Consider the following 72089-nt stretch of genomic DNA (forward strand, 5'->3'; position numbering starts at 1 on the left):
TATTTACTGAACGAACTGTCTTGGGATCTATCACTGAAGGAACTGTTTTGGGATCTATTTACTAAACTAAATAACCTACAATCAGGGATTTAGTTCGCTCGTTCACTTTAAGGACTAGTTCAATAGATCTTAGTCCGAACGATTCTATACAACTCTACTTAATATATATAACCTATGAATCGTATAATTTCTTCTTGTGGGGCAGAGTATCACTTTTTGTGAGAAAAAAGAAGATAATCAGGCCTGTTCCGGTTTTCACTTCCTATTTTACCGGATTTCAAATAATATTTTATCACTTAATTGGACATAAATTTACCAACTTAAAATGAATTCAATACGCAAAATATTTCCAGATTAATATAAGAACAGACTAAAGATTTTCACTTCCGACAAATTTTTCCGAAAGTAAAAACCGAAACGGGCCTGATTAAAAATATCAAATATATCAAATATATCGATATATTAAATATCATTTTTATATAAAAATATCAAATATATCGTTATATTAAATATCATTTTGATATTTTTTCAAAACAAAAATTATTATAGATACGATATTTAAAAAGTATTCGACAGCCCTAATGTGCATGTATAAAATTTTATTTCAAGAACCAAACCCACTGTTTTTGATAGATATGGGGCCACAAACGACGAAAAACATTTTGATAATTTCTTAGCTCTTTTTTTTTTTAGCATTTTTCACTTCAAAATTTACTGTTTGATTTGAATAGATGCATTAATTACGCGTCGTTTAAGATATCTATTATTAAAATCTATGGAGAGACGGCGATATAATATTATTTTGTGTCCAGGCATGTTTTTGTCGATTTTTTTGACTTCCTTGTGGAGCGGCATGGCCTTTAGTATGAAATTTTTTTGTGTTTCTTTAGATATGCTAACCAAGCTCACACAATATCAATTTGTTGTTATTTTACACATTATAACCAAAGTTGGTTAAAATCGGTTAACTATATCATATAGTTGCCATAGGAACGATCGGTCGAAAATCAAGTTTTAGTATGAAAAACTTTTTTGTTTTTTGAGATATCTCAACCAATCTCACATAATATGAATATAAGTTGGTATTATATATCCTTACCAAATTTGGATGTAATCAGTCTGCTATATCATATAGCTGCCATAGAAACGATCGGTCGAAATCAACTTTCTTTGGGAAGTGGTCTAAGTCTATAGAGTGCCTCGAATTAACTTGCTTAATTTTTTTAATGTTTTTAGATTGATGAATGTTTATTCAAAATAACGTTTACCATTTTTTCAACTTTCAAATCGCAGCAAATCTTCCATTTATGCTCTGTATATTTGAGTAAATTCAGCAGCTTCTCCATTGTCACATCACACTTTAACGTTTACGGCATGGGCGATAAGGAGGGAGGGTTTCTCATTTCAATTGTGCAGTAATACAGCCTTCAGACTTTCCTTGCTGCTGTGAACAAATAGCCTCCAATCCCTAGGGTCATACTTCTCACCGATTTCAGAAAACAGACCGTAAATGTCATGGCATATGCAAATTCCATCCATCATCGAGTAGTATTAGGAAAAAGGCGGGTGTCGCTTTCGGTAAGTTGTTATGGAGACGTCCTCCTTCAGAAGATTTCCTTCGTTTACGAGATCCCTAGATTTCAGCTTTTTTCCTTGGTTAGTCCCAGGTCCTTACCAGGTCATTCAATTCGTGCTGTGAAAATATGTTTATTTTCTTCCGAAGAAAGAGAATCGGTAGTCGTAGTATCCTTTGTTGAATCCGTCTTATCCAGTGTTTTTTGTTCTCTCCCAGATGTAACTGCCAGCTCAAAACCGCGCCCGGGCAATTGTGGGTAAATACATTTCATATTTATTCCAAATACCAATTTTTATAAATGCACAAAAATAGCAGTCGAAACCATGAACATCCGTTTTTTTTATATCGGGCGTGAAAATGGAAAAGTATACCTAGAAATAATGGACGCTGTTGGTATTTCAGTAAAATAAGAATTTAAAAATAGATTTCTGTATGTTTTGTTAATAAATACTTACTTTTCTGTTAAATTTGAAATATGCGTTTTGCAGCTAGAGCAAATAAACGTTGGGGCCCAATCTTCATTGAAATCTTTTGGATCAAGATTAAAGCAATTAATATACATCCTTTGGCAGAGTTCGGTAAATGTCATCCGTAACTTGATATGTGCAATATCAACTCCACATATGTAGCAGAACGAATCGGGATTGTAGATGCAAGAAAATTCACGTATTAGGTTATTCATTTTCTGCGCTTCTCTTTGGCTCTTACTCACCATTACTCTTATTCACCAAAATGTCTGAACTAAAATGTGCAGCGGTAGTTATGAAAGTCGGTTATATACCGATTTACAAAGTTGGACCGAGGCGTCTTAAAACTATTACCTGGGATCTTTATTCAATTCCATCGTATTGAAAGCTATAACAGGTAATGCTTTCAGTTGAACACTTGAACTATCACAGGTGCTAGCCCTATTTTGGGATATACAAGCCACCTGTTTTAAAGGTGCGGAAGTTAGTACCAAAAACAGGTAGCACTCGACAATACCGGGAAATACTTACATTTGAATGGTAATATCCAAATAAGATACCGGTACCTAACCTTCCATTCATAATAACGGGAAGAAATGGGCTAATACAACCTGTCCGACTGCAATCAACCCCATAAGTTTAAGAGCGAATTTGATAATGCAAAATGAGGTAGGTTCTCTTTTATGCTAATAACTCAGCTGTTTCTCCATAGATATAAATTGGTGGTAATAGATTGGTTAGGATATCTCAAAAAACAAAAAAGTTTTTCATACTAAAACTTGATTTTCGACCGATCGTTCCTATGGCAACTATATGATATAGTTAACCGATTTGAACCAACTTTAGTGATAATGTTTAAAATAACAACAAATTGATATTGTGTGAGTTTGGTTAGCATATCTAAAAAAACACAAAACATTTTCATACTTAAGGTCATGCCGCTCCACAAGGAAGTCAAAAAAGTCGACAAAAACATGCCTGGACAAAAAATAATATTATATCGTCTCTTCACAGATTTTAATAAATGATATCTTAAACGACGCGTAATTAATGCAGCTATGCAAATAAAATAGTAAATAAAATGTAGTAGACTTCGACTTTTCCTTTAATTTTTAAGTGAAAAAAGCTAAAAAAAAAAGTAATAATTACTTTCTTAATTCAAATATTGATATCTCTTAAGCTACTGGTTTTAATCTAATAATATGATGACAAATGTGAGTGCACCACTGAAAAAAAGTAATAAAAAAGGCCAGATTTTTGAAAAATTCTAAAAAAAAATCTCACCATAAAAAAAATGTTATTCGTCGTTTGGGGCCCCAAATCTATTCAAAAAAGTAGATTTGGTTCTTATATTTTTTTGGCTGTTGCCTAGTGAAATAGGTATTACCTCACGCTACCTGATTAAATTATCTAAATCATAAGCTTGGGTATGTAAAGCTTTCAGTTAGTGTAAAAACAAGTGAAGATTAATTACAGAAATTATTCTGTTATGGTTTTAAGGTTTAAGTGTCCGTCGAACTACTCCTCGTTGCAGGAAAGAAAGAACCAGTTAAGAATTCTAAGCAAGCGAACGCAAAAATAATGCAAGAACTAATTAACTTAATTCAAGACTTGACGAAGTTAATCTGCATGTCAAGCCTGGGTCCCGATCTTATATTAAGAATTGTTGTACTCATATCTAGTAATAAAGGAGTCTTACTTGATTCAAAAATCTTTGATTTTATATCAAGAATGTAGGTACTTGGTTAAAGAATTTTTAAACTTGCTTTCAGTAGTTCGTACTTATATCATGTATTAAATTAAAGTATTGAAAAACGTAATTCGAGTTCATTCGAACTTAATTTTAGTACTACTTTTTTTTCTCTGTATATGGATATTGTCATTAAATTATTTAGCATGTCCTCGCTCATTGTGAACCTTAATTTTTTTTTTATTATTGATAGTTTGCTAAAAGCTTTTTCTCCAGAAGCCACAGATGGAGGCAAAACGAGCAAAAGCCTTAAGGACATACATTTTTGGGGAACATATTTTCGTAGCCACAATTATAAATAAGATTCAGAAGCTCTAAGGCGTCAGAAGTGTTCCATTTTGGTAAAGCACGGGCCGCGTCTTCAATAGTCTTTCCGTCCGAAGATTCAGCTATCTCATTGGGTGGCATGAGAATCGGCATAAACCGCTTTGATAGCTGAGATTATCTTAAATGGAATGTACTTATCTCGATGAAAAGAAAATCTATTGTCGGTAGAGATGGGAATGGACAGCAATTTTTCGGTCCAGCCCAACACGGTTCAAAATTTTTGAAACACGACCCAACACGGCCCAACACAAACTTTTTTTATTTAATTTTTTTTACATTTTTTTGTGCTTTTTTAAATTTTTACGTTTTTGTATTAAATTTTCTTAATGTTTAAAACAATTGTTATTTTTATTAACATATTTTTATATAAAAATAATAATTTATCCAGGTTCTAGCTGGAAAGTCGAGTACGACGCCTATTTAAAATTTGTCCAGAGGTGGAAAAAACTCTTTCGCTCGTAGCTGAGCTAGCTGGTATACTTAATATGTTTCGGGCTAGTACCTGAAGCCCTTTATTACTTGAATTTTTCCAATAGCTTAAAACATCCACAGTGGACACTGATTCGGTGGCATTGTAATTATCTAATTCTTTTTCCACCACGGGTTTTTCTAACTCATTATTTTGTTGGCTGTCTAGAAATTCGGCAAATAAATGAGTAGGTGGTGTACGCCTTTTAGGGGGTGATTCTACAGAATTAGTAACAGATGCAATACATTCAATAAGCATAGCTTTAACAATGGCCAGCACTTGCTCTTTTTTTCTGAACGGCGGATATAGAAACAGTCCTACGTAATGGACAATTGATGGCTCAAAACGTTTTTCTAACGAATTTAATGTTTTACATTTTATTTCTGTCATGACATCAGAATCAGTGATTGAAAATGCTATGCTACATCAGAGTATTTTTTTTTTTGCTGCTGCTATTGCTCTGATTTCGATCGGCTCTGAAGCACAGCAGAGAGCACAAAAACAAAACGGTTGCTCTTCTGCTCTGCTTTGTAGCACAGATCGTCGGAGTACAGAGTAATAGCATAAGCAAAAAATGTGCGGCTGACTATTTGTAGTTGTAGTAAGAGCGCAAGCATCGACAGCGAGATACGAGCTGAGCGAACGAAAATAATGTTTGTGCTTATGCGACAGAGCATATGTATTCTTTATCTCTTTCCCTTCTGTTGTTGCTCTCGTTGCTGCTTGGTAGTCGCTCTTTGTAGTTGCTCTCTAAGCAGCTCTGTATTTTACCGCTATATTTTGTTTTGGTAGACATGCACTTATTGAATTATTTTAATTGCGTAGTAATGTTAATTGACCTCATGCGTAAACATGGCTCCAAAGAAAAACACATTTAACATTTTTACATATTTTGAAGACAATGGGTCGACATACGTGCAGTGCAAATCGTGTAATCGCTCTTAAAAAAAAGATCGTACATTTAATTTAAAAAAACACCTTGTTGGAGTGCACAAAATAAAAATAGAATTACAAGACGAGGAGTCCACTGAAAACATAACACAACCCAGAAAAGAAATAATTAAAGTTAAAATAAATAAAAACAGTTAATTCGTTCGAACATAGGACTGGTGACAGAAGAAAGCGTACCTTTCAATGTTTTAAATTCGGTAAACATGAGAAATATAATAGATCCGATTTATCACGGTCTTACGGAAAAGAGCGGAAAAAGCTTTAAGCTAAATGGCAGTAAATGCAAAAACATGCTAAAACATGCGGCGGAAAACATACGCAGCGAAATGCAACAAGAAATGCAGGGCCGATTACTGTCCTTAAAAATAGATAGCGCAACTCAGCTTAGCCGTAATATTTTTGGAATAAGTGCTCAATTTATTAATGAAAATGTAATTATATCCTGGATTTTAGGCATGTCTGAAATTAAAGGCGCTAGTGGAAGTACATCTAAAAATCCGGCCAAGGTAATTATAGCTACTTTGGATAAGTACAACATCCGATTGAATCAAATTATTTCAATTACATCAGACAGTGGAGCTAACATGAATAAAACAACAAAAATATTATCACATAGTTATATAGCTGATGATGAAGGCACAGAGGGGAGTTTGTGGGAGTTTATAGATAGCTACACTTGCATTATGAATCCACTGCAAAAAAGTATTGTGGAGTTCCAAGAAGAGCAATTGCACTACGGCAATTTCTACGCTTTATGGCTCACATGTAAATTGACTACAAATGAAATTTTACAATCACGGTCAGATAGCGAAAATTCGATTAGTTTTAAAATTGGTAAAACCCTCATTAAAAGCATAGAAACGCGAATCGAAAAAATTATATCGAATGTGGGATTTGATGCATGCCTATACTTGGACCCGAGATTTCAACAAATTCTCTCCTCGAGTCAGAAAAAAAATGCTGTACACTTCTTAAAAGCTTTGTGGGAAAAAATTAAAGCAAATAACCCAAAACTTAATTCCTCAACAACTTCAGTTAATTCTATAAGTCTTGAAGAAGGGCTGGAAAATAATGAGTTTGACTTGTTAGACAGCTATTTGGAAGCTTCGATATCGCCAGTAGATGAATGCACGGATGTTTTTACAAAAATCGAAACACTAAAACTCCCTTACATGAAAGCAAATGTTAATGTATTGAACTTCTGGAGAGAAAGAAAGTCGTCTGATACTGAACTGTATGCACTAAGCAAAGTATGCTTTGCCATTCCGCCAACACAAGTAAGAAGAATTGCTAATGCTGCAAGAAATATGTTAACAACTTTAAATTTTATTTAGGTCACAATCGAACGCGCATTTTCATCATTAAAACTTATATTGGCCGACAATCGGAATAGGTTAAAATTTAATGTTTTATTTTTGTAATATGTTTCATTCATATATATACTTAGTAAAGACACTATTGGAAAATAAATAAATTCTTATAATTTGAAATTAACGTCTTTAACGGCAATATCAGGTATGCGGCAAAATACAGAGCTGCTTAGAGAGCAACTACAAAGAGCGACTACGAAGCAACAACAGAAGAGAAAGAGATAAAGAATGCATATGCTCTGTCGCATAAGCACAAAAATTATTTTCGTTCGCTCAGCTCGCATCTCGCTGTCGATGCTTGCGCTCTTACTACAACTACAAATAGTCAGCCGCACATTTTTTGCTTATGCTATTACTCTGTACTCCGACGTTCTGTGCTACAAAGCAGAGCAGAAGAGCAACCGTTTTGTTTTTGTGCTCTCTGCTGTGCTTCAGAGCCGATCGAAATCAGAGCAATAGCGGCAGCAGAGCAATATTTTTATTGAAATTGCTGCTAAGTAGCAGCAAATGCAAACACTGATCAGAATCCATGTTAGAATATTGACAATGTTTTTTTAAGTTTCTCGTACCAAAGTACGTAAATATGTAGAGTTGGCTGTTTATCAGCACTTAACTGCTCTGAGCATTCTTTAAATGGATTTAAAAATGTTAAAAGTAAACCAATCAAGTGAAAATCAATTTCGGCCACTCTTTTGAGCTCATTCGTTTGCAGAAGTAAGTTCTGTATTTCATGTTGCATCTCGTAAATTCTGTTAAGCATAATATATTTAGAGTTCCAACGTGTCCTTATATCTTGCTTCATGGTTTTAGACAATTTATTTTTTAACTAAGAATGTTTAAAAAATTTGACTAGCGTTTTACAACTCTCCAGGAGTGATAGAATACTATGAACTGGATTTTTTTCTAATACATCATCCATTACCAAATTTAGGTTGTGACATGCACAAGACATACGTTTATAAGACCTGAAAGCGGAAACAACGTTGGCTCCATTGTCTGTAATTATGAAGGAGCTTTCCAGCTTTAAATTATACTCTTCGAGAATTGAGGAAACTTAAGAAAGAATATTAGCTGCAGTTTTTTTTTTCATACTCAAATTCCTTAAAACCAAGAATAACTACCTCAAAGCTCAAAGTCTTTTGTTATATAGTTTGCGCTGACAGAAATACAACTTCTTTGCGTGTGTGAATCCGTCCACATATCAGTTGTGTATGAAAGTTGTTCATTTTCTAGGGACTGCAGAAGCTTAGTTTTTATTTCCTTATATTGCTGTTCCAAAACGTCTCTTGTGACTGTTCTCCTAGATACAATCAGGTCTATCACGACTTGATTGCCAAATTCTGCGCCCGTGCTGATTAGCTGCTGTGCTAATTCGCGAAATCCAATGCCTTTAAATATAAATATATTTTAGAAGTACTATTTAAATGCGCTTATGTTATTTTTGCTAAGATCTATCATCACATTGTGCGCTATAACTAATTAATGGTGACGATTCTCACAATACTTTCGATCGCAGCCCTAACGCATAAGTTGTCTCTTACCTTCTGTAACATTTAATGGCAGCAGATCTTTGCCACAAATGCCAATTGTTTTTTTTTGCCAAATTTGATAAAATCTGTTTTGGTATTTGTTTTTTGCATAGTTTTGCATAGTTCTTTGCTCTGGTGGCTGCACCATAGAGCATTTATGCCGTATAAAAGGCGCCAGTTCCGTTTTTCGCCAAATACGAAAAAACCATTAAGCACTTTGAAAAGCAAACGAAGTCGATATGCTCTCCATCCTTCTCAATGACACAAAATGTTTCCCAAACACTACTTTTCGCGTTTTCAGGTTTTAAAAGCCTAAATCGAGCGTCTTTTTTTAATTGAATCTTGAATTCTTAGCTTTTCCATTTTTGCAAGTGTGGTGCTGCGGCGCTTCGTTTACATTAAAGTTATCGAAGTGTGATTGGTTATCGACCGATCACAAACTAAAATACTGTGTCACCATTTTTTTTTTGGGATTTTTTAGTAATTTTTTTGCCAATTTAAATAAAAAAAAAAGTTTGTGTTTTTTCGTGTCGATGTTGCTCTGAACGAACACGCACGCCCATGGACAAAATTCAAATTTTCAACACGCGGGCGCCCATCGTGTCACGATGTGACACCTTTGCTTGCACCTGGCGTCGTCACGGTGAGCCGCCTATCAAGATGAACGCCAAGGTACGTTATTTCTTTGGCTTGTGGGAGTTTCGTATTAGACAGTGTTAACGGAGGACATGTTTGCATGTTGAGAGTAAATGTGATGTGTTTGCACTTTTGTTTATTTGTTTTAATACGCCAGTCGGCTAGCCATTTCTCTACTACCGCCAAATGTTCAGCTAGACGTGCTGTTGCTTGAATGGGGCATCTGTTCGGTTAACTTGCTAAATAGTTCCATGCTTTTCTCGAAAGCCAAATTGATGTATTTGGATTGTACTGTGTGTTCTCAGATGAGGAATTATGCTCGTCAAGAGGCATTTTTCAAAAAGCTTAGACAAGCACGGTAGTTGACTGATTGATCTATAAGATGATGGTATTGTATGATCTTTTTCAGGTTTGGGAAACATTATAATGACCGATTTCGTCCATTTTTTTGGGAAGTAGCCGAGTGTTGTAATCGCGTTGAAAAGTTTACAGATGAGGGAAACAGAACAGATTGGAAGTTCAATGATCATTTTTTGAGTTACTAGATCGCAGCCTGGAGCTTTCTATGGTTTCATCTGTTCTTTTATGACTTTTACAATTAAATTTCAGTTCAGTTGATAATAAAAACGAATTTGTTGCGGGATTTGGTTGGAATACATTACGTAGGTGAGCAGCAAATGTGTTAGCTCTGTCTTTTTCGCTACGGGCCCAGCAGCCTGAGGAGTTTCTTATAGGCGTTCCCGTTACGATCGGCGCACTTAGAGTAGGGTGAGCCCTCCACAAAGGATGCTTGGTACTGGTGGGTGATAATTTCTCTATGTAGCGGCGTTGGGCATCTGCTTCGTCTTGCTTGAGAGCTTTGATGAGCCTGCGTGAAGCATCTTTAAAGCGTTGTTTTGTAGATGGCGACCGGTGAGACTGCCATTCACGTCGCGATCGTCGCTTTTCCAGAACAAGTTGTTCTATTTGAAGATTAGTTTTGCGTTGATTGGTCTGCATATGCGCGTGTTGTGAAGTAGAGATTTGAGCTGCTGCAACAAGTACAGATTCTAGTAAATCAGCAGAGCAGTCGATGTCCGCTTCGATGTTGAACTGCGGGGCAATATCGAGGTGAGAGCTAACGTATTTCTTGTACTCGAGCCAGTTGGTTCTGTTTGTTGTAAGTCTATTAGAATAAACCACATATTCTGGGGATTGTAGTAGATATAATAGCACGGGGGAGTGGTCGGATGAAAGATCTGAAAGTGCTACGGCGCTTATCAGATTGCGTGGGATGTTTTTTGTCACAGCAAAATCTAATAAATCTGGTTGTTTGTTAGGGTCTGATGGCCAGTATGTAGGACTACCCGGGGAAACATAGTTGAGTTTGTTGCTTGGTCTTATGATTGCGTTGTAAAACTGCCTTCCTTTTGTGGTCACAAGGCGAGAGCCCCAGTGCGGGTGTTTCACATTTTAGTCTCCTGCTGCTATAAATCGCTGTGTTAGTGAATTGTAGAATTGCATGAATTGGTCTTCAGAGATTGTAAAGCGGGAAGGACAGTATACAGCGGCAATAGTTAGATTGCTGATGTCCGATTGTACAATTATGGATGTGGCTTGTAGATAGTTTGCCGCAAGCCTTTTGTGGAATTCGTGTTTGATGCGTCTTCTTATTAGAATACCGGTTCCACCATGTGCTTTTCCATCCGGATGATCTGTGCCGTAGAATATGAAGCCGCGTATTTGAAAGTTATATTTGTCAGTAAGGTGCGTCTCAGAAAGCAGCATTATATCAATGTGATTGTCGTAAAGGAATTGGGTAAGCTAAAGTTTATGACGTGAAACACCGCTGGCGTTCCACAGAGATATTCGTAGAGGCGCCATTGATTATTTGGATTGTTGAGATGCAAGCATCTGTATCAAGGTGCTTTGATTTTGCATAGTTGATCTCATAAACGACATGAGCTCCATCATACTTTGCTGTAGGGTGAAAATCATCGCTTCAATAGAGCTTTGTGACTGCTGCATGGGTTGCTGAGCGTTATCCATACTCGAATCTTCTTGGATTACACTTGGGGGCGCTGCTGAGGGAGTTGATTTTTGAAGACCAGATTTTAAAGCGTTAGCGAAAGACATGCCGTTGAGAGTTTTTGCTGGACCAAATGAGGACCTAGCTGCTTTGGCGAAAAAGACGTCGGGCGTAGTTTGGGATGCTATAACTGCACCTGGCAGGTGCTGAAGGCGCGCTGTTGGTACTCGTCGGATGCGGTTTTTTAGTTCCTTGTAGACTGGACAGCCTCTGTAGTAAGCTGTGTGGTTTCCACCGCAGTTTCCGCACTTTTTTGTACTAGGGTCATTCTTGTTGACCTGGGATTAATTAGGGCCATGGGAGTCTCCACAAGCTACACATACTGAACACAGCGTGCAGTACGGCCCGGTATGCCCATATGCCTGTCCGTTTAAGCATTGGACTGGACCTTTGTAGATCGGGTGCACTTCATTTTTCTTTGGGGCTTTACTATCTGGCTCCAGCTCAACTTTGAAGACAGGTTGCGGTATTTTGCTTTTGTTTAAAATATTTGTGACTCTCTTAGCGAGAAAGCCCTTATCTTTTAACGCACTTGTGACCTCGGAAGGGGTTATATCCGGTTCAATACCTTACCACCTGCAGGCCCTTGCTGCTTTTTAGTTGGGAAGTGTAGAAGTTTTTCTTAGCTTCATTTAGATACTTTGAGATTTTACAGAAATGCTCTTCGTCTTTTGATTGAAGCTTGATTTCGTGAATATTCCCTTTAATTAAAGGAACGACATGAAAATTGGTGTTTCCAACGAGATCAGCAATCTTGTTCACCAATGCGTTGGATATCTTATCCCGAATGTATATTGGTGGGGGCTTTAGTTTCTTTGGTCTATTTCCAGCTTCGGTAGGCTGGTCGTTGACAGTATCAGCCAGCGGTGCAAACCTATTGTTGGTGTTAACTGAGTCCCCAGCAGTTTGGTTTGAGTCACTGCGTTTAGTTTTTGTTATATTTCCCCGTATCTTTTGTGGGCTAAGTTTTCGCTTTATTTGAATGTAGCGATCCATTCCGGTGTGCCTAGCCGGACCCGCTGCTTTTGACACTGTGCTTGCAATCGAAGCAGTAGTTGAAAGAACTTGCGCTTGGTCAGCAGAAGTTGGTACGACGACTGTTGACACAGTTAACGTTGTTGTTGCCGTAGCGTTAGCTGCAGCGACTTGTGAGGGCAAGTTTGGTGGTGATAGTGGATTCCTCGGTGAGGGGGTCGGCAATGGAGAGGCACACTCTTCGCTCCAGGTTTTTGGAGTTGTAGTTGGTAAATTCGGAGAGCAAGAACGCGCTCTCACATCTTCTACGGCTAACAAGTCTTGCTTTGATTTTTCGGATGTTTGTGGTGTTATGTCGGAGACATAGCTAAAGTAAGCGTTATTTTTGGCCAAAGAGAGTCGCCGCTCGTCTTACTCCCGCTGACGTTAGGCACGGGTATCGTAATGACTCATCGAAGTTAACACTTGCTTTAAATTCTATTTGATTTGCTTATAGTTTTTATATTAGTTTAATTACACTTTCAAAACTAAATTGATGATCGTGCGCATCGCACTAGGGTGCTCTTGGCCTAATTTTAGATTTTTACCGCACTTGGGTACTTTTTAATTTTGATTAATTCGGAGCACTTTAAAGAAACACGTCTGCACGGTCCGAAGGCTTGGACAAACGGTAAAACCGTTATATTTTTCTGAAGCGTGCACGACTTTCACTTAATTCAGTTTCGATACTTAAATTTGGTGATACATTTTTAGCTTCAGTCAGTAGTGACAGCCGGGAATCTTTTAAGCTACGTAAATCTACTAGGAGTTAATCCTCGCTACGGGTTTCAAGTTCCATTGATAATTTTGAAATTTGAAGAATTTTATTTGTAATGTCAAGGCATTGCAGAAGCTTGTACCAAATTTGACTAAGTGCAAATCTATATATAAAAAATTCTTTGTCCAGTACACTCATTCACTCATCCATATATCATCGTACAGGCCAAACGGCTCAAGATACAAGTTTGAAATTTTGGGACAACAAAGTTATTACAATTTCATCGGGAGATAAGGCTGCGTTTTGCCAAATTCGACCTGTAAGTCCGTCAAAATAGAGTTCAAAGTTCACATGTATTTTCAGTTTACATGTAGTAGAGTTTGGTTAAGCGCAGTATTCAGTGGCAAAATAGTGCAGAGGATGGTCTGTTAGACTCACGCGCAAGGCATTACGGGTTCAAGACCTGCCGGCTCAGCCCAGGCAAATATTACTTGTTTTTTTTTAATTTATTGTTATTCGTATGTTTTAAAATCAAAACTAATATTTTGCTACACTTTGCATTTTTATTGATGTTTGCAGCGGGCTTAGGTAGTGAAGAGGATGGTGTCGTAGACTCTCGGACATATTTATATGATCATATTAAGCTTTAAGGCCTGGTTACACTTAGAGCGAAACGACCGCGAAGTCAGAAACTCCATGAAAACAAAAACGGTGAACAAATTTTACGATTTGCAGTTGGATATTTGGTTCACACTTCTCGCTACGTAACGCTACGTATCAGCATAACGTTTTGCTAACTATAACATGGCACTGTTAAAGCCACTCTTCTCAATTACGTATTGGAAAAAGATTTCAAACCATCAGTCAACAATGATAAAATATGAGCGCGCCAATTACAATTACAACAATGTAAAAATATGAGCGCGCCAATTAAGAGCACAACAAGAAAGCGTTCTTTTGATGATTTTGGAAAAGTGGATAAGGTGCAGCTTATAAATGCCGATAAACTGAAGAACGCAGATATGAATAAAAAAATAAAATAAAAGTTTCTTTAATGATAATATTAATTAAATAAAATTTAATATGTGCAATAAGCATGCATAACTATGAAATTACATAAATAGAAATAACAAACATAATTAATTTAACGCTTTCCTGCATTTTATTTGGTTAAATAAGTTTTTTTCATTTTGTTTTGTTTATGAACAGCTGATTTGGTTTAACAGGGCTTAATATAAGCGCACCGTCGATGAAATACGGATATCAATAACAAAAATACCAAAGCTCTGTACATAACATAACTGCTGATTTTCAGCGGGGAAAAAGGGCAAACGTAACGATTTCAGTTCACTTCGAGTGTAACATAGTTTAGTATGAAAAACTGTTCTGATTTTTAAGTTATCTCAACCAAACGCCCAATCTGGCAGCGTGAATATAATTATTATTTTCTCTTTCAAGAAATGTTATATTATATAAATTTGTTGCTACCTTTTACATTCAGCAGGAAATTTTCAACAACTAAAAATTTTAAATTCTTCTCAAATAACTGATAACTGATAATAATTGCTTGGTACTAAAGGTGAAAAACGTAGTAGTCTGTATTTATATTTTTTGTATAAGATGGTATCATGTCATTTAGCAGGTACTGATTACTGATCCATCAGAAGTAAAGAAAAAAAAAGCCTGCCGAATAAACCCTATGTTGAAAACACGACCCTTTGCTGTTAAACGACAAAAACTGCAGTTGAAATGCCTTCACTTGCAATTTTTATACTATTATACGTTTATTCTATTCTTGCATACAAACATGTTTTTATGATCAGATTTGAGAATCAATAGTTTTGTATGGTGCCAGTGTTACAGAATATTTTATAGATAAAAATTGAAAGTCAGAAATACCAGGTTGTCCTAATTAACAAGTGTTCCAATTATTGAAGTAGAACAGTAATTTATATTCGCGTAAAAGAAGTTTATTCAAGAAAAATATAAAAAGTGCTCCTCTTTATCACGTTTAAATTTCGCGAGCGAAACCAGTAAAGTTCTTCAAAATTCCCGCAACACGTTTTTGCTTCCCTGTTCGTTTCCATGGCATGTACACCACACAAATTTAGAGTGTGTGCACTGCATGATACATAATATGCTCGTGGTTCTCTTTTAAAATTAATGCTTGAACTCCAGAATATTTTCCAGCCATGTTTGGACAATTGTCGTACCCTTGACCTCCGCATAACTCAAACTCAATTTTGCAATCTTCAAGCACTTGTTTGATTTTTAATGCAATTTCACATCCTTTTCTCTTGTCAAAATCCATTCAGAATCAGTTTTCAAAACGTATCGAAGTACAAAGGCCAGTTGTTCGGTGTGGGAGACGTAATATCTTGCATTTCTAACATCTTCCAGTAATGAAGAAAGAATGTTGTTGCCACACAATTAGAAAAATTCATTCTAAGTCTACCACGATAAGTAATGTGTTTTCATTCGGTTTAATGATTTATCGCCTTCTGCAACCTTTTCTAGATGTTGCTTCATATCAGGCGAATACTTGGCGATCAGTTGTAGAGTTGAAGAAAGCAACCCAGATTGTCCACTTTCCTCAGAATTATTTTTCTTGATGTCCCCGAAAAGTAAGTGCTTTTCGAGCTCCTTCCATTTGTTGTATAAGTCTTTGTGGATAATATTTATACTATGCTCATCTACTTTTTGTTATAGTTGTCTCCATGGATCCGTCATTCATTTCTAATGACATAGTCGAGATTTCGAATCTTCGCTGAAGAAACAGCATGAAAAACAATATAAAGCTTTTCCACAGTCGCTAAAAACCAACTAATCGCATTTGATGCTTTCGCTATTAGGTAGTTCCTTTTGAAAAAAAGTAACTGAAAAAGGTCTGTCGGTGGAATCCCTAGGAAGTTCTGTGAATTTCCAGCTGGTCCATTCGACGCTATCAGGACTCTTCTCATCTAAACGACTTTTCATGACCCAATAAGGATCATTTTTAATATGCACTTCTGGCAACTTTAAATATGTAACGGACAATGAAAGCGGTTCTGAGATGCCAATTTCTTGGACAGTATCCTCGTCCGACATTTCCTTTATGTTATTTGACTCTTCCTGTTCCGTGGAATCATTGTGCAGTGTGTTTTTGGATACACCGTCCTTTTTTTGGGGATTCAAGAGTAGCTTTAGGCTTACTCAAAAACCGCGTCGAGAGTTCTTCGCCCTGATTGATTACGAAGTTCTTTGTCTCGCTTCAATTTTCTTTTATCTACTTCTGATAAAATTTTCGCTCCATCTGTTTTTATTTAAAAGTTGTAAATTCTGGATACAAATTTTTATGTGTTATACATAGTATGCCTTGCATTACATACCGTACGTACTTTTTGTAATGGAAGGCTCACAATATATCTTAAAGTGGTTAGTGAGTTCACTTAACAAAAATTAACCATGCTCTATGACTTTCAATCGGTTTCCACTATATATTTATTTATTTGTACACATAAGCCTTGATAAAAATATCGCTTCTATTTTAGTTTAAACGGTCAAAATTTGCAGGGTGACTGCTGGAGCACATCAGCGCATTAAATTTTATATTTTATGTTTTTTCGCATTTTAATAATTACTACTTCGCAGTCTAGTGTAAGTTGCGTTTAGGGCGAAACGAGAGCATCATAAAGCTGTCGCTGGTCGCTCTGAGAGCGAATTTGCCTCGCTTCGCCACCTTGAATATGGAAATCAGTTGTCGAATATCAATTATACGTTCAGAACGAATCGCTGTCATTTTTTTTCGTTTTCGCTGTCAATTTAATCGCCACCAAAATCTTTCGTTTGATTAATTAAATATATATTAAATAAACTCATTTAATTTTTCATGCTCCCGAGTGGACAAGTTTAAGTTTGGTTTTTTTTGTCGTTCGAAAGTGCAAAAGCAATTAAAGTGCAAATCAAGTGCATCAATTGTGTGGCTCGTGACGCAATAAATGAAAGTTAATTAAACTTATTAAAATCGCGCCGGTCGTGCAAACAACAATTACCCTGCCGCTTATTGGATATCGTTTTGGCCTCTCGCTTTGGACATATTCCTTGTTGGTTACTGCAATCTTCGTTGGAAATGCCAAGGAAAGTAGCGTCGGAAGTACAACGTCCGCGCCAGCAGGTACTGTGTTAAAAATTAAAAGCTTAACAACCACAAAGTGCGTTGGTTGTGCTAACATAAAACCGCTTTGGAGATTTGTATTGTTTAATTTGATAACAATTAATGTGCGGTTTAGTGCTTCTGAGCGATTGTTAAATTAATAAGCATAAATTAATTGCTCTGTCAATTTCATTTCGCTCAGTCGTTCGTTTCCCTCTCCCTTCTCTTGCCTACACTTGCAATCGCAGCTGTTTACAACCAAGCGTGTGCATTAAGCACACACACAGCTTCTCGTCCTCATCCCGAAGCCAGGAAAAACCTATTCGACCCATCCTCTTATCGTCCACTGTGCATGCTGGACACCATTGTGAAAATATTTGAGAGACTTATATGTAGTCGCTTAGAGGCCGAGCTCAACAGAGTGTATGGCATCTCGGACCAATATGTTACGGACATAGCCAGGCGTGCCATCCAAGGCACTAGATGGGCAGGAGGATTCAAGCAATACTGTATAGTCTGCACACTCGACGTCAAAAACGTCTTTAATTCGGCGGATTGGACTCGCACAATTGAAGCTCTCATAGCGCGACACATCCCAGGATAACTCGTTCAGCTGATAGCTAACTACTTTCAGGATCGAGTTCTCCTCTATGATACGGATGAAGGTCAGTGCCAGGCAAGGATTGGTGGAGGAGTCCCCCACGGATCAGTCCTTAAGCCGACACTCTGGAACGTCATGTATGACGGAGCTCTACGGCTTAGTCTGTCAGATGGCAACTCAATTGTTGGCTTTGCTGATGACATCGAGGTGGTGACAACTGGCAAGGTACTCGACCAAGTCGCATTAAGCAGCAGTGATGTTATTGATGAGATAATAATCTGGCTGTCTCGGAATGGACTGGACCTAGCAGCCTACAATTCAGAAGCAGTACTGATCAGCAGCAGGAAAGCCGTGGAGAGCACAGTGGTGAGGGTTGGGTCAGACTTTATTTACACCAAACCAGCCATCAAGCACCTGGGCGTTATGTTGGACCACAGACTGTGTTTCAAGCAACACCTTGAGTACGTCAGCCACAAAGCCGTGAGTGCTGCAGCGGATATTAGCCGAATGATGGCTATGCCAGGGGACCAAGGGAGCGAAGCAGAAAACTCGTCGCCGGCGTAGTGACTTCCACCATTTTATACGAAGTTTCGATTTGGGCACCAGCCATGACCGTACTGTCATACAGCAGAGGATGCAAATCTGACAGACGCTGCGCACTTCGAGTACCCACATGTTTTCGAACAGTGTCGGAAACCGCCTCATTGGCTGGCCGGTATGATCCCGCTAACATTCTTGGCAGTCGAAAGGCAAAGTGGCAACGCGACAAACCGCCAGCTAAGAGAATCCACAATATGTCAATGGCAGAGAGAGTGGGACAACGCACTCAAGGGTAGATGGACCCACAGACTCATCAGGGATACAACATCCTGGCTATTCCGTCGTCATTGGCAGATCTACTTCTACCTGACGCAGATGTTGACGGGACACGGCTGCATAAAAGCTTATTTATATAGCTTTAAGCACAATGAGGACCCCTTATGTGAGCATTGTGGGCACAGTGTAGTCGAAGACGTGGAACACTTCATATTTAGCTGCCCACTCTTCGCTGAAGCACGTGCTCAAGCAACGCTAGGCATGCTTCAACTGACGCCGGATAACCTGGTCTCGCACATGATCGCGGACGAAGCAGTATGGAAAAATACTTCCAACCTGGTTGCCCATATCTTGAAGGAATTACGACGAAGGGAGAGACTCCGAAACGTCTTAGATGTCTAGGCGGCGATTGCCGGCATCCAGTCCGCGAAGTAGTGCTCTTCGGCAGTCCGGCGGACCGGATTCTACAAAACTGTCATTTAATTTCTGTCATCTACACTGTTTTTATTGATTATAAATTCAATAAAAAAAAAAGACGCCAAGCTAGCTGCAGCCCGCTTCTTTTCGTTTTCGTTCTATGCTTAGCGGCAGTTGTGCAGTTATTGTCGTGTGCAATTTTGTTGACGCGCTTTGGTCAAAGAGACGCTCGCTTCCCTACATTGGTCAGGCATATAATTTTTTTTATGTCGTTTGTCAAGTGACAGTGTTCGCTTTGTTTTTCGTTTTTTTTCTTAAATTTTAATTTCAAGCGAATGCTATCAATATTAACTTTGATTATAAGTGAATATATTACACAAGCCAACAGCCCAAACGAACGAAACCCACTTTTTTGGATAGATTTGGGGCCAACGACGAAAAACATTTTTTTTCTATGGCAGAGTTTTTTTTAGAGGTGCGCCCACTTTTGTCATCATTACTTGTGAATGCCAAAACCGATTTTCAAAAGCTTTACTTTTCCTAAAAGCTAATGAATATATCTATATTTAATTTATAAAAAGTCTTAGATTTAAACCAGTAGTTTTAGAGTTATAAAATTTGAATTAAGAAATTTATTATTTTTTGCTTAGCTTTTTCAGTTTTTTTTTAACGGACCTAAGATTAAGCTCGTCCCAGCCAAGGACATCTTGCTACCCAATGCTACCCCGTTCCTATTGTTGATCAATGAGGAATGTCTGGCGCAGCTGGCGGCCAAAGGCAACAGATAGTGGTATGGCGTACGGAAAGCCAAGAGTAAGGTTTTCCGTAACGAACCGCCAGACAACATTCTGGAGGAGGTCGACGACGCCAGTGTGCTGTTGGGCGACCTGCTGCTGGCCGAAAAGTCGGATGTCAATACCGGTACCGACAACACCACCGATCCAACAGAATGATGCCAAAAATCGTGCAGATAAACCTGAGGCGTAGCAGGGTCGCTTCAGACAATCTGTTGGTCCTTCTCCGCGAGGAGGAGATTGGCAACAACAGGCTACGAAACCTTCTACCTAAACACCGAAGGTAGGCCGAGGGCTTGTTTACTATTAAGATCAATTTTTAACTTTTATTCCCCAGTCTGAGCAACGAAGATCTGGCAGTTATCAGAATCGAGCTGAGCCAGGGCAAAGCGCTGCACATTGCCTCGTCATACTTGGCGCATGATGAACCGGCCCCACCAGCATCAGTGGAACAGCTCTTCGAGCACGCGGAGAAGAACCGAACAGACTTACTGGTAGGCTGCGACGAAAACTGTAGGCACACAGTATGGGCAGCTCCGCGAACAATGATCGAGGTGAGTGCCTCTTTGATTACATTATCAACAGGAACATTACTATCTGCGTCTGAATACCTCCTGACCTGGACTTAAGTGCAACTCACGTGCGCGCTCATTGTAGCGCAGGCTGCTTCGCTCATATGCTGCATGGAGTTGCTTCTGAATCTTCTCCTGGATAAATTGTTGCCTATATGCCCTGCCTAAACTCGCAAATTCGTGCTCGCAAAGTGATTTTAATTTGCGCCCCAATGCGTACTGTGTGCCGTTCAACATCAAATGTTGGCCAAACAAAGCGAAGAGCGGTGTCACTCCTGTAGCCGAGTGGACACTATTGCGCAACGCTACCTCGATCTCAGGAAGGTACATGTTCCACTCCCGATGGTCAGACCCAAGAAACTCCCTAATCGCCGCCAATACCGATCGGTTTACGCACTCTACTGCGTTGCTTTGTGGTGAGTACACTGCGGTTCTCAGGTGGTTGATTCCATAAGCTTGGATCATCTTCTCGAAGGCTTTGCCAGTAAACTGACGACCATTGTCCGAGTGGATCACTTCAGGAACTCCTAACTCCTAACTAAATGGAACACCTCCGTTACAAAAAACTCCACCACGCAGCTCGCGGTCGCATCACGCATGGCCTTCAAGAACGAAATCTTAGTGAAATGGTCCACCACAATAAAGATCCACGCGTGACCTCGCTTCGATCTCGGATATTTCCCTAAGAAATCGATGTAAAGCTTCTCGAAAGGCCTTTCTGTGACGACGCTATCCTATCCCAACTTGCATCCTACAATTTACCGCTTTTGGTTCCTTACATGGAGCGCAGCTTTGAATAAAGTCAGCCACTTGGACTGCCATCTTTGGCCAGAAGTACTGCCTCCGTAGGGCATGCATCGTTTTGTTAACTCCACCATGTGCCGCTGTATGCTCTTCGTGTGCTCTGCTCACTAACTCATAAGTGAGAGACGCAGGCACCCACAACTTCCATGTCCCTACATCGAGCTCTTCCTCTAGCTTACTGAACACTCCGCGCTTGAACCCCCCTCTACACTTAAATCTGGTAAGCATTCCTTGTTTTCATGAACCTCCCGAACTAATTCCCTATACTCATCAGATTCGAACTCGTTCGTCTTGAACCCTAATGCTGCGCTCGGGTAGAATTCTGCTTCTTCCAAATCTGCGACCTCAGCACTGAAGCTTCGCGAGAGCGTGTCCGTTACGATGTTATCGACACTCTTGCGATACTCGATCTCGAAGTCCATGCGCTGAAGCTGCAACGACCATCGACCTAGCCTACCACTCAGGTCTTTCAGAGACATCAGCCACTTCAGGCTGGCGTGATCTGTGATGACCGTAAATGGCGTAAGCTCAATGTATGGCCGGAACTTCTGGATCGCCAGAATCGCAGCGAGACACTCTTTCTCGGTAACCGAGTAATTGACCTGATGTTTGTCAAGCCTCGCCGAGAAGTACGCGATGGGTCTCTCATGCTCAGACTCGTCTAGCTGGAAGAGAACGGCCCCCACACCGGCATGTGACGCGTCACACTGGACATAAAATCGCTTCTTAAAATCAGCGTGCACTAAAACCGGAGCCGTCGTCATAGCTCTTTTCAATTCTTGAACCGACTTAACAGCTTCCTCGCTCAGGACAAATTTCTGGCCACTTCTGGACTTCAGAGCATCCGTGGTACTGCTAAGGAAGCGAAGTTCCTGATGAATCGCCTGTACCACCCAGTGGTACCTAGGAACGCACGAACTTCGCGCACTGATCGAGGCACTGGAATCTGCTCTATGGCCGTTACCCTAGCTGGATCTGTGCGTAGTGTACCCCCGCCTATGATGAATCCCAGGTATTTCAGCGACTTAAAGCAGAACTGCGACTTTTTCAACCCTATCGTCAAATTTGCGGCTTTCAGGCACTCGGCGACTCGATTCAGATATTCAATATGTGTCTCAAAAACTGGAGCTATGATCAAAAGGTCGTCGAGATACACGAACACGTTTGATCGTAGCTCGGTCGGGATCACCTTATCCATAAGACGACATAGCCGCTGTGCCGCATTGCACAACCCGAAAGGCATCATGACGAACTGGTAAAGCGGTCGCCCAGGCACTGTTAACGCCGAACACGCCTTGCTGTCTTCATCCAGCTCGATCTGCCAAAAGGCGAATTTTAGATCGACGCTAGAGATAAAGTAAGTCTGATCCACTCGCGACAGTATCCCCTCAATGCTAGGCAATGGATAGGCGTCCTTGATCGTCAAGATGTTGAGCTTTCGGGCATCGAGACAGAAGCGATTCTTATCCGGCCTTTGCACCACATTGGTACGGTACCCCACGGACTGTTGCTCTCCTCGATGACACCGATTGCTAACATCTTATCGACGTCATCCCAGACCACTTTCTGCATTGCTGGCGACAGTGGATAGTGACGGTCTTTAACAGGCTGAGCGTGCGTCTTCCCAAGTCCGACCTTCTCAAATGCCAATAGCTTTGCCTTTACTTCCTCTAGTGCCATTTTCTGACTTTCGTCAAGGTCCCAAGCCTCTGGCATGCTCTTCCCCGCATCGTCGTCTGCATAATGAGCTATTTGATCGGCCATTCCCTGCCTATCATCTATAGCTTCCACGACTGGCTCCTCGTGCCCCACCACTTCTGGTGCTATCCGAAAGATCCGCCAAAAATCGACCCCAGGTAAGCTGTCTGCTCCAAGTACGGACACAAGTACATAACTTCTTCCCTAATCTCGCCCTTGTACTCTACAGGAACCACCATTCGACCACTAATTGAGCGTCTTCCCCAGAAGCGGTCCGCACTATCGACGTGTATTCTCCCGCTTTCATCGCGCCCTTCCGCCCGTTTCCCGCGCATTCTGGACATTGCGGACAAAATGTGTCGGGTCTGCCACACCAATAGCAAAAAATCTTCCGCTCCTTGGCCATACAGTTGCAAAAATCGTGGTCTGGTTGCCCGCAGTTCCAGCATTCCGTTCTACGCGGTTCTCGTGACACCACTCGAGCCTCTTCAACCTCGAGTTCCGGCAATGTCGACTGTTCAAACGATACGTCGATCTCATTCGCCGACATTCCACCCCTCGGTACCCCGCATCAAACGCTGGCTTCGGATTGCGCCTATCGTACATCTTCTGTACCTCACTACATTCGTCCCGTAGTTGATCTGGAGAATACACTCCTAAGGCGTATATGTACCGAGCCAGATCGTCCCGTAAGCCCTTCTTGATGATCTTGATCAAGCGCGCTTCTGGCAACGGTTCCCGCAATCTAGAAGCTAGCTTCTGCATTGCGTGGATGAAGTCGTCCGCGCTCTCGCCACGCTTTTGCTCTCGCTGCATTAGGTCGTGCTCGGTCTGGTTGCCTCTAAAACTGGCAACTAACGCTCGTTTTAGTTGCTCCCATTCGTCGAATTGGTGCTGGCGAACATGAATCCAATACCAATCGCGAGCCCTACCCTTTAACAAGAGATGGAAGCAGCGGAGCACTTCACGTCAGGGGCATCTGGATTGGTGCTGCCTGCCTGCCCTGCATCCTCATCGAAGGCTAGCAACTGCTCTTCTATTGCCTCTGCGTCAAAGACCGGTAATTGTGGCCGAACGAGGTCATTTATCGCCTTCATGATGCCCACGAAACCCTCACGCATCTCCTCACGGATTGCCTGGTAGATCCCCTCTCCTTGGGCCTTCAAGTAAGACATGTGCGCTAGCGCTTACATTGCGTTTATGGCCGATGCATCAACAGAGGATACTACAGGCTTCTCGCTGCCCTTTGATGCCTTTGCAGATTCTTTCGGTGGTGGTGTCCTCGTCACCGTCCCATAACCTGTCTGTTCGGTCTCCCAAGAGATCTCCCGCTCTTGCGTGGCTTGTCGGGTATCATACCCGTGCCCCTTTTTACCGCCTTCAGCCATTTCTATTGAAAACCCAACAAAAACAAAACAAAAACTTACGGAATTTATCGGCCTGTCACCTATCGCAACAACAACAATACCAGAAAACGAGCAAAAAAAAATTAATAATAAATATATAGAGGTAAGGCAATAAATAAATATAATAATAATAAATAAATATTTGGGTTAATATGACAAATAAATATATAAGTGGCAAAAATCAATCAATAATTCTTAAACAATTAATAATAAATAAATAAATACCTAAATATATATGTGTACCGTAAATATTGCACTATAAATAATTCAATAAATACTAACTAATAAATAAATACTGATCACTGCTTAAATATTAAATAACGAATAAATAAATAATTATTGCCCCATAAATTAATATAAATATCGGTTAATAAATTTATATTAATACCGATAGATAAATAAATAAATAGTAACCAATAAATACTTAAATAAATAATTAATAAACATTTAACAATAAATAAATAAATACTACGCATTAATTGAATAAATACTGTGCAGCAAAAAAAAGCACTAATAATTTTTATTTCCAATTCCTTAATATTTATTTATAATATGTATGCCTATCATTAAATTTTTTTAAAATTTATTTTATGTTTTAATAAATATTTGTCTATTTTCGTGGCTAAGTGTTTGTGTTTGATTTCTAATTATTTCATTAATTTCTAATTATTTTGCATTTCCTCTTCGTGTATTTCATCTCCCTTTTCTTTTAATTTTATTATTATTTTAAAGTTACTTTTATTATTTTTTTTATTTTTATTTATAAACAGGGATTCCTAATATTCCTACAGAGCTCTGGGGGGAAAATATTAAGGATCCTGAGGAAAAAATATAAATATATATGAGGGAATATGTATAATAACTAAATTAGGGACGGATGGCAAAAACAAAGAAAGATCAACAACAAAAAAACGAGAGAAATAAAAAAATGAACGAAAAAAAAATAAACAAATAAATTTTAAAATAAATAAACAAAAGCAAAAAATTTAACGGATTTGAATAATTTTTATGTTTGAAATTAAATGAATGAATTTTTTAATCAAAAATATTGGATAATAGATTAGATAATAAATAAATAAATAATAAAATAAATAGTTATAAATTAATTAAACAATAATAAATAAATGACTTTACGTTAACAAAGAAGAAAACAAAATATGAACAAAAATAACAAATGAAATAAATAACAAACTAAATAAATAATAAATTAAATAGCTAAAAGCCAACCCAGTCCGGGACAAGGGGAGGAACCAAACGGTACAGCTCACCAAAAAATTCAGCTGAGCGCAGCCAGAATGTGTGGACGTCGCTGCCTCGCTGCTGAACGCTGCCAAAACGCACTTTGCCGTCAGCTGTTTTGTTTAAATGTGGTTTTGTCTTTGGCGCGACGCACGATGTATTGTTTTAATTATTTTAATGATTGTTGATTGTTTACTTGTCGTTAATTGTGCCGATATTAAGGTGAACAATTGTGGGATCGGGTTATTGTTGTATTGTTGCCAAATAGATAAATATATAATTTTGTTGTGTGAGTGTGTGCATGAATGACCCATATTCGGGTCCATCGGTGCAGTTTGCACAGTAAGCCGCTCACGCATACACTTATAAGACCTCTCTCTCTCTCTCTCTCTCTGGCTCTTATACTTGCTCTCACCGACAAACGCAACCCCATGATGAAATAACATAAGGTGGTCCCGTCGGCATTAGACATCCACTTATTGTATGCTTGCAATAAGTGCGAGTGAAACGAACGTAGTAAACTGAGTGTCGTATTGAGTGTGAGTGAGGCGGCAATGTGATTGTTGATTAACCCTTAGCATGTCCGTAGGGTTTGAATATGCCATTTATAATAAAAAGACGAGACATTTTTTTAAAGTTTGATTTTTAATTACCAATTAGGCGCTGCTTTTGGTTCTTAATACAAATTTTTTTGATTAAGTACTTAACTCAAAAATATATTTTTATTTTAAAATAAAAAGAAATTACAAATTTATCCAGCTCTACATTTTGTGCTGCGATTACTAATTTTTCTTTTAAATTTTTTGTTATTTTAAAATTTTCTTTGGCACAAATTTGCGATTTCCCCAAGGCTGCACCCCAGGCTTTGTTCCCACAATTTTCTTTTCATATTACACTTCGGTACATGAACAAGACTCACTTCCGTCACAACTTTGCAGCAAAATTTGCAATATTTCATATTAATATGTGCACGCTTGAGGGTTAATGAACAAACAAAAAATTCGTCCGCACACAACCTTTATCTTCAACAAGCAAACGTGGATACTTCGTAAAACTTCGGCTCGCGACGGGACCACCTTATGTTATTTCATCAGGGTTGGAACCCTGTGTTGTGCTCGCAACCTTCGGTCACACTTGGCCGTGCTGGAAAGATTTTAGCTATCGAAATATCGATAAAGAAAATATATCCGTTTATTAATTTGCCCAGACCCAGATGCAATAATAATACCAATTGTTTATAATGCTTTAGCTGCAGCTTTACACAATAACAGTTCCTTTTTTATCTATGTCTTTTTAAGCTATTTTTGTACATTAGCTTCAATTCTCACAGCCCTTTCCTAGCCGTCATACCCATCTGGGACATCTTTGGTACTTTTTCTGCATTAAATATATAGTTATTAAATTATCCATTCTTGAAATGCAAGAAACTTTCAACATTCTCCAAATTAAAATCAACACAACTTGTAAGCAAACATCAAGTGGCCAAATAATGTTATCGAAATGCACGGTCTCACATATTATTGAAATGAAATCAAATCGAAATCAGCCTCAGACCTGATTTCGTGAAATCTCTTAGGGCTACCACACTTTTCGTCATATTTTTTTATTTGGCCTGGCAGCCCTACCCATTTTGTATGGAACAGCTGTGAACAGCTAATCGGCAAAATCAAATCTGGAATGAAACCAAATCCGAATCTGTTTCAGGAATCCCACCTGTATATTGTTCAGGGAATCAAACCGAAACAAATATAGGTTCAAGTTTCTGTACGTAACGAAACACCTATTTCGGTAAAAGGCTCTTTTTCGTACAAATTCCTTTCGGTTCCGGTATCACTATAGCTACGTACCGGTTAAATTAAAAAAAAAATTTAATGTTTTAACAAAAATAAATTAACAGATTTGAGCACAGGTACGTACTATGTAAACGTATTTTATAGACGGAAACCTTCCTTATATTTTAAGGTATTTAAAAAATAATGTAAAAACCACCTTCCGTGCAGACGTTGTTCTTTAAAGCGCTTCGAATTTATCAAAATTAAATAGTACCTAAGTGCGGTAGAGATCTAAAATAAGGCCGAGAGCCCCCTAGTGCGATTCGCACGATCGTTAAATTAGATTTGGAAATATAATTATACTATTATATAAACTAAAACAAATCAAATAGAATTTAAATTGTCCATGTGTTAACTACGATGAGTCACTACGATACCCGTGCCCAACTACAGCGCGAGAAAGACGAGCGGCGACTGTCTTTGGCCAAAAATAACTCTTACCTTAGCTATTTCTCCGACGCAACACCACAAACAACCGAAAAATCAAAGCAAAACCTTTAGCCGTTGAAGATGGGAGAGCGCGCTCTTGCTCTCCGAATTAACCAACAACAGCTGCAAAAACCTTCATTGCCGGTCGTCTACTCTCGGAAACCTCTATCACCACCAAATTTGCCCTCACAAGTTGCTGCAGCTGACGCTACGGCAACAACAACTTTAACTGTGCCAACAGTCGTCGTACCATCTTCTGCTGACCAAGCATAAACTCTTTCATTTACTGCTTCGATCGCAAACGCAGCGTCAAAACCAGCGGGTCCGGCCAGGCAGACCGAAATGGATCGCTTCGATCAATTAAAGCGAAAACTTTGCCCACAAAAAATACTGGCAAATAAAATATAAATCAAACCAAACTGCTGGGAATCCAGTAAGCAACACCAATATGTTTGCGCCGCTAGGTGATACCGTCAACGACCAGCCTACCGAAGTTGGACATGGACCAAAGAAAAAATAAAAGTGAAGCCCCCACCTATATACATTCGGGAGAAGATATCCAACGCATTGGTGAACAAGAATGTTGATATCATTGGAAACAACAATTCCATGTCCGAAATGAAGCTCCAAAAAAAAGACAAGAAGCATTTCCGCAAAATCTCCAAGTATCTAAATGAAGCTAAGAAAAACTTCTACACTTACCAACTAAAAAGCAGCAAGGGCCTGCAGGTGGTACTTAAAGGTCTTGAACCGGATGAAACCCCTTCCTAAGTCTCAAGTGAGTTAAAAGATAATGGCTTTCTCGCTAAGAGAGTCAGAAATATTTTAAACAAAAGCAAAATACCGCAACCTCTCTTCAAAGTTAAGCTGGAGCCAGATAGTAAAGCCCCAAAGAAAAATGAAGTGCACCCGATCTACAAACTACAGCTCCTGCTGCATCGCCGTATCACTGTTTAGGAACCACACAAACGGAATGGTCCAGTCCAATGCTCAAACTGCCAGGAATATGGGCATACCAGGAAGTACTGCACGCTACGTTCGGTATGTGTAGCTTGTGGAGACTCCCATGGCCCTGATTCCTGCCAAGTCAACAAGAATGACTCTATTACAAAAAAGTGCGGAAGCTGCGGTGGAAATCACACAGCTTACTACAGAGGCTGTCCAGTCTACAAGGAACTAAAATACCGCATACGACGAGTACCAACAGCGTGCCTTCAGCACCTGCCAGGTGCAGTTATAGCATCCCAAACTACACCCGACGTCTTTTTCGCCAAAGCAGCTAGGTCCTCATTTGGTCCAGCAAAAACTATCAACGGCATGTCTTTCGCTAATGCTTTAAAATCTGGCCTTCAAAAACCAACTCCCTCAGCAGCGCCCCCAAGTGTAATCCAAGAAGATTCGAGTATGGATAACGCTCAGCAACCCATGCAGCAGTCACAAAGCTCTATTGAAGCGATGATTTTCACCCTACAGCAAAGTATGATGGAGCTCATGTCGTTTATGAGATCAACTATGCAAAATCAAAGCACCTTGATACAGATGCTTGCATCTCAACAATCCAAATAATCAATGGCGCCTCTACGAATATCTCTGTGGAACGCCAGCGGTGTTTCACGTCATAAACTTTAGCTTACCCAATTCCTTTACGACAATCACATTGATATAATGCTGCTTTCTGAGACGCACCTTACTGACAAAAATAACTTTCAAATACGCGGCTTCATATTCTACGGCACAGATCATCCGGATGGAAAAGCACATGGTGGAACCGGTATTCTAATAAGAAGACGCATCAAACACGAATTCCACAAAAGGCTTGCGGCAAACTATCTACAAGCCACATCCATAATTGTACAATCGGACATCAGCAATCTAACTATTGCCGCTGTATACTGTCCTTCCCGCTTTACAATCTCTGAAGACCAATTCATGCAATTCTACAATTCACTAACACAGCGATTTATAGCAGCAGGAGACTAAAATGTGAAACACCCGCACTGGGGCTCTCGCCTTGTGACCACAAAAGGAAGGCAGTTTTACAACGCAATCATAAGACCAAGCAACAAACTCAACTATGTTTTCCCGGGTAGTCCTACATACTGGCCATCAGACCCTAACAAACAACCAGATTTATTAGATTTTGCTGTAACAAAAAATATCCCACGCAATCTGATAAGCGCCGTAGCACTTTCAGATCTTTCATCCGACCACTCCCCCGTGCTATTAAATCGACTACAATCCCCGGAATATGTGGTATATTCTCATAGACTTACAACAAACAGAACCAACTGGCTCAAGTACAAGAAATACGTTAGCTCCCACCTCGATATTGCCCAGCAGTTCAACATCGAAGCGGACATCGACTGCTCTGCTGATTTACTAGAATCTGTACTTGTTGCAGCAGCTCAAATCTCTACTTCACAACACGCGCAGGTGCAGACCAATCAACGCAAAACTAATCTTCAAATAGAACAACTTGTTCTGGAAAAGCGATGATCGCGACGTGAATGGCAGTCTCACCGGTCACCATCTACAAAACAACGCTTTAAAGATGCTTCACGCAGGCTCATCAAAGCTCTAAAGCGAGTAGAAGCAGACGCCCAACGCCGCTACATAGAGAATTTATCACCAACCAGTACCAAGTATCTTTTGTATAGGTCTCAACCAACGCCAAGTGCGCCGATCGAAACGGTGAAGCCTATTTTTGTATTTCTTTATTTTAAGATCTTTATTCATATAGATCAATTCATACAATGCACATTGGGCCGGATTGACAAAGTCAAAAATTTAATTGAAGCAAATCTACATTTTTATTCAACATATATATACTAGATTCCCTCTGTAGAAAGCATCAATAAATATTTTTGCTAAAAGTGCAACCCTGGCATTTTTTATCAAGCTCCAAAGTCAGCCGATTAAACAGCTGACTTTTGTGACAAAACTGGCGGGAAACTTTTGTCGACTTTGTGTGCACGATAAGCAAATTGGTTATTATTAAAAATGGATTTTGAAGACCGAGGTATGTAAATTGAGTTGAATGAAAAGATTTTGTGTCAAAATTTGTTATATGTGATAATATGTGTATTGTTTTGTGTTGTCCAATAAGAAAAAATCTAACCAAAGTGTTCGTCTTCTGTAGAGAAAAAAAAAGTCTTCTGCGTATTTCTGCGATGTGTAATGTATGTTAAAAAAAAGTATAGCCTATTCATACAAATATAATAACAATCCGGCTTGCGGCTTTTTGCGGCTTTTCCGATGGCTTAATTTTCTAGATGTGCTTGAGTTCTGTCATGCAACTTTGCTGGACGTATGGATCGACAGCGGTCGCAACTCTACCGCGCTTGCTGAATGGATATTTGGCCAAATAAATGAATGTGCATTGACCGACGAAAACAGAAGTGAAACTAACAAAAAAACAAAAAGCTTCGAAATTTATATTAAGTCCAATCTGCAAAAGTGCAGCCGTAATGTGCGAACATTCAAAGAAAAGCATTCACAGTGGCTATCAAAGTCTTTACAAATTGTTTTGGAAAATCACGCGGAGATGCGAAATTTAAAAAGGGGAGTAAATTTTAAAAAAGTATGCTACATAAGAAAATAATAAACAGAAGTATAATATAACAAAATATAATTTAAATCACGTATACGTCATGTTGTCTTATATGGGCAGTCGGGGTAGGCGTGGTAAAGCTGTCTCTAAAAATTGCTTAAATATTTAAAGTGGTATATTCAATAAATATGCCAAGTTTCAGCTCGATATATGCAATTTTCGACTTTATGCCACTTATTCGGCAATCCGGCCCAGTGTGCAATGGTGAAATAACTTGAGATGATAGAAGTAAGATAGAGATGAGTGTAGTCAAATATCGATTGTAAGTATAGTTATGTTCAAAAAGTTAGCTTCGCTGTGAAAAAGTGGGAATGGCACAGTTTTATACAAACCATTTCTTCCTCTTGATCTATGGTGAATAGGTAAGCGGTCGTCTTCGTTCTCTTGTTGATCTTCTTAGCGCTCTGGCCTCGGGTGCTATTGGTTGGCAACAAGGAGCTGGAGGGGGCTGTTGGCTCTAGCTGATGACTCTAGGTGGTGTACTTGCTGATTCAGGATCATTTACTGCTGATGACGACGTTGGTGCTGGTGGATAATAATGAATGCGAATTCGGTGCTCCCGCTGGTAACTCTTTTCGTCATTTGTCTCCTGATCTTTCTCCTCTCGCTTACGAATTTGGATGATGTGTCGTTTTTGAACTTTGTTTCCAGCTTGTATCTCGTAATTAATATCTCCTAGGCGATCTCGACTCACCCATCCACGCAGCCATTTGTCCTCCCGTGGGTTGTTGGATAAGAACCAAACCTTCTGACCTGGTTGAAATACTCGGAATTTGTGTTGACCCAAAAATATTTGCGAAGGGGCTTGTCCTGTAGTCGAATGAGAAGCCCTTCGATATTGCCGGAAGAACTCGTTAAGGCTTGCATTAGTTGTAGAAGGCGTGGTCTGCATTGCTTTAAGTGCATTTTTTAAAGTGTACACTGATCTCTCCGCCTGTCCGTTCGTCGCTGGATGAGAAGGACTAAGGAAGTCCTTGAATTTTTGGAAGTGAAGTTTGTACCATTGTCCGATACAATGGTAGAAGGCGCGCCATATGCTGCAAATACGCTATCCATAATTGCAATAGTAGCCGATGCTGTCATTGTATTAGTCGTCTTAGCTTCCAACCATTTGCTATAAGCATCTGAGATCACCAAAAGCATTGTGCCCGCGACCGGACCTGCGTAGTCAATGTGGACTCTCCCATGGACTTTTAGGATAAGCCCAATGATGGGCATACTGTGGTGGATTGTGCGCATTCTTATTACAGTTTTCGCATAAATTAGCCATTTTTCAATATCTCTATCTAATCCTGTCCAGAAGATGAATGATCGTGCGAGGCCTTTCATTTTGACGATACCTATATGTATGTGCTGGGTGATGATCCTTTAGTACTGTATGTTGAAGAGACGGAGTCATAACCACACGGTGTTCAAATAAGAGGCATCCCGACATGAGTGATTTAAATCCACATATTTTTAAATCTTTCCCGGCTTCTAAAAATCTCACGATTTTCCCCAGTTGATCATCGCTTCTTGTTTCCGTAGCAATTTTAGGCGCTTGTAGTGGTAGCTGCTGAATTTGCTTAACAATGAATGAGTCGAACTCGTCGTGGAGCCATTCGTTGCTATCCCGGTCTTTTGCTTTGACATTATTGATGGTTTGTGAAATGGAGGCTCGAGAACAATAGTTTGCATTAGCGTTTTTTTTCGTTTGCCTGAAGGTTACATCAAAATTAAAATTGGCTAAGAAATCTGAATAATTTGGCATGCGGCTGATGCACAATACTGGTAGCGACTTATGTGGATGTAGAATCTGAGAGAGTGGTTTGTGATCTGTAATCAGGGTCCAGTGCCGTGCATACAGGTATAAGAAAAATTTCTTTACTGCCCATATGATTGTCAACGCCTCCTTGTCCATTTGGGGGTACTTTTGCTCTGTGCTTGTTGATGTGCGACTTGCATATGCGATGGGGCGGTCTTGTCCATTCTCCAAGCGGTGTGGCAACACTGCTCCCAATCCAGTTTTGCTCGCATCTGTAGCCAATAGTAGTGGAAGTTTTATACGCCATCAAAACTTCAGACGATGTCAACGCTGTCTTTATATCAACGTATGCTTTATTAGCTTCCGGTGTTCATTCGAATTTCTCCTTCAAAAGCATATTCCTCAACGGCTTGCTTCGGGTTGATAATTTGGATAAAAATGAATTGTGTTAGCATGCTTTACCTAAAAACAGTTGCATCTAATTAACCGATGATGGCTTTGATGCTTGTAGAATCGCTTTGATGTGTGTGTCCGACTTGTGAATTCCCTTGGAACCGATTTTATGGCCCAGAAATTTAATTGATGAAACTGCAAATATACATTTGGAACGATTAAGGCGTAGTCCATGATTCTTTAAACTCTCCAGTGAATTTTCAAGTGCCTCTAAAAGTTTCTCGAAGTTTTCTGCATAGATCAGAATGTCATCGAAGAAGCTGCAAACGTTAGGTAGATCCTTAAGGATATTCTCCATGTGCCTTTGCCATATTGCTGGTATGTTAGCCGCGCCGTATACCGCACGCGTTGGCCGTATGAATCCATGAGCAGGAGTATTTAATGTTAACGCCTTTGCGAATTAACTATCGATCGCAAGGTGAACCTTATGATTTGTATGTTATGTCTAGATGGCAAAACAATTTAGCGTTAATCATTCTGTTAAGTAAATCTTCCACCTTCGGAATGGGATGTTTATCTATGATCATCCTCGGATTCAATGTTGACTTGTAGATGCCTGTGGTCACAATGTGTGTAGATGATGCCCATTCTGAGTATTCGATTCTCTCATATAGTCCCGCTGCTTTTTTCAAATCTATTTCTGATGCGTATGTCTCTCTCAGCGCTAATGGAATTTGTCTGGCCTTACAAAAGTTTGGTGTAGCCCCTGGCTTTAGATGAAGTGAAGCTGGAGTTCCTACGAGTTTTCTTAGTTGCTCACTAAATATGTTGTTGTACTTTGTGAGGATGCTTTGTATACTTTGTTGCTCGTTGGATTGAAGATTGGGTATAGAAACTTTAACTGCTTTGATTTGCTCGTTTGCTGCAAATAAGGTCTCCCAGTTAATTTCAGTAGCGAAGTGCGTTATCCATCCTCGTCCTACTAGCGAATCGTAGTTGCCTTCCATAACATATACATTGAGCTTGCGTGTGACTTTACCGATCTTAACGTGTACCGGTGCTCTGCCCACAGATGGAATTCTATGGCCAGTATAACTAGTAAACTGCCTGCTTGTTCTTTGAAGACCGCCTGTGTACTATATTTGATCGAATGTAGCTTTGCTTATGATTCCGCATGGAGCGCCAGTATCCACTTCCATTTTAATGTTACATCCATTTATTGTGGCGTTGACCATATCGTTTTCTGCGCACTTATTATTAATTAAATTAGTCTTGTAGCCTTGTCTGACTGATTCTTGATCGCTATTATCAGAATCTTTGGTGATTTGCTGCGTTTTGGACTTGCAGACTTTTGAAATGTGACCTTTTTTACCACACACGAAACACGTGGCTTCTTTAAACTTACATTGGTCTCTTACTTACATTGGTCTCCAGTTCCAGTTATCTTTGGGTTTGGTAAAGCCGAATTTTTCTAACTTTTATTTGGTTTATAACCTTACTTATTAGTGGCTTCCATTTTTACATTTAAATTAGTCGTTTTTATGGTTGTCGAAGTCTTGTTAACCGTCTCTAAGGTATGCGCAATATCAAACGTCTCTTTAAATTAAATTGGGCTTTTATAAATTATTTCATCACACATTTCTTTAGAATCCATTCCGAAAATAAACTGCTCAATAAGCATTCTATCTATTAACTCGCAATGAAGCACCGCTTGTTTTAAACGCAAACCAAAACATGCAACTGACTCGCTCTCACCTTGTGTTATTTGTCGAAATTTAACACTTTCCACGTATTTGTTTCTTTTCCCGTCAAAATGATGGATCAGAATAGTTTTAACTTCCTCGTATATAATTTCCTCAGGCTTCCTTGTATGAAGTAGAAATCTTTAAGCCTCATTTAAATCTGCGCCCATATGCACTCGAGCGTAGTTCCCAAAATCATCTGCTGGAATTTTGCTTAGATTGAGTGCTAGATCAATTCGTTGGAAATAAGTTTCCACAGACGACATATCCGTCTGCTTATACTCCTCCATTTTGATTACAGAAAATTTTTGGCTGTGCCGCATCATTTTGTACGCGTTGTGAGCCAAAAGCATTCGCTGCATCAGTAGTAGCTTGTGAAACCGCATGTCGTGGAGCCTTTGCAAAGGCTGAGGTAAAAAGTTGAACATCTTCTGCTCCTAACGGCATGTTGAAATCCCAAACCTGACACCACTTTTGTGTTTCTTTATTTTAAGATCTTTATTCATATAGATCAATTCATACAATGGTGAAATAAATTGAGATGACAAAAGTAAGATAGAGATAAGTTTAGTCAAATATCGATTGTAAGTATAGTTAGTTCTAAAAAAAAAGGTAATTTTTCGCAAGTTTTAAAAAATCATAAAAATATAAGCGAAAATATTTTTGAAAAAAAAAATTTTGCAGTCACTATGCACAAAAATGGTAAGCTACTATGAACATATAAATTACATCTTGCGCAGTTCTGAAAACAATTTTCGGAGTTTTTTTTATTAATTTATATTTTTATATAACATTTTATAATAAACTTTATTTTGTTCTTCACAAAATTGGATATCAGAAATTTTGGGGCTGCAATAGGATTTCGCCACTAGATTTGTACCTCGTGTAGAGGTTATTTTGGTGTGATATCAGAAATTTTTGAAATCCTTTTCGCATACGCTTACTTAATGTGATAATACGCATCCGCAGAAATGTTGAAGAAGAAGTACGCAAAGTGTTGAGGACCAGAATGAATCGATTCGCCACCGTGCACAGCAATTGGAGCTTTGTCCATCAACTTTATGGAAGATTTTGAGCAAAAGATCATAGCTTACGACCTTACAAGATCCAGCTTGTTTAAGAATTAAAGCCTCGAGACCATGCAATGCGTCGTGATTTTGGTGTATGGGCCGAAAATAAAATTGATCTGATGCTGACTTTCATCGCAAAATTTTGTTCAGTGATGAGGCTCATTTTTTGTTTGAATGTCATTTGGAGTGAAGATAATTCACATGAGACCCTCGAGACGCCATTACATCCACAAAAACTGACTGTTTGGGGTGCTCTATGGGCTGGTTGAGACATTGAGCCATACTTCTTCCGAAATTATGCTGGAGAGTCAGTTACCGTTAATGGAAACCGGTATAGAGTCATGATAACCGACTATTTTGTTCTCGAATTGGATGGCATGAATGTGGATGAGACATGGTTCCAACAAGATGGCGCTAAACGCCACACAGCGCAAGTCACAATCGATTTATTGAAGGAAACATTCGATGAGCGCATAATTTCGCGGTATGGACCTGTCAATTGGCCACCAAGATCGTGAGATTTGACACCATTGGATTATTTTTGTTAGGGATATGTGAAGTCGCCCGTTTACGACAACAAACCACAAGCGTTAGTGGTTGAAAATTTGACCTCTAGACTTGGCTATATTCAAGCCAGCCAAGGCGGCCACATGCCGGATATCATACTTAAACATTATTGGCATAAAATTATTCTTACAATAAAGCCAAATTGATGGACATTAAAACAATTTTCTTGTGTTTTATTTCATTTCGAAGTTCTATACCTCTAAAAAAAAAACACCCTATACTTATTAAAATATTTATATTCCGTAAATAGGCTATATCTTCTGAATCCCTTAGCCAAACGTTATGTTTCATATACCAAAAAATTTTACGTTTAGCAATATTGAAATTAAACAAAAATCGTTAAAGTCATTTTGTCAAAAATCGCCTAAATGTAAGCCTAAAAACCTTATTCCACCTGTAAAATGTTACCTGAGTTCTTTAGATAAAAAGTTTAAGCGTACGCCTAAAAGTCCTTAAAACTACCTTTCCAACGAAATATAAGACATATCTGTAGCTTTTATGGTTTGATTCGGTTTTTATCAAAAATACGCGTCGATTGATACCTCGATCACCCAAATAAAAATTCTTTAGTGGACTTCTCAAACTGAAATGAAAAGTCAGTTTGCTTGATTTTCTGTTTGTATCAAAACGGTTAAAAAGCTTGGATCTAATAATGGGGATTTACTTCTCTTTAAAAATCTTGAAATGTTTGTTTTACGACTTTTTGAAAAAACAGCTAGTTTAGCGGGAAACCGCAAAATCCCGGTAAAATTGAAATTGTGTGTTTGAGGGCTTTTAGGCGTACTTTTAAACTTTTTTCTAAAGTTTTTTCAGGTAACATTTCACAGGTGAAATAAAGTTGTTTAGCTTACATTTTGGCGATTTCTGACTAAACGGCTCTAATGATATTGAAATTAAATTTGAGAATGTTGTAGTACCTAAAATTTTGCGTTTTTTGTTATATGAAACAAATTTTGGCTGAGGGGTTCGGAAGATATTATCTGTTAACTGAATATATACATTTTTCTATCGGTCGAAAATCACGTTTTAGTACGAAAAACTTTTTGGTTTTATGAGATATCTAAACCAAACTGATACAATATGCATTTAACATGGTTTTATATCCTGACTAAAGTTGTTTCAAATCGGACCACTGTATAATATAGCTGTCAAAGGACCGATCGAGTCAAATATGCATTTAAGTTAGTTTTATACATCCTGACTAAAGTTGGTTGGCATTCGGTACTGCGCAAAAAGTTATTTTTATGTACAAAGAAGCTCACCCTTTTTGCGCACAGTTCACAATGCCAATTTTGGTATTTTTTTTTTAAAAATTTATATTTTTATTTAAAATTTGTATGTTAAACTAAATTTTGTCGTCACAAAATTGGATATCAGAAGTTTTGGGTCTAGAAATCGCTTTCGTCACTGCCGTCCGCAGTGATTTCACTTATACACAGTCTTAGATTTAAACAAGTAGTTTTAGAGCTATAAATTTTTGAATTAAGATTATGAATTTTTGCATAGCTTTTTTCAGCTTTTTTTACTTTAAAATTCAAGGAAAACTCGAATATAATTAATTAAATTTTCGATTCTATTTTATTTATATAGCTGTATTAATTACGCGTTCTTTGACACATGATTCATAAAAGTCTATGGCGAAACGGCGATATAATTTGTATTATCTGTATCGATGTTTTTTGTTTCGAATTTTATGACTTCTTTATGGAGCAGCATGACCTTTAGTATGAAAATTGTTTGTGTTTTTTGAGATATTTAAACCAATCTCACACAATATTAATTTATTGTTATTTTACACATTTTGACCATATTTGGTTCGAATCGGTCTTTCCAAAAAAGTGGGTTTGGCTCTTGAAATAGCCAAAAAGTTCAAATTTGTTGCCTAGTGTAATAAATAGAAAAATATCATATACTATAAATTTAATATGCGGGTCAAAAAGGCACAACTAATTTAATTCATTTAAACTAGTTAAACCTCGAATTAAAAAAAAAACGGTCTGCCAACACTGGCTATTTCTGCATCACAAAACAAGACTTAGAGACAAGACAAGACTCTTAGTAATATGTATATATACACTTAATTGGTAAAATCTTGCCGAAACTAATTTTTAAAAATAAGTTTACTGTACCAAAAAACGCGGAATTTTATTGACTATATATAGCCACTAAGCAATTAACCTATAGAGAAGTCATCCCATACAACTGAAAGTGTCTCAGCTAAAAGCATGACGGGGCGTCCACTGGGTAATTTTTCGGTGGACGCGTCGAAGTGATATAGCATACTGAAATTTGATTGACATGTGTCAATTTTTCAAAACTTGTCAAAATGTAAGCTATAAAACTTTATCATCTGTAAAATGTTGCCTGAGTAGTTTAAAAAAAAGTTACGCCCAAAAGCCCTTAAACACACCTTTCCAACGATATAAAGAACATATCTGTAGTTTCTATAGTTTAGAAACTATTTCAATTTTAGCGGGCGTTAGCGTTTTCCCGCTAAGCTAGCCGTTTTTTCAAGCAAACAATTCTAGATTTTCGAAAAGTAATAAATCTCCATCATTACATTTAAGATTTTTGAGCGCTTTGATAAAGACAATCAAACAAACAAACAGACTTTTTATTTCATTTTGAGGAGTCCACTAAAAATTTCAAATTTCAGCTGTCGGATTTAAGTGATAAGAGTAATGTATCAATCGACGTGTATTTTTAATTCGCATTTTTTACACTTACACACCCCTATCTCATGATCCTGGTAAGTAAGCAAATCTTTTAGCATGCCATTTTGCTAGTTAGGACTAACTCGATCTGATTGGACATATATATCGGCTGTATGTATTGCTAGTCGCCTTTCGCACCCTTCGTGCTCCTTTCGTCACTAGCGCGAACTGCCGTCCGTTGTAATTCAAAGTTTTCAATGTATACTTTATGGGTTAAGGAGAGTTTTGTATCATTCAACCGGCATTTGAGGACCTTTCCATTGATGCCAAATAAAAATGAAGTCACTTTAAATACCGAGTAGATTTAGCTTTAGTCTTGTATGAACGCTTTTGACCCCCCTGTATGATAGTCGCATTTCGCATCCTTCATGGTGGTTTCATCACAAGCGCGGACTGTCTTCAACAGTGCTCTTTTGGGGCTAGATCACAATTCTGTCAGAATATTGAGTTTTTGACTGTTTTCACAAACTAGATCGACAATGCGCCACCTCAGGATGACTTCCAAGATTTTGATTTTTTGCACAGGTATTCCTATTTATCATATCCCATAAAAGATACAGCAGTTTCCACCATATCATAAATCCTCATTACGCACCATTGACAACACAATAAGTTAACTAACGAACTTCCGAGAAGCTAGTGGGAGCCACGTTTACTTAATAAAATTAGAATACACTTTCAATATAAATGCCCAGTTTACGGATTCAACATAAGTGGTACATATGTAAGCAAAATGTATTTTTGAGTTTTGATGTAATTTTAACATGAACATGTATTTTTCGTTTCGTTATCTATTTGTTTATTGATAATACCATAAGCATTTAGTAATGGGGTTACTTTCTTTGATGATGAATTCAGCTAATTACAGACATTCATTTTATTTATTACTTTTGATTTGGGTATAAATTGTACATAAGAAATCATAGTAATAGTACAGTATTGTACTCACGCAGTTGTGTTTTTGTGGCAAATGTATTGCATGTATATAGCATTTTAAATTTACATATAAACATATAAATTTTGTATAAAGATTCTGATATAAACATAATTTAAATGGTTGCTTGTTGTAGTACTAATCAGAAAACATTTAAAGAGTAGTTTTTTGTTAAGCATTTGTGTTTTGACGTGTTTTTTTTTTAAGTTTACGAATTATCAAATTTTATGCATATTACTAACAATATTATTTTGTGTTTTCAGTTATATTTTTCTTTTATGTTAAATAAAATGGGTTTTATGAACTTTCATAAAAAAAAAAAAATTTTTTTTGTAAATTATATGCTTTAATTTCTACGTTTTATCAACTGTGATGTTAAGTAGAGGTCATACTCAAGTGTGTATATTTTCTGGAATTTTCGTTCTTTTTGTTATTGAACGGAATTAAGCAAATTGTCTGTTCGATTGCAGGTTCATTCAAATTAGACGCTAATTGCAAATTAGTTTGGAATAAAAAGAGAACGCCGCTTCCCCTTGTGATGTTTTAAGTTGCATTTTTCAAAAGAAATTAAGCTTTTATTTGCACGATATTAATATTTGGGGGACCAGTCGCTTATACATAATAACATTATTTTGTGCGGTACTTCGTTAAAGCATTTTGTTCCAGTTAAGCTAAAAAATATATATAATTATAATTTAGCTTGAAAATGTAGCGACTGGTTTTATTGACATATTTTCCATCATTCCTTTATTGACCCTTTCTTGAATGGATTAAAGTGTGCTATGTTTGGGCATTACAATATATGAACATAAATACATTTGGAATTTTCGAAGCTCATACGTGCATGTCTTATGGTCAAACAGTAAACAAAATATGTATTTATGTATGAAATCGCACCCCTCTCTACAGTTGTAAAATAATTAAGCATAACGAAGTCGCGGATTCACCCATCCTATCTCACACCCGTAACAAATCATGATGTTATAATGAGCGTCGGTCACTAGATTTGATTTGATTTGAATATTCAAATACTGTGTTGCTACTTTTAATGCATTTGTTTGAGTGTTTTTATGTTCACGATCGATACTTCTGTTAGTCTATATGTTAAGATTTCGTTAAACATTTATAAATTTGTTTAGGTTTTAAAGTTAATTTTTCCATTTATTATTGTAGCTTATATGGCCGTCAATTATATATGTAAATAGTTTTTTTTCACTAATAAGTATGTTATTTAAATCATTCTTCTTTTTGCTTGTATATAAATTAAGGACTTAAACGTTATAAGAAAATGTTTTATAAAGTGTATTGTTTACTGCTTTTTTGTTATTAATTTCATTACATTAAATTTTGTAATTTACGCAATATTTTCATGCCTTTTTATGTTCTATCTGTAATTTTTGTTGTAAATGCTTTAATTTTATTTGACTTTGCTTCTTTAAGATCAGCTATCTGCCGTATATGTATATTAATATATGAAGTCGTTTAAGAATATTAAGATTTGATGTCTGACAAATTGATCTGATGTGTCACCCGTGCTATGTTATGCATACACACAAAATGTGCATACACATGCACGGATAATCACTATAATTCTCGAGTAGTACGTGGTGCTTTCATAGTAATCAACAATGGTGCACACTCAATTTCATATTTTTGACTATATATAGCAGACGTGTCCGACGCTACTAATATATATGTATATATATATTTTATATATCATATATATATATATATTTTATATATCATATATATATATATATTTTATATATCATATATATATATATATATATATTAGTATATATATACATATGTATACCTTAACGCTCTGAACTAACAATACGTACTTTAATCTGTAACTGTTACCGGCATTCTGACTTCTGACTATATCAATGACAGCTCATCTCATAGGTTTTGCTTCGAATTTTTCCATTTACACTAATAATATTCTTGTATGTATGTATATGTGAGAGTGTGCGTGTGTGTTAGTGTATGTCTAGATGTAGTATGTTGCTGTGTATGCCTGTGTTTTGGTTTGTTTGTTTTGTTGTATAAGTATAATAAGTATATAGCAATATAAATAATTTGTATATAAAGTTCTTCTTTTTGCTGTGGTCTATGTTGCTGTGGTCAACGCAGTTTAGTTGTTTCATCATAATTCGCTGCTGCTGTCGCTATTTTAATAATTTTTTACTTGAACAGCATAACAGGTAACAAGGAACCATTGACATCCTACACATCAACACTTTACTTTTGTTGCGATGTCGCTTTGTTGCTGCTGCTACGGTTGTTGTTACTGTCGCTGCAGCTGCAGTCACTGCAACGTTGACCCCTTCTGCCCCACCCATTAACATGCGCTTTTTGTGGACACCAACTTAGTTCCACACACGCAAAAATGAGTCCCACGATCCTGTTGCTACTGCCATACCATTTTCAGTGACGCCCAAACATGACACACGGTTATCGTGGCCGGCAAGAATGCCTGAGCGCTCTGCCTTCATTGTGTCCCAAACATTGCAGTTAAAGTCATCGTATCCCGCTAATAACAGGCGCCCGCTTTTCGAGAACGCAACGGAGGTGATGCCACAAATTATGTTGTCATGCGAGTACATGGCCAATTCTTGATCGGCACGTATGTCGAACAGGCGACAGGTTGCATCGTCCGATCCTGTCGCAAAGGCTTGTCCGTTGGGGAAGAAGGTGACTGCATTGATATCGGATTCGTGACCGGGAAACGTTTGTTTGCACACACATTCTCTGATATCCCACAATTTGGCCGACGCGTCACATGCACCGGATACAAAGGTTTTACACTGTGGTGCCAGAGAAAGTGCCATCACATCTCCCGTATGGCCAAGAAATGAATTAATTTGCAAGCCAGTTTCGATGTCCCACAGGCCGCACGACATATCACCAGAGCTGGTCACTATTTGATTGTCGTCCAGGAAACGACAGCATGATAGATAGCCACCATGGCCGGGCAGCTCGCGGGAGACGCGTACATTACCTTCGCGTGTCTTAAGGTTATAGATTGAACACATGTTGTCAAGGCCGCCGCAGGCGACGTAGCTTCCGGATGGAGCGTATGCACAGGTCATGACCCACGACGAGCGCAGCGGTATGGCGTGTACTTTGTTCGTGGTATGCGAGTCCCAAACAATCAGTTTGCCATCCTGTGATGCGGATACCAAATTTCTCGAGTCATTACCCCAATGCATGGCATAAATCTTGGCCAGATGTCCACGCAGTGTGCGTCTCGTACGCATCTGTATACGTCCAATAGGTTCCAGCGAAGCAGCAGCCTGCAAAAGGGACGTGTCGCACGCAGCCTTTCTTGCATCTCGGATAGCATTCTTGAGAGATTCAGCTTCTTGTCGCAGACTGTCTAGCTCATTCATCTTATATTCTTTTTCTTCTTCGGTTAGTTGTTCTCTTGTTCGGCTCTATCAAGTTGTTTCTCTCTCTTTCTCTGTCGCACACACTTGTGTGTGTGTGTGTGTCGTGTATTCAGAGTGTTCAGATTCGTTTAAATACTGAATAGATTTTATTGATTTGTTGTTGTTCTGCGATGCGCTTGTTTTCCAAAAACTAAAGATGTAGATCCAATTAGTTTTGAATATATATTTGCATTAATAAAAACACTAAAAGATAAACTCACGGTTCGAGCTATTTTGATTGCAGTGCTTCTTCTTCCGTCACTGTAACTGTCGTCGCTTTCAAGTACGCCTACATACAAGCAATAATTTATCAGCTGGACAGATTACAATCGATTGTTGTCAGATGAACTGATGTTTGATCAACTTGTCTTCAGGGTCCAGTCCGGTCCTATGGTAAAATGTTCGATGGATTTTTAATCTTTCAAATTTTTTTTCTTATAAACACTTTTTAATTGTTCTCTGTGAACAGCTCAGCTTGATTTGATTTAAAACATTTATATAAATATACACACATCAACATGTATATTTATATTTATGTATAACAATAAAGTGATTTTACTTTTTAATCCGTGTGGAAAGAAAAACCGTATGTACTTAAATCTCAATGAAAAGCGTTTTGATTCGCGAGCCTTTCTTTTCTTTTTGACTGCACCCGTTTGTTTCTTATTTAAATAAAATTTTTAGTTTATAAACCAACGCCGCTGGATTAAATTTTGCACAAGTCCTCAGTTTAAGTTAACTTTTTCATTTCATACAGCATAAGAACTGGTCGGCACTATAATTTTCACACTTCTTTCAATTATTTCTAACTTTAGTTTTCTATTCTGAAACTTGTAACGATAAAATTAATGTTGACTGTCGCAAGCAAAATAATTTTTCCTTCCGCTGTTTGCTGCTTGTTTGGTCCGCCTAAATTCACCCGTGCTGTTGCCTTCCCTTTGTTACTCGATTCGCTTTTTTGGTACACTAAAATTGCAATTTTTGCACCACCGCAGTCAATAGCAAGGAAACTAGTAGGAGAAAGCAGTACAACCAGTGTATCGTTGTGGCAAGTGTTAGTATGTACGTCAGCGAAAGCAGACTAGAATGTAACCACAGAGTAGCGGAGTGACAAGCATAGACAAATGATAACCATTTATCGCATTCGCACCAAAGAGAAATACATTGACGTTCCATGGCATTGGGAGAGCGAGAAAGAAATACAAGAGAAAAATCAATTTTAAATACTAAAATACTATTTAACATTACAATTATTTAATATGCACATCAGCACAAATACAAAATTTGTCAAGCTAATATATTCGGATTTGGGTAAAAAAAAAAAACAAAACTCGAATCGCCAATTGTATTCTATGCAGTATATGTAAGTACCAGCATAAGTATTTGTATGTATATTAGTACTACTGCTATTTAAAATATCTCATTGGTGAACACACACCTGGTGGTCACCTCGGTCAATGCCTTTCAAATGCTCATCAGTGGCTTTTTATTATGAAGTAACATACACAGTAATCCGATGGAAAAGGTATAGAGTTATATATATTTGCAATTTTAATCTGTCAACTTATCGTCTGTGATTTAGAATTTTTCACAATATATTAATCTGAACGCACTTCTTATTTGCACTCTAAAATGGGCAGCCAACACCTAGTAGTCCAGGAATGCAAATAAAAATCGATTATTATTTCCATCGATATATCTCAGCACATTAGGGGATTTCCTGAAACAGATTCAGATTAGATTTTGGTAAATATCAATTGCATGCCGAAAGTTTCAAAATAATAAAAACCTCAAATAGAGGGAGGTTTATCATGAATTTAGCCAAAACAACTAGTTTGCGGACACAACTAGAAAAATCATTATATTGGATATTTAACTAAATTCCAATTGAAAAAGAAGTTGGAAGACCACTGGAGAAGGATTTATACGATTTTTATGCTCATGCAACCGTGAGAATGAAGCGGCGCAGCAAAATTTTTTTTTTTTTAATTGCGCGATTTTTGTTTTATTTAAGGTCCTGTACTTACACTCCCCAACACTGTTTAAGAAGTCACTTGTGATAGTGTGACCAAATCAGTGCTGGTAAACGGCTGTAATAGTGACAAGTTGCATTAAAACAGATTTAGACTGGCGTATCATTGTCAAAGGTGAAAAAAAAAAATATGATGCGGAGCGCTTACACTGAAGTCGAATCTTCGAAAACAGCTGTTCGGCCTGCCAATGTAAGCAAACAAACGGTCCATTCGCTAATTGAAAAGTGTGTACCAAAATTTTTATGGAGCTTGATTATGCGTTCATTCATTTTTTAATATTTTTCTTTATCCGGTATTATTTAAAAAATTCAGCATTTCGATAAAATAATAGACAAAATGCTGCCACACTTCTATAAGATGCGGCCGCATGATTGTCTTCTTCTACCCACAAGTCTTTTAAGCGAATTACTCTCGAGAGAAATATGTTGTTCGCGAGGTGTTTACGTCATATAAAATAAAAGGTGTCAAAATTAGATAGATAAAATTCAGCAGCGGTTTACCTGAGCAGTCCTCAGAACTAAAAAGCAGAGTTGCCAGATCAAGGGGCTTGTCGGTTTCCAGCACTGTTTATGAAAAAGCTGATTTTCATTAGGCTGCCTGTAAGAACATTGAAATTTTTAACCTTCGTACATCGATGACAATAATGGTCGGCATTTATTTAAAAACAAAGCAAAGATAAAAACTTTTTCTGAGAACTCTCTTTTATGAAAAACAATAAAAGTCAATGATGCGCCTAGTGTAAATACAATATTATGAAACACCAAAACTGATGTTATATGGAGTCTCCATAGATTTAAATAATATAAAAGAATAATAGTTGAGTCCCCAAACTAATTTTTCAGCTAAGTTCATGATAAATCACCCTCTATTTGTGTTTTTTTTTTATTTGGAACTTTCGCCATGTAGTATACATTTACCGATTTAATAAAGGTGCTCATTTTAGGGTTTTCATTTAAATGAAATTTAATTCAAAAAATTATATATTCGAAATTCGACAAAAATTTCTTTCAAAATTAACATTCAACTTTTTACTATTCAAATTATTAATTGAAAAGCCTCATCAAGGCGACTGAGTTCCCTCTAGAGTGGTTCTGTTTTGATTTTAACATCGTTAGGATGCTCCTTATTGCTCCCTGATGAAGGATTCGGATTGGGCGACACCTTCTTGTTTTTCTTCTTACGTCGTCGAAAAAACTGTGATGGCTTTTGCTTCTTTTTAGGTTTTTCACCAATTGAACCATTACCTATTTGCGATAGTTTGAGGATGCCGAAGCAGTACCATATTTTGAAGCTAATCTTTCTTAGCGCCAGCAGAGATGCATTGTCGATCATGATTTCCAGCTGCAGAATTTCATGAATTGCAGTCCGATTCACAACTTTCCACTGCCTCGTGCAGACATCATTCTGGGCACTTATGTATCCCAAAATCATCTCATTCTGATATTCCAGACTATTGGGAAAGTTGCCTTTTATGAGGAATGACAAGGGAAATTGATGTTCCTCCAACAGTTCGATATCCAAAGAACAATAGTCCTTGATGTGATCAATGTTATGTCTAACCCACTCGGCTGCACTGTAATTGGAGCAGGTGAGTAGACACCAATCACTTTGTTCCCCACATGCTTCAAACTGGGGTCTCACTCCCTCCGTAACGCACGTTAGCGTCGTCTTAAGAATCGCTTCCTTCAACTTTGTCATTTGCTCTGCCGTCAGTGGACGTGTTCTATCCGCCGCGGTGAAGCCAAGTCGCACAGGTTTCTTCCAATTTATTTTCGGGGTCGTGTTCAGGATCGTTGACGACTGTGACGCATCAGTCTTCAGTTTCTTTGATGTTTCTGGCTGCGTAGACATTTCATCAGCACGTGTTCGCTTTGCCCGTGTTTCCGTTTGGAGATCAGCTGCTTCGGCTTCCGAGTTTCCATTCAAACTCGGATTCTGATTAGAGACATGTGATTCTGTCTCGCCAGGACCTTTGTTATTTATTTCAATTTCAGCTTCTCTCAGCCTGTCCTTTTTAATTGTCTCCATGCTAAGCAACTTGTATCAATAAGTTCACCACAGCTTATTGAAATTTTATTAAAGCCATGAGCAATTCACGAGCTGCTTGTGTTTCTGTCACTGTTGATAAATATCGTAAGCAAGAATGCGCTAAGATTCTCATCGTTTGATGTTTTTATCGATATATTAAAATAATCTTCATAATATTCATCTGACGTAAGAAAACAAAATCCCACAAAAAAAAACCTCTACACGAGGTAAAAGTCTAGTGACGAAAGCAATTTCTAGCCCCAAAATTTCTGATATCCAATTTGGTGACGAACAAAATTCAATTTAATATAAAAATTTTAAGTAAATATATAAATTAGTAAATAAAGAAAAACGAAAATGACATTGTGAACTGTGCGCAAAAAAGGGTGAGCTTCTTTGTATATAAAAATTCTTTTTTGCGTAGTACCGAATGCCAATTTTCGTTTTTTTTTTTTAAATTTATATATTTATTTGAAATTTTCATATTTAACTGAATTTTGTTTGTCACAAAATTGGATGTCAGAAATTTTGGGGCTAGAAATTGCTTTCGTCAATAGACTTTTACCACGTGTAGAGGTTTTTTTTTGTGGAATATCAGAAATTTTTGCAATTGCTTTCGCTTTTGACATTGTAACTTTATCATTAATGCAGGCAGATATAAAAATATATTAATTTAGTTGTTGAATTTCTTTCATATTTTAAAAATTTTTTTAATTATAAAGAAAACTAGGGGGCTCAGCCCCCTGCTCGTTTCGCTCGCGTGGCTAAAGTCGAGCATACTCTTCTGTCGGAGACCCCGTACTTACTATGCAAAAAAAAGTTTTTCATACTAAGACTTGGATTTCGCCCGATCGGTCCTATGACAGCTATATGATATAATAGTTTGATTAAAACCAACTTTGGTCAGGATCTGTAAGTCTAACATAAAAAAATATATAAAACCAAGTAAAATGCATATTGTATTAGTTTGGCTAAGATTTCTCATTAAACAAACAAGTTCTTCACAGTAGAACTTGACTTTCGCCCGATTGGTCCTATGACAGCTATATGATATAGTGGTCCGATAAGAACTAACTTCGGTCAGGATTTTTAGAAATAACCTAAATGCATATGCTATCAATTTGGTTAAAATATCTTACTAAACAAAAAAGTTTTTCATACTAAAACCTAATTTTGACCCGATCGGTCCTATGACAGCTATATGATATAGTGGTCCGATTTGAACCAACTTTGGTCAGGATATATAAAACCAAGTTAAATGCATATTTTATCAAATTGGTTAAGATTTTCCATTAAACAAAAAAGTTTTTCGTACTAAAACGTGATTTTCGACCGATAGAAAAATGTATAAATTCAGTTAGCATGTATTATCTTCCAAACCCTACAGCCAAAATTTTTGTTTCATATACCAAAAAACGCAAAAATTTTAGGTACTACGACATTCTCAAATTTAATTTTAAAATCATTAAAGCCATTTTGTCAGAAATCGCCAAAATGTAAGCTAAAAAACTTTATTTCACCTGTAAAATGTTACCTGAGTACTTTAGAAAAAAAAGTTTAAAGTTACACCTAAAAGCGGTTTCAAAAAGTCGTAGAACAAACATTTCAAGATTTTTGAAGGGAAGTAAATCCCCATCATTAGATCCAAGCTTTTTTACCGTCTTGATACAAACAGAAAAGCAAAAAAACTGACTTTTCATTTCAGTTTGAGACGGCCACTAAAAAATTTCAAATTTAATTTGGATTTGGGTGATCGAGGTATCAATCGACGCGTATTTTTTATAAGAACCAAACCAAACCATAAAAGCTACAGATATGTCCTATATTTCGTTGGAAAGGTAGTTTTAAGGACTTTTAGGCGTACGTTTAAACTTTTTATCTAAAGAACTCAGGTAACATTTTACAGGTGAAATAAGGTTTTTAGGCTTACATTTAGGCGATTTGTGACAAAATGATTTTAACGATTTTTGTTAAGTTTCAATATTGCTAAACCTAAAATTTTTTGGTATATGAAACATAACGTTTGGCTAAGGGATTCAGAATATAAATATTTTAATAAGTATAGGGTTTTTTTTTAGAGGTATGGAACTTCGAAATGAAATAAAACACAAGAAAATTGTTTTAATGTCCATCAATTTGGCTTTATTGTAATTTTATGCCAATAATGTTTAAGTATGATATCCGGCATGTGGCCGCCTCGGCTGGCTTGAATATAGCCAAGTCTAGAGGTCCAATTTTCAACCACTTTTTCGAGCATTTGGGGCCGCTTGTCGGCAATAACGCGACGAATGTTGGCTTCCAAGTCCCCTAACGTTTGTGGTCTGTTGGCGTAGACAAGCGACTTCACGTATCCCCAAAGATACAAATCCAATGGTGTCAAAACACACGATCTTAGTGGCCAATTGACAGGTCCATTCCGCGAAATTATGCGCTCATCGAATGTTTCCTTCAATAAATCGATTGTGACTTGCGCTGTGTGGCGTTTAGCGCCATCTTGTTGGAACCATGTCTCATCCACATTCATGCCATCCAATTCGAGAACAAAATAGTCGGTTATCATGGCTCTATACCGGTTTCCATTAACGGTAACTGACTCTCCAGCATAATGTCGGAAGAAGTATGGCCTAATGTCTCCACCAGCCCATAGAGCACACCAAACAGTCAGTTTTTGTGGATGTAATGGCGTATCAAGGGTCTCATGTGGATTATCTTCACTCCAAATGACATTCAACCAAAAATGAGCCTCATCACTGAACAAAATTTTGCGATGAAAATCAGAATCGAGATCAATCTCATTTTCGGCCCATACACCAAAATCACGACGCATTGCATGGTCTCGAGGCTTAAATTCTTGAACAAGCTGGATCTTGTAAGGTCGTAAGCTATGATCTTTGCGCAAAATCTTCCATAAAGTTGGTGGACAAAGCTCCAATTGCTGTGCACGGTGGCGAATCGATTCATTCTGGTCCTCTTCAACACTTTGCGTACTTCTTCCATGGTTAACCGAATTAATTGCTCTGATGGACGATTATGTCGACCATAAAATGGACGGAGCTTGCGGTAAACTTCGCGAACTGAACCATTAATTTCGAAATAAATTTGAAAATTTGCAAGCGTTGTTCTTTTCTCAACTCGTTCATGATAAAATGGCAAACCAAACTAAAAATAAATGACAGAGTTGCCAGATTTAACAAAAAAAATTTCAGCTTTATCTCTACTCGAAATACCAACCTCTAAAAAAACACCCTTTATTAAGAGAGGACAGCATCAACAAGGCAGGCGTAGCAGCCAAAGCGCGAGAGTGTAGCCGACCAGTGTTACCACACAATTTTGCTTGCAAAAATATCCTAAAATATCCAGTGTTACCAGACCGTTTGGCTTTGTTTTTGACGAATTTTTTTTCAATGAAAGAAATTCAAATAAATTTATATATTTTTCAATCTGTCAGCATTAATGATAAAGTTACAATGTCTAAAGCAAAAGCAATTTCAAAAACTTCTGATATCACACAAAAAAAACCTCTACATAAGGTAAAAGTCTGGTGACGAAAGCGTATTCCAGCCCCAAAATTTCTGATATCCAATTTTGTGACGAACAAAATAAAGTTTAATATAAAACTTTTAAATCTATATATATAAAGCTCTTTGTCCAACTGACTGAGCATTGTACTGGCTAAACGGCTCAAGATAAAAGTTTATTCGGATTTTCTAAATCATCACAGTTTATTGGATCCGTTGGATCAACGTAGGCATTATCAAAAGCATCAGAAGTTTGCTCTTTATCCAGTTCTGCCTGAATCTCATTGCGCTGCATGAATCCTACCTAAATTTAATGTATAAATTATTTGACGACAAATAAGAACTGCAGGAAGTATTATAGTTTGCTATTTATTTATTTAATCTCCAAGCTGCTAAAACTTACTTTTTCAAAGCAATGTTAAATCGTCCCTGCAGAACTAAATATCTTTTTGCTTGATTGTCCCTGACGTTGTCCATAATGTTGTTGTAATTTCTTGACGTTTTGTTGTTAGTTTTGTTATAATTCTGCCAGCGTCAACTGGCCGCTGCTCGTCCGCACTTTAAAATTTGAGTCAAATGGTAAATTATTGTTAGTCGAGAAATTTTAAGCCGAGTGGAATAATGCCTAGAGTCGCCGACTTGCCACAATCAGCAGACCTATTCATTTTGGGTTTCCGGGTTCGAATCCCGCTCTGAACAGTCTGAAAAAAAATTTTTAAATAAATATTTTTCCGTCGTCATACATGTAGTTTTAAATTATAAAATAAAAAATAAAAAAGCGAAAAAAAAAACAATATACAAAAAGCAAAAAGTTTTAAATATTTTTTGTTCACTTTAATGCTTAGGGATTTCCCGGCAGAGTTCCACGAGGAGTCCCTAATGTTTCATGAGAGGAAAACCTAAGTGGATACCTAGGGAGGTTTCATCTGTCCTCGTTCCTAGGAACTCACAATCTTAAAGACCACAACGTTTTTCATACAATGGGCACAAGGTTTCCCTATCGATTAGGGCAAATCCACATTGATTCCACAACTTTTCCTCTAGGTCTGGAACTGCTGGGGTTGTTCAGTTGACTTGGGTTCATGCACTATCTACGTATCGAAGGGCATCCAAAACTGTCAGTTCTTTAATGAATTCCTTGACGGCCTTGCCACTCTGTAATGCAATCTGAAGCTCATTTGCAAGAATTTGACTGTACTCTGCTTTGAATGCGAATAATATTCCTTGATGAAGAGGTTGTGGGGTCACTGTAGTATTTTCCGACATATACAGGGGTGCCACAGAAATCACCTCCTCTTGAATTTCACTTCAATTTCAATCCGCTGTGCCATAGACCAATGCCCAAAATAGTTTTGGGCGAAACGAACTAGCTCTCAATTTGTTGGCATCCGATGCTGCCACCTAGTCCGATTTAGATTTTCGGTGTCAGGGTCAGCGATACCATATTTTGTAGTAAATAATGATAAATAAATAAAATTTTATAAATTAAATTAAAAAAAAATGGAAAACCTATTGTTCTGCAAAAATAAACTTACAAAAAAATGATAAACCAATCCTTGGGTAATTTAATCTGAGAAGGTGCCAGCCCTTAGCAACCAAGTTCGAAAAGACTGGTGAAAGTGCCAAAAATAAAAATGAAATCACTCGGAGTTCTGTGGCTCCTCAGAAATTTTCGCGCGGAAATGCTTACAGAGGAATTGAATTTTACTAGTGATTTCTGTGGCACAACTGATAGTAAATCCGGATATTCTTACAATTTTCAATTGGTACTTGTCAAGTTGCTTTATCTACGAAAACATACCTATTTCACGTTTTTTTTTTTTTAAATTCTTCATTGACTGATGAAAAGATTACACTAGGCAACAAATTTGAACTTTTTGTCTATTATACGAACGAAAACTACTTTTTTTTAAAATAAATTTGGGGCCACTTATGACGAAAAACATTTTTTTTTTCTATGGTGAGTCCTTATTTTAGAATTTTTTAAATTTGTCTTTTTTTTTTATTGTTTTTTGGAGTTGCGTCCACATTTGTTATCATTACTCACGAATGCCGAAACCGATTTTCAAAAGCTTAATTTTTTCTGAAAGCTAATGAATATATCTGTAATTCATACACAGTCTAAGATCTAAACCCGATTATAGCCGTCCACTTGTCTTAAATATAATTTTTTGACTGCGTCGCATTATTCTCACGGTTGCACACACACATCATGAGCATAAAAATCATATGAATCCTTCTCCGGTGGTCTTCGAACTTCGTTTGCAATTGGAACTTCGCCAAATTTTCAATATTTTCATAATATTATTTTTCGATTGGGATTGAAATGAATTTGAGAAAATAAAATTCACAAATCCATGATGTACTTGGTAAACAGGCCATAAAATGGAAAAGTCAAAGAAAAGTAGTGTTGGTAATCGGGCTAAAAAGAGTGAAAAGTTGCACAAAGCAACAATAAAAAGTTAAAAGTGATAAATCGCCCCCTATTTTGACTTTTTTTATTTGAATACTTTCGACAAGCAATAGACATAAAAATTTCGGTAAAAAAATTTGATTTGAGACATTTCTACAATTCTGCAAATTCTTTGTATGTTTTGTGCAATTTGTCACTACTATTGTCCGTTTACCAACACTGATTTGGTCACACGGTTACAAGTAGCTTCTTAAACATCTACATAACCTACATGATAGTAGTTTTGGGAATGTAAATAGCGGGCTGTATACAACAAATTTTTTTTTAATCGCTCTTTTTTTTTTAATTTTGCCTGCGCCGCTCCTTTCTCAAGTTTCAACAGACACCTCATGTAAAAAAAGTTTTCTCCCAATGGTCCTCGAACTACTTTATCCAATGTATTCAAAATTTTTCATGATACTATATTTCAATTGAGACTTTTCACAATAAAATTGACAAGACCATTAGATGTAGATGGTAAAAAGATCATATAATCGACAAGTCGAAGAAAATTAGTGTTGGTAAACGGGCCACAATAGTGACAAGTTGCACAAAACAGCAATAAAGGTGTTCATTTTGTATGGAAATTTCAAAGATTTTTTTAAAAATAAATTAACTCAGACCCCAATCTAATTCTACTGGTAAACTCATCATAAATCACCCCTATTTGGTGTTTTTTTTTTTTTTTTGAGATAAGACCGACGTTATAGACATTTACCTATATTTAACTACAACAAGATTACATATAAATGTGTATGTGGCGATGTTTATTGTGCGTGTATCTTACAGTGTGCTATCTTTTTAATATAATTCATATAATTTCATGAATAGTACCACTGTTGGAATTTTTACTTGACAACTGTCCAGCAATGAAAGATTCAGAGTTTCAATTTTATTTTGGTATTTTATGTGATGTAATTAAAATCTAAATGGAGTTTGAAAGTTAAAAATTAGTTAGTCAAGTGACCCACCCCCCTGCCTACGCCCTTGCTCGTTGAACAACTTCAAACATGTTTGTTTTTTTCACAAATGAATGGCGGTCATTTTTGTCATATGATTTAAAACGATTGAAAATGTACATATTCTTACAGGCATTCTGTTACACAAACAGTGCTGGAAACCAACAAGCCCCTTGATCTGGCAATTATGTTTTTCGTTCTGAGGACTGCTCAGAAAAACCTCTGCTAAATTTTCGCCATTATTTTTTTTTTTATATAAATACAAAGAGAGTCGTTCCTATTAAGAGGAAAAAGCTCTCCTCCGTTGTTAAAACTCTGAGACGATATGGGTGCATAGAAGTGTTGCCAAAACAGGTTTTCCCGTCAATTGCGGGAATAAACAAAAACAAAATTCAGCGGTAGTTCTAACTAGAAGTATACGCCGATTGTGTAAGCTTCGGTGGCGGCGTCAAGGTCAGAAATAACCGGCGGCATCGGCGTCAGTGCTGCCATATCATCCTTTTTCCGGACAGATTTGTCCCTTTTTATAATGAATTTTTTTTGAAATATTCCCTATCCGGAAATCTGTCCTTTTTTTTTAATTTCTGTTATACTTTTAAATATTCGCATAAAATATCTATTTAATTAAAAAAAAAAATAAGTGAGTGGCATCCATGTTAAAGTTGACTCGATTTACCTGTAAACGAATCAAAAAAAGTTAGCCCGAATTTCGGGAATCGTGATTTAAAGGGCTGGTTGCAATGTTAACAATTGCAGTAACGCCTATTACAAATCTCCGTTGCCAATTTTGCTTATTTTCATATCTATTTACAAGTTTTTAAAAGTCCTGAAAAAAACTTAAAAATATATATATATATATATATATATTTTCTTTGTTTTCGGTTCTTTCTCTTTGTTTTTATTAATTAACATAGAATTTTTATAAGGCTCTTTTCCAATTTTAATATTTTTAACGATCAAAAACTGAAAATCTAGGGTTCCCTACTACCTTTGTGGTGACATGATAATTAATATGGTGTCCAGTTTGATAGCTGGATAAATGTAGCGATTTTTCGCGGTGTAATGGAGGCAAGTTCACCTAGGATGGGAAGAAAAGGGTTTTCCCAGGGTGCGGAGTCTTCTACTACTCAGCGCGGGACAGGAGCAGAAGAAATGTTCCGGTGATTCCATTTCTTCCTCGTCCCTACAGCTCCTGCAGAAGTCGTTGTATGGGGCGTTCAGCCGTGTGGCATGGATGCCCTGTTAGAGCCCTTACTACTGCAGAACAGTCTGTTCTTCTTAGTTTGCATAGGATTATAGAACGAGTTTGGTTCGGTGAGGCCAGGTTTGCCTCGCAACACTACAGTGGGGCGTACTTTGCCATATATTTTCGCATTCACGTATAGATTGAGCTAGGAGTAGCTTGCAGGTCGCTAAGGGCATCCTCCTTGTCAGGAAGGAGGTGTGGTGTTGTACCTTGTCTGGATAGTTCATCCGCTATACAATTTCCTGTTATGTCTTGATGCTCCTGTACCCATATAAGGCTAATGTCGAAATGCTCAGCCATCTCATGTAGAGATTTGCGGCAGTTCAAAACTAAGGTAGAGTTAGTTGTGGTCGAATCTATAGACTTAATAGATGCCTGGCTATCACTGTATATGTTAATACGGCCCGAATTGACTTGAGATTCCCGTAGGAGATTTAGTTCTTCATTTATAGCCAGGATTTCGGCTTGGAAAACGCTGCAATGATCAGGTAGCCTCAAAGAAACTTTTGTACTTAGCTCCAGAGAGTATACCCCTCCACCAACTTGATTATTCAACTTTGAACCATCTGTGTAGAAGGATAAGGCCCCAAAGTGTCCTGGAGTATGTGTTAACCATTCCTCCCTGCGCGGAATGGTGGTTGTAAAGGGAGTTACAACATACTCTGTTGGTATACAATAATCCGTTCTGGAAGGAAAGATTTGATTTTCTTTCAGAATGGCGGAGTGCCCTGTGGAGCTCTGTACCCAAGAGTTAGAGTCTCTTAGTCGGACTGCTGTCAGGGTGAAAATAATTTTGCCTACCTGCCTAATTGGCTGTATGTTAAGGACGGCGTCTAGAGCTTCACCCGGTGTTGTGTTAAGAGCACCTGTGATGCAGATTTCGGCCATCCGTTGAATTTTGTTAAGTTGCTTGGCGATGGACTGCTTTGTTAAAGCGGGCCACCACACTGCGATACCATATAGCAAAATCGGTCTGCCAATTGCTATGTATGGCGATATGCCCCATTTTAGGCCAATCGCTTTCCTGCAAGTGTACTGTGCGATTGTTGCCTTCCTACATCTTTCTTGTGTGTAAATTTTCCAGTCCAGCTTCCTGTCCCGAATAGATCCCAAGTTTCTGGCGCTTTCGCTAAAGGAGAGGACAGAGCTTTTTATTCTTGGGGGTATTAGAGATGGGATTTTGTACTTTGGCTGGGTTTACTCCCAGGCCACACTTGTCGGTCCAGGTGACCAGCTTTTGTAGCTTGGCCGACATCAGGTCGCATAGTGTTTGAGGAAAATAAGGGCTGCTCCGTCCGCGTAGGCAATGACCTGGCAGCCTCCCCCTCCATGTCACGTAGCAGGCTGTTGACTGCTAGGTTCCATAGAAGAGGAGATTAAACCCCTCCTTGAGGTGTTCCCCTACTGACGAACCTGGTGATTGTTGAAGAGCCAAGTGTGGACGTAAGGACCCTGCGTGTGAGCAACTGGTCGATTAGTCCCACTAGCCGGCTTTCAATCCACAAGTTAGTCAGTGCCCCAGTGTTTGCTTCCGGTACGACGTTGTTAAAAGTTTTCTCGATGTCAACGGAGTGCAAAGCGGTTTCAATTTGCCTTTCCGACATGCGTGCTGTGAATTGGATATAAGTTGTGGGAAGCTCGCCACTTACCACTTTTTGTTCTGCTGCTGGGACATGCTACTCTGCGTGCAGAGTTGCACGCCCTAGTAAAAGTTTTAATCAAAAAATGTAACCGCTCTATAGAGTGCGCTCCTTCTGGTGCTACCTCTGGATTACCCTGTTTTGGTCTGCTGCTAGGACATGTTACTCTGCGTGCAGAGTTACACGCCTTAGTAAAAGTTTAAATTAAGTAGTGTAGCCGCTCTGTAGAGTGCGCTCCTTCTGGTGCTACCTCTGGGATAACCTTCCTAAGGAGAGAAATATATAGTGGCCATTTGGTCTTTCTTAAATTGGTGAAAGGGATTTGTTTCGAATGCCGCAAATTAAGAGAGGAATCGATATATCTGTTATCAGAGAAGGAGTGATCGTCCGCCACTTTCCAATCTCTGAAGAGATCATAAAGACAGTGTGATACCAGGGTAATGTCAATGACCTCCTTCTTGTCCTTAATTATTAAGGTAGGTTCGCAACCCTTGTTGCCTAAAACTAGGTTAGTGCTTAGTAGATAGTTTAGGAGTGTAGCAGGACAGCAGCCTTATCGGAGCTGACTGGAGTTCAAGGCTTGCTGCCGTGTTATCCTCATTGCTAAAATTATGAAGCAAAAAAATACTAAAGTGTTCTCTAGCAAGAATACAGGTACGGGTTTTACCTTGTGTTTCAGCAACTACTAGCTTGTAGTCTTACCACCAATCAACCAAGGTTCCTGGACTAGGACGATATCGGCTCCGTCCCCAGCTAAGCGGAGTAATAGTGCAGCTCAGGCTGCTTTACAGTGGTGGAGGTTTATCTGCATAATATTTACAGACATGTGAAGATTTTTCCTCCACCACTGTCTCATTCGCGTCCTCGTCGTCTGACGCTACATCAGAGGTGACTTCCTCTTCTTCACCCAGTTGGCACATTGCCTTGAGGTTTCGCGTTATGGTAGACGCGTCGGATGTATAGCAGTGTTCAACGTCGCTATGCTCCGGTTCCTCCAGCTGTGCTGTTATGTCCTCCACGACTGGCTTGTCGGAAGGATCTATTCCAGCCGCGGTATCCGACCTGTAGACCCGGATGGAAGCGGAGCTAAAGCCAAAGTTTAGCTCGTTACCCGGACTGGGATGTCACTCCACTTCACCGCCTCCAATTGGGCTCCGGGATATACCCCGCCGATATTCGAGACTGCCGCTTTGTAGAGTTTGTATTGTTTATTGTATTCATGTTTGATTCCCACAAGTTGCGGACAAAGGGTGGTCCGCCTGCACAGAGATCCGCACTATGCAGGTAAGGCTATCACGACCGGAGGGCGCCAATTGAATTGAAAATCCACAATTTATTTATTTTTCGCGTATTGCTGTTCCTTGAATTACTAAACATTTTATATCCTACATTTTCCATTCCCATTCCTTCTCAATGTGTTGTTATTTAATTATTATTTTATTTATTTGTTAAACAACTCACAAGATCGGTGTTAGCGTCGAAAGAAAATAGATAAAAGAATTTATTGTAGTTTTTATAAATTGTTCGGAAAGCTTCATGTTTGGAGTAATTTGTTGAGCAAAAGGAGACTTGAAGGGGAAAAATATGTCTAGAAGGGCGGGATGGAACATTGAGGTTGACTAGGCTAAAAAGGTAGTTAGTGTCGATCTCACCTGATAAAAGTTTAAGTAGGAACAGCACACCGTGGCAAACTCTGCGCTTTTTTAAGGAAGGTAAGTCAATCCTGCGAAGTCTATCCTCATAAGGTGGAAGGTGTCTGTCAGGGTCCCAATTTAGGCCTCGAAGAGCAAATTTTGGACAGATTCAATTATAACCTGGTATCGTTGGTACTGAGGAGACCAAATACAAGAACCATATTCAAGAATGGGTCAGACAAGCGATGTAGAGAGCTGCTTAGTTGCATAGGGATCGTCGAATTCTTTAGACCATCTCTTGATATACCCAAGGACGCCGGATGCTTTAGATGATATCATTGAAACATGGGCATTAAAGCATAAGTCAGGCTCAAATATAATGCCCAAGTCTTCAACTATAAACAAACGCTTTAATGATATGTCATCAATTGTGTAGTCAAATAAATAAGGCTTGCCACGATTAAAGCTCATGACGTTGCATTTGGAGATATTCAGGGGTAAACAATTAATGAGACACCAATTATTAAGGGAGACTAAATCAGATTGCAAAAGGATAGGAGAAAAAGAATACTTAGAAGATAAGCAAAGTTTGACGTCGTCTGCATACATAATGGCACGAGAGTGTTTTAATGCGAGTGGCAGGTCATTTATAAAAAGGTTAAATAGCAAGGGTCCGAGATGACTTCCTTGAGGCACACCAGAAGAAACCAAAATTGACTTAGAGTAAGTCGATTTAAATCGCACCCGCTGAGATCTATTTATAAGATATGCTCTGATCCATTGAGTAAATATAGATGATTTAATTTATGCAGAAGAACAGAGTGGTTGACAGAATCAAATGTCTTGCTAAAGTCGGTTTACGTCAGTTTGGTATTTACGACAAAATCCCGAGTTAACAATGGTAGAAAATTCAAGGAAATTGGTCGACACCGAGCGCCGCCTGACAAAACCATGCTGGAATTCGGTTAATATCGGACGACAGAATTGTTGCAGTTGGGAGGCTATAATTTTTTCGAAAAGTTTGGAGATCGCAGAAAGATTAGAAATGCCCCTATAATTAGAGATATCCGACTTGGACCCTTTCTTATGAATAGGTATTATATATGATTCTTTCCATACTTGATTGAAGAGCGTTAGTAAGGGAGTACAAAGTGAGTCAGCGCACCGCTTAAGGACAGCGCTTGGAATATTATCCGGACCAGATGAAAATATATTTTTAAGAGATTTTAAGAAGGAAAGGAGGCAATCGTGATCAATTACTGCAGGCATAATACAATTGGACTGCATTAGCGAGTACGGGTATGAGAATGAGTCGGCAGTGGGAGGGGAATAACAAAGTTGAAAAAAGGATGCAAAGAGATCGGCAATATCTCTATCATTGTCAGCTTTAGTACTGTTTAAGGAAAGAGAAAAGGGGAACTGAGTAAACTTACATGAACTTACTAACATGATGCATTCATAGTAAGAAAGTTTGATTTTAAATTCTTAAGTTTGGTTAACCGAGGTGTAAACCACAACGGGCCCCTAGATGAACCATTTTGATATTCCTTAGGGACATATCTATCGAAAACTGAAAGGACCAACTCATAAAAAGCGGTAGTTGCGGAGTTTACAGCGTGGTACGATTTTAAATAAGACCAATCAATTTGAGAGAGAACAGAATTTAGCAAGGTAAAATTCGTTTTTTGAAAGGAAAAGGTAGGTACAGATGAAATGAATGAATTATTGTGAGGAATGGGCGGAAGTTGGATTTTAAGTTGTAGAGTTGCATGATGGACGTCTTCAGGAAGAGGTCGTTAGAGGTCAGGCTCTAGTCACAATTGAAGATGGGCAATTATTAACTAAATCAAGGAGCCTACCGTTTCTGTTGACAATACTATTTACTTGACCCAAGGATAAGTCTGCTAATTGGTTAACGAAGTCATGGTGTGTCGAAGGAAGTAACTGATTCGGGACATTAGAAGGAACCCATTTGCGTCGAAAAATCAGATCTTGACGGAAGAATGTATGAACAGGAAATATAGATGACCTGCGATTTTAGAATAATCTTGACAATTATTAATTCAAGATCTTTATATGAGTCATAACAAATTAGCTGAGATGCCAAGGCACTTCTAACGGCAATCAATACTCCACCACCGCGAGTAGGGCGATCTTTACGATAAATAATATAGTCATCAGTAAGAATTTCATGACTTGAAAAAGATGTTGTGAGGCAAGTCTCAATGAGGGCAATAACATCGAATTCAAACGAGACGCTGTCTAAGAAAAGATTGCGCAGCTTACTTCCCAAGCCGCGCACATCTTGGTAGGATACTATAAGGGAAGCAATTAGTTTTTTGGAACGGATGATAAAGTGTTAGGACGAGAGGATGACTAGTCACTAATGTTATTATTAGGATTAGGTGACTGATTGGTAAAAATATGGGAAATTGTATGCTCTGGCCAGAAAGATGGCTCTAGCAAAGTTTGAATATGCTGATTGGGTACCAATATTTTAAAAGACGAAATGGTACGTTTAGTTTTTAAGTTAAATTTAGTTATAAAAAAGACAGAGAGGCTATCAAAATTAAGCTTCAAACAAATATACTGTCGAACAAGATCTTCCGACGCCGAAGGAATAAGACGAGAGATAAAGAAAGATTTAGATGGAGGCACTGCAGTGAGAACCGTATTCAAGTCATAAGCAATCGAATTAAAATTATCAGTAGATAAGTTTGCGTTTAAATCAGCATTTGTATCCATTGGTGAAACATTGGAGGCGTTCGAGGGGCCCGCAATGACGAGATTAGCATCAACAATGGGTTGAAAATTTGAGTGCGACGAAGCTGCTGTACCAGTTGCAGTTGTAGGAGGATAAGGCGGTATAACGCTGTATGTTTTTCAAAATTAAACAAAGCGCGCAACTGACGCAACAGAGTTACCATTCCACTTTTGTTTATTTTGTGTGTGTTTCATTGTCAACACTGGCTTAGGCTTCGGCCACGCATTAAGCGATGAGCGACTGAGCGACGCTCTCTCAAGCGACGTTAATGAGCGATCGCTTTGAGTGAGGTGGCCACGCATAGAGCGACATCGCTCGAGTTGATTAGTTGTAAAAATGCCTTATTCTAGAGAGGTTCTACAAAATCTGCTTGAAAGCCGTTATAGTAAATATAGGCAGTTGAAAAGAATTCAATGGCGTAGGTTTGGCGTTCATTCCATAAATCGATGGAGAAATGAGTATGGCGAGTTTCATCATTTATACTGAAATCTTCGAAAGCATCCAGATCGATTTTGGCAATACTTACGCATGTCAAGTCAATTTGACTTGCTGTTAAGTATAATTGAAAATGAAATAAGCAAACCGAGATCAACAATTTCTGCTGAAGAACGATTGGTTTTAATATTATGGTAAGTGTATGTAAGTGTATGTAAGTAAATAAGTATATTATAATACTGATGATAACATAAGTAGTAGCTTAATGTAATATTTATTCCTTATTTTTAAGCTTAGCAATAATTATATTTTGTATTTCATTTCTAATCTCCAACTTTTCGATATCAGTAAATTTTTCAAAAAAAGGCAAAAGTGATTTAAAAAATAATAAATCTTCGTTTTTGTTTTCTTCATCTGTTTGTTTTTCTTTTCCGATTTGATTTCTCAACATTTCCAGTCGCTCTTTTTCTATCTCCAAGAATTCGGTTTCCATGCTAATTTTTCTTTTCTGGACGTAGATTTTGCGTCTATACTTGTAGATGGTGTTGACATTACAGACATATTGCTTTCATCTTCCTGAAGCATATCTGAAAGCATGTCATTCATGCTTTCATCGTCCTCCTGCAAATTGCCCTTCTATATTTATTCTTTAAATTTTTCCATTTGGCCTTTGCAGCAGCTCCTAAAAATTAGATTTTATGTATATGTATATTGTTCATAACAATTAGTTTTTATTAATAATTTTATTTTATTTTATATTAGTTTTATTTTGCTAAGCACATATTTTTATTTTTAGGTAACTTGCTACAGGTCATTCATTTCATTTGCTTTTCGATTGGGAAGAAGCACTGTTAGCAACATTATATGCGAAACAAGCATTATAATTTGGAAATCACTCGTAAAGGAATATATGCCAACACCAACAACTGATATACTTCAAAAAGTTACGGAAGATTATTATAAGCGTTGGAAGTTTCCAAACTGTCTGGGTAGCATTGACGGAAAACATTGCCAAATTAAGTGTCCAGCTCATACTGGATCACATTATTTTAATTATTTGCATTATTTTTTAATTGTTTTGCAAGGTGTAGCAGATGCTGACAAAAAATTTATAACAATTGAAGTGGGTGGCAGAGGAAAGCAAAGCGATGGTGGCACATTTCGTGGATCCACTTTGTTTAGATTGCTGAAAGCAGGCAAGTTCAATGTTCCACCACCACAAGCACTACCAGGCTCAAATATCATGTTGCCAAACTTTTTAATTGGAGACGAAGTCTACCCACTGAAAAATTATTTAATAAAACCATATCCTCGAAAAAAGTTAAATGTCAAAACTGATAAGTACAATAAAAGATTATCAATCGCCAGGAAGTGCATTGAATGTGCTTTTGGTATTTTAACTAAGAAATGGCGAGTTTTACAAAAAGATATTGGGACAAAACCTTGCACAGCAATTCACATTATAAAATGTGCTTGCATTTTACATAATTATGTAAGAGAACGTGATGGGGACAGTGAACTGGACTACATAAATACGACAGCAGAAATTAATAACGGAGTAGTTGCATCAAGAAATGTGGATATTCTTGAAGAACAGGCATATTGCAATAGAAGCAGTCAGTCAGCAATGAATGTTAGAAATTGTTTTACTGATTTTTTTTGGGATTTCCGATATTAGGTCTTTTGATTAAATAATGACACTTTAAATAAATATATAAAAATATATATACACATTTAAAATATAACTTAACTTACGTTGTTATTGTATATTCTACATAACGTTAAATAAAAACTTACCTGTACAGTTACAAATAACTCCTACTTCATTCCATTGCTTATCAGTAGTATTTTTATTTTTATACTCTATGAGTGTCGTTCCATAAAACGGTTCGGCTTTGAACAGCCGAAATTAAAGATTAAAGATGCGCATATTTTTTGCATTGTTTGCATTTCGTCGATATGCGATGCACTAAAAATTAAAACCAATTCTAGCGCTGAGCGACGTCGCTCTGACTCTCAAGAAATTCGCTCGTCGCTCAGCGGCTGCAAGGCCACTCCAATGCTCTCTCATAAGCTTTTATATTTTACGTCGCTCGAGAGAGCGTCGCTCAGTCGCTCATCGCTCAATGCGTGGCCGAAGCCTTAAAGCTAGGTACTCACATCGAAAAAATGATGTTGCCTGGGTCTAAGCTCCACATTAAAAAACAGCGGCGAAATGCAAGATAAATTATTTCGCTGGTGCGATACTTCCAATAGCATTAAAAAAGGGTTGCCAGATACGGTGCGCCTTTTTGTAACACTGTAAGCAACAGCTGACATTTCTCTGACGACTTAAAAAAATATATGTCGTGTTCAATATTTTTACAGCACTGGTGTCCAAAGAAGTCTAAAAAATACTGTTTCCAATCACATGTGCTATGAAAAATTATTTTATAGCCTTCTTCATCCTATTTTGGACAACACTGTTTTACAGTCATCAGAGAAACATTAAATGTTTGTTTCATTGAATTTGAACATATAAAGAAAATAAGAACACCAAATGGAATCAATTTGTGTTGAATTTTTGTACCCGTTACTTAAAAAATAGGTAAAATAAAGTATATATATTCTTGATCAGCATCAACAGGCGAGTCGATAAAGCTATGTCCGTCTGTCCGTCCGTGTTTGTGCCTAGATCTCAGAGACAAAAAGAGAAAGCATACACATTTGGCACGCAGATCCCAATGGCGTTGGATCAGGTCAAGCTTATTTTTTGACACGCCCCCCTTCGCCACCGCAAACCGCGAAAAACCACCACACCCACAGTTTTTAAGATAATACGTTTGCGTGGTAATTACCGTTATCTATTAAAATTAAATATTATCCCACTGAATCGCATTAAGATCGAACATGTAGAACGGCAGTTATGGCGATTTAATGTTTTCAAAGTAATATAAGTAATTTCTTTAACGTACTTTTTTATATATTGAAATAAGTAACGGGTGTCCTATGTTCGGGATCTCGACTATAGCCTTTCCGACTAGTTTTTTCTATGGAGAAATGTTTTTAAATTACAAAAAAAAAAAAAAAATACGTACTAGAGCCTTTAAGATTCGTGAAAAATTATGGTACCCTACTTTGAACACCTCTATCTCCGAGATTATAAGAGTTCCAGCAACCAAATTTAATGACAATTTTCCTGAAATGTTGACCTTTATCCAGTTTATTTTAAAATTTGGACACGCCCACGTCCGCCCACGCAAATAACTTAAAATCGAATAACAAGAGCAAGTTACAGCGGATGGGCGAGCGAGTCCTGACGTGTGCTGAAAGTTTCATCGAGATCGGTTAACAAGCAGAGAAGATATTTGAGGAAGTATGAGATATTGAGGAGTTATATTAACCTGAACTTCAGAGACTATAAGAGCTAGAGCTACAAAATTTGGTGACAGGAGTGCTATGTTTTGCACGCAGATCAAGTTTGCTTGAGAATTTGGCCACGCCCTCCAATTTTCCTGTAATAAAAAAAACATAAAATATGTTTTTACAACAACAATTTAATAGGTACACATTTCGAATTCAGCATACGTATAGATTACCATCTTTATGACGTATGTTGAATCCGATCATTGCGATCGGTTAAAAAACAACGAATATATTAAGCAAATTAATTTCGCTTTACACACCGCCTGGAGGGATGGAGGTAACAGCAGATACACATGTTATGTTATGTTATCATAATCTATATATGTAAAGTTCTTTGTCCTCATTCATCGAGCATTGTCAGGCCAAACGGATAAAGCTACAAGTTTGAAATTTTACCACAACACAGATATCACAAATTCATCGGCATTAAAGACGGGGTTTTTCAAAATTTGGCTTGAAAGTGCGATAAATTCGAGGTCAAAGTTCGCGTTTATTTTGATTTAAATAAGGCAGTGTTTGGTCAGGCAGCGGGTTCAGAGCCTAAATTGTGCAGAGGGCGGTGTCGTACTTATGCTGATTTATCATTGTTATTCTTTTTGTTAATCTCGCACAAAATCTTAAAGGGCTGCAACATAAAATTTGTTTAAAAGATGCCAAAGCTGTTGTTAACAGCTGCTGTTTGGTCTGTTTGGTTATTACTTAGGTAGTGCAGAGGATAGTGTGTTAGACTTACTCGCAAACGCCCTGGGCTCAATCCCCGGACCAACCAAGATTTTATTTTCATTTTTTAATTTCATTTATTTTAATATTTTTTATATTTTACAATATTTAACAATTTGATTAAAATCGGACTACCATATCATAGAACAATTTTTTTAGTATGTATTTTAATACCCTGTGCAGGAAGAAGACGTGTCAAACCCCCAAAGTATATATATTCTTCTTCAGCATCAACAGCCGAGTCGATATACCTATGTCCGTCTGTTCGTATGAACCAAAAGATCTTAGAGACGGTAAGAGTTAGGCGTACATGTGGAATGTAGCCGCCCTTTAATTTCAGGCAGATCCAGTAAATATTAAAATTTGTCCACGCCCACTGTGGAGTCCGTTGTTCGCAAAACACCGAGACTATTAATAAAATTTAATGGTAATATGTGAATACTGGCAAGTGTCTGCCTATGTCTTATACATTCTAAGCTAATTTTATTCAAATCGGCCCACTATATCATATAGCTGCCATAAGTATAAAAAACAAACTTCTTTGTTCACCTGTGCTCAACTACATTACCGCGATCGAATCGATCATGGGGCGGAGTTCCCTACTGCATAAAAAAAACTTCCCTTATTTGCATTCTATATTCGTATTATTTAAATGTCAAAGGCATGCTTTTAAATCACTTAAAATAAATTTCACAAAACATCACTCAAGCTGCAGTGAGTTTATTATGGCTAACAGCAAGATGCATTGTGCCGTCCTCGAAATATTTTTAAATTTTAAATAAAGCCTTATTATAATAATTCCAAACAAGCCCTCAATTCACGATTATTATCGGAAGTTTAATTAATTCAATTATGTAAACACAGGAAGTAGAAAAAACATTATTAATTTTCTTATTTTATAAATGTATATAAGTTTGTGAAAGTATAATGCTCTTTAAGATCGGCTAAGTGATTTTTAAGTAATGTTGAATAACGCACGCTCACCTCTTGAGATAAGCTTTTAAAAAGTGCTAGATTTTAACAATTAAAAAAAGTTTGATTACAGAAAAATTTTTTAAATAGTGGTGACAACTTGGGCTCCAGGAACATTGGGGTCTACGCAAGCATAAGCAAACTCTTTTCATTTTTTGCATCCATTATGTCTAAAAATTCTTTAATATTTTTTTCAGCTGATTGTATTATCGCAATGATTTTGATAATTTTGAGCTGTGTCATCATCTTTTAAAGTACATTATTTTAATTTTTCCCATTTGGAATACAATACATAAAAATTTTCTTTCTGCCGACTAGGAATATTTACAACTTATATGGAAAATTTGCTATGACTGTCCGATCAGTTATCGAGTTATACACCGATCGAAAGGTTTAGTTAACTTACAAAATGGCATACTTAAACTTCTCCTAACTCACCTGGGTGTAAGTGGGAGGGGCAAAATTTAAATGATTGCAGCTAATAGGGTTAAAGCTCTTATTAAAAATATTCGTCGATTGATACATCGATCACCCAAATCCGATAAGATAAGATAAATAAATTTGAAATTTAAGTGGACTTCTCAAAATGAAATGAAAGGTCATTTTGTTTGTCTGTTTGAATCAAATTTTGCTGTTTGCTAAAGAATGTAATGACCTGCTGCATAATTATTTTTGAACAGAAATGTAAAATTGCATAAACATTTTTATTGGTAATATAAAATTTCAATTTAAGCTAGAAAATCAATAATCTAGCCCCTAATGCTTTCGTATGCATTTATCTTCAAAACTCTCTGGAGTGCATTATCTCTCACACAGAAAGAAAGCCACTGCAAGTGCGTACAAGTGGGAAGCATAGATAGCATTTGTTTACAGCTATGCAAAGGAAAGGGTACCGCTATAGATAAGGATAAGCGCGGTTTAGCATAGCTTTGCATAAAAACGAAGCGAGTTTCGGCGGTCAAAAGATCAAGGCTAATCGACCAGTAAAGACGTCTCAGTGTCAATTTTTTTTGTATAAAACATAAAAGTGCCCTCAGAGGTTATAAAATATTTTATAATACATTATATTTATATATAAATATATATTGAAGTGGGTGTCGTTGAGCATAAAATTCCAAGGTATGTTAGTGCAGGGATTGTGTTGTATTTTCTTATGCTATTTATTAAATTCTCTTTAGAATTTATACCGACTGGCCAAGTAAGCTTTAGAATATTCTAAGTGCCAGACTGGCAGACGAAGAAATCTGTAAGTCCGACTCTTTTGCAAGAGTGGCAGTTCTCCTTGGATCCCAGCATCAGCTGGATACATTGGTTAATATCGTTTAAAAGTCTGCATCACATGGCATTACATTATTTGACATTTGGCTTCGTCTACTTTTCACACTCATACATCAAACTCTTCATGCACCCCTCGTTGAAGTTGCTTATGCAACTGATGCAGCATTATAACAGCGTCTTCAACTCATCAGCAGCAGAGATCGTGCCTTTAAACAATTGTGATTCAATAAGATACATGTATAAATACATATAGTGACATATCCACTACACAAACCCACTTAAATTATTTAATACGACACCTCACTTATGTATGCCTAAGCACATTCTCGTATCAAGTAATAAGATATCAATAAGAATAGAGGGCCAGTGAAAATAACATTTCAAGTGCTCCCACGAACCTAATGTTAACATAAACATCCGCTAGCTCACTAAGGGTCAGTATTGTCAACGCGGCACAAATCCAAGCTGTTGCTTAGCACCCCAAACGTTCGTCATCTCAAGAGAGCGATCCCTAAGATCTCTGCTTACTTAAGAGCAGACTCCATCCCCAAGATCCCACAGCCGAGGTTTGCTAAGCGTCGCCAACACACTTAATGATAAGTCTAGATTTATTCTCTAACTCGAATGTACGCATTTTCCGTATTATAAATAAATTATATTTTATTTTTTTATAACTAAACCGGATTGAACATTGTTATTGAATAACTGAATAGACTATTAAAAGATTCGCGATATCCCAAGTCAAATAATGTTGAACTTCAATAAAGTGAAACTAATTTAATACACATCCGCTGAAGAACTTATGTGCGTAAATAAGTTACAATAAATCAAGTTTAACCAATATTGCTTATTTAAACACAAAATTAACTTTGTGTTTTTGTGACCACTAAAGGATATTTACTTTCCCAGGCCACATTTTCGAATCAAAAAGAAAATAAAACCAAATTGAAGATGGTACCACCACCAGTAATGGAGCTATCAGAGAACAACTAAAGAACTGGTAGCCTTCATAAGAAGAGTCGAATATGTTCTACAACTATACCCAACCCAAGACGTACGACAACACAGTGTCCTATGTGGAGCCATTGCGATGCAGACGACTGGAGCAGCTCAACGTGTATCCCAATTGTCGGCAGCAACAAACTGGACAGGATTAAGGAACGCCCATATCGATGAATTCAAAACATTATAATGGCAGTGTCCGTAAGTTTATCGAAGCCCTAGAATATGAGTCATTTGTAATATCAAACAAGTTAATGCTAGAAGGAATACCTTCAAATACAATTTTATACACAAATGTCATGAACAACACAGTTAAAGACGTAATTTCAAGATAACTACCAGACAGAATATTTATGGCTCATGCTAGACATAACATTACGACAGTAACAAAATTGAAACAGGTAGCACAAAGAGAGGGACTGTACGAAAATAGCTATTCGGACCGACCAAAGTCAAACGGTAACAATAATACTTCGTACCCATCACGCAGTAATAATTCTCGCAGGAATAATGGAAATGCATATCACAGCTTTTATCCACAAAATATGCATTTTAATTATCAAAATAATAATCCTCAGAAGCCGAACGAAAGCAATCAACAATTGCATCAAGAATTCAAACAGAGCCTCAATCAAGGTAGAGTTAATAACCCAATGAATTACCAACCAAATAGATATAGCACTGGTACTTCAAATCAACCAGTCAAAACACAACGAGAAAGTGATAGTGGTCAGTACAAAATGGATACAGCTGAAAATTTTCATCACGCAGCATGGGGCCCCAAATTAAAAAAAACCCCTTCATCCGATTAATTAAGAATAACCCACATCTCAGGTGTGTAATAGATACAGGATCTTCTATTAATTTAATGAGAAAAATTTTTCTAGAATTCCCAATTACCACTTGCAAACTAGAAGTTCATACAATGAATGGAAATATCAACTTAAACCAAAATATATCTGTAGCCCTTAACAAACTCTGTCCGTCACACCAAAAATTTTTATATACAAGAACTTTCAGAAAATTACGATGTATTAATAGGCAGGTAATACCTCGAAGCCTGTCAAGCAACAATTAATTACAAGGAAGAAGTTGTAATTTTGAGCGGGTGTCAATATATCATGAGCTATAATCATGATGATTTTGTAAAGGACAATACAGCATTTAATAGCCGTGATCTACCATTTACAAAAGATACCGCGATTGATTGCCTTGATCCACCTCTTACAGAAGATAGGCCTTTTAATTTCGCAATTGAAAATGAACTTAAGGAAAGTAATCAGTACAGGTTAGAACATCTCAATGAAGAAGACAAATAAATTAACTAAAATCTTATTCGAGGTTAAAGACATAAGGTTATACTTAGAGCGAAACGACCGCGGAATCAAAAACTCCATGCAAAAAATCCAATTAAGAGCACAACAAGAAAGCGTTGTTTTGGTGATTTTGGAAAATGCCGATAAAATGAAGAACGCAGATATGAATAAATATAAAAAAATAAATATAAATAATACGTAGATCGATAGCAATAATACCAAAATTGTGTACATAACATAACAGCTCATTTTCAGCGAGGAAAAAGGGCAAACGTAACGATTTCAGTTCGGTCCGAGTGTAAGCTAGGCTATACAGTACAAAGAAAGTGAAAATTTGACTTTCACCAGTACAATTAAGCATGTCATTCAAACTAAACACGAAGATGCCATTTAAAAACGACCGAACAAATACCCTCAGGCATATGACGAAGAGGTAGAAAAACAAATTAAAGAAATGATAGACCATTCGCAAATCAAATTCCCCTTACTGCTCACCAATTTGAATTGTACCAAAGAATAGTGATGCATCGGGAAAACAAAAGTTTAGAATAGTCATTGACTAACGAAACCTAAATTAAATCACAATCGATGATAAATATCCTATCCCGATAATGGATGATATATTAGACAAACTTGGAAGAAGTCAATATTTCACTATCATTGATCTAGCAAAAGGCTTCCATCAGATTCAAATGGATTCGCATGATATTGAAATTGAAGAAAACGCAGTAATTGACGTAAAGAATAAAGATTACATTTCAGCTTTTGAAAAATTCAAAATTATAACTTCGGATCCAATATTAATTTATCCCAACTTTGAGAAATGGTTCTCATTAACTACAGATGCAAGCAATATTGCTATAG

General features: G+C 37.6%; 2 protein-coding genes and 1 long non-coding RNA gene across 7 annotated transcripts; all 3 read right to left on the reverse strand.

Moving 5' to 3' along the window:
- Positions 1 to 8932: 8932 nt before the first annotated feature.
- LOC117782565 lies at positions 8933 to 27577 on the reverse strand. The gene is made up of 3 exons (XR_004617294.1): positions 27564 to 27577; positions 11349 to 11351; positions 8933 to 9056 (listed from the first exon to the last, which is right to left on the reverse strand). It is a non-coding gene; the product is annotated as an uncharacterized LOC117782565 (long non-coding RNA).
- A 14912-nt stretch (positions 27578 to 42489) lies between these two features.
- On the reverse strand, positions 42490 to 45486 carry LOC117782514 (guanine nucleotide-binding protein subunit beta-1). 5 transcript variants are annotated; one of them, XM_034619533.1, is made up of 3 exons: positions 45262 to 45486; positions 44045 to 44211; positions 42490 to 43974 (listed from the first exon to the last, which is right to left on the reverse strand). In XM_034619533.1, exon 3 carries the CDS (start codon positions 43782 to 43784, stop codon positions 42762 to 42764), a length of 1023 nt encoding a protein of 340 aa, XP_034475424.1. In that variant the 5' UTR covers positions 43785 to 43974; positions 44045 to 44211; positions 45262 to 45486; the 3' UTR covers positions 42490 to 42761. The 5 variants fall into 5 exon arrangements, 2 of the variants coding, with proteins under 2 accessions (XP_034475424.1, XP_034475423.1); XM_034619532.1 differs by lacking the exon at positions 45262 to 45486 and adding an exon at positions 44383 to 44664 and having other exon boundaries at positions 44045 to 44297; XR_004617285.1 differs by lacking the exons at positions 42490 to 43974; positions 44045 to 44211 and adding an exon at positions 44708 to 44833.
- Positions 45487 to 46704: 1218 nt separating this feature from the next.
- Positions 46705 to 47959, reverse strand: LOC117782515. Its single transcript, XM_034619534.1, has one exon. It carries the CDS (start codon positions 47882 to 47884, stop codon positions 46937 to 46939), a length of 948 nt encoding a protein of 315 aa, XP_034475425.1. The 5' UTR covers positions 47885 to 47959; the 3' UTR covers positions 46705 to 46936.
- Positions 47960 to 72089: the final 24130 nt, after the last annotated feature.

This window comes from Drosophila innubila (assembly GCF_004354385.1).
Source record: "Drosophila innubila isolate TH190305 chromosome 2L unlocalized genomic scaffold, UK_Dinn_1.0 5_B_2L, whole genome shotgun sequence".
NCBI classification, from domain to species: domain Eukaryota; kingdom Metazoa; phylum Arthropoda; class Insecta; order Diptera; family Drosophilidae; genus Drosophila; species Drosophila innubila.

What these genes read in the sequence shown, in the direction of transcription:
- LOC117782514 (XM_034619533.1), bottom strand. Translation starts at nt 43,784, where the DNA reads ATGAATGAGCTAGACAGTCTGCGACAAGAAGCTGAATCTCTCAAGAAT.
- LOC117782515 (XM_034619534.1), bottom strand. Translation starts at nt 47,884, where the DNA reads ATGGAGACAATTAAAAAGGACAGGCTGAGAGAAGCTGAAATTGAAATA.